At 28.9% G+C, this 55,805-nt stretch overlaps 7 protein-coding genes across 8 annotated transcripts; 3 read left to right on the top strand and 4 right to left on the bottom strand.

Annotated features, from left to right (window-relative positions):
- Positions 1 to 3,796: 3,796 nt before the first annotated feature.
- LOC113383471 (ribonuclease Z, mitochondrial) lies at positions 3,797 to 8,554 on the bottom strand. The gene is given in 19 exon segments (XM_026621735.1): positions 3,797 to 3,985; positions 4,259 to 4,380; positions 4,442 to 4,546; positions 4,803 to 4,989; positions 5,056 to 5,222; positions 5,355 to 5,500; positions 5,628 to 5,778; positions 5,781 to 5,842; positions 5,951 to 6,137; positions 6,216 to 6,366; positions 6,368 to 6,386; positions 6,451 to 6,595; positions 6,726 to 6,891; positions 6,998 to 7,095; positions 7,303 to 7,493; positions 7,739 to 7,783; positions 7,785 to 8,058; positions 8,123 to 8,235; positions 8,308 to 8,554. Coding segments are annotated over 19 exon segments (2,619 nt in total). The 5' UTR covers positions 8,445 to 8,554; the 3' UTR covers positions 3,797 to 3,832.
- Positions 8,555 to 12,517: 3,963 nt separating this feature from the next.
- LOC113383470 (serine/threonine-protein kinase BRSK2-like) lies at positions 12,518 to 26,525 on the top strand. Its single transcript, XM_026621733.1, is given in 18 exon segments — positions 12,518 to 12,611; positions 12,736 to 12,916; positions 14,990 to 15,130; positions 15,335 to 15,486; positions 15,974 to 16,089; positions 17,786 to 17,816; positions 17,819 to 18,069; positions 21,894 to 22,041; positions 22,264 to 22,390; positions 23,658 to 23,916; positions 23,998 to 24,092; positions 24,264 to 24,373; positions 24,492 to 24,657; positions 24,740 to 24,898; positions 25,068 to 25,155; positions 25,278 to 25,414; positions 26,148 to 26,170; positions 26,173 to 26,525. Coding segments are annotated over 18 exon segments (2,631 nt in total).
- Positions 26,526 to 30,624: 4,099 nt separating this feature from the next.
- LOC113382876 (isovaleryl-CoA dehydrogenase, mitochondrial-like) lies at positions 30,625 to 33,888 on the bottom strand. Of its 2 annotated transcripts, XM_026621124.1 has the most exons (8): positions 33,811 to 33,888; positions 33,518 to 33,678; positions 33,357 to 33,436; positions 32,102 to 32,333; positions 31,670 to 31,831; positions 31,328 to 31,483; positions 30,882 to 31,242; positions 30,625 to 30,812 (listed from the first exon to the last, which is right to left on the bottom strand). In XM_026621124.1, the coding sequence occupies exons 2-8, from the start codon at positions 33,656 to 33,658 to the stop codon at positions 30,679 to 30,681; spliced, it is 1,266 nt and encodes a 421-aa protein (XP_026476909.1). In that variant the 5' UTR covers positions 33,659 to 33,678; positions 33,811 to 33,888; the 3' UTR covers positions 30,625 to 30,678. The 2 variants fall into 2 exon arrangements, with proteins under 2 accessions (XP_026476909.1, XP_026476908.1); XM_026621123.1 differs by lacking the exon at positions 33,811 to 33,888 and having other exon boundaries at positions 33,518 to 33,783.
- Positions 33,889 to 36,806: 2,918 nt separating this feature from the next.
- LOC113383469 (zinc finger CCCH domain-containing protein 13-like) lies at positions 36,807 to 44,915 on the bottom strand. The gene is made up of 14 exons (XM_026621732.1): positions 43,577 to 44,915; positions 43,231 to 43,383; positions 42,979 to 43,150; positions 41,951 to 42,067; positions 41,719 to 41,800; positions 41,397 to 41,653; positions 41,182 to 41,271; positions 40,973 to 41,097; positions 40,796 to 40,898; positions 39,526 to 39,699; positions 39,131 to 39,411; positions 37,641 to 38,079; positions 37,203 to 37,576; positions 36,807 to 37,024 (listed from the first exon to the last, which is right to left on the bottom strand). The coding sequence occupies exons 1-14, from the start codon at positions 44,735 to 44,737 to the stop codon at positions 36,815 to 36,817; spliced, it is 3,738 nt and encodes a 1,245-aa protein (XP_026477517.1). The 5' UTR covers positions 44,738 to 44,915; the 3' UTR covers positions 36,807 to 36,814.
- Positions 44,916 to 45,240: 325 nt separating this feature from the next.
- LOC113382952 (DNL-type zinc finger protein-like) lies at positions 45,241 to 45,863 on the top strand. Its single transcript, XM_026621207.1, has one exon. It carries the CDS (start codon positions 45,354 to 45,356, stop codon positions 45,861 to 45,863), a length of 510 nt encoding a protein of 169 aa, XP_026476992.1. The 5' UTR covers positions 45,241 to 45,353.
- A 1,438-nt stretch (positions 45,864 to 47,301) lies between these two features.
- LOC113383468 (glucose dehydrogenase [FAD, quinone]-like) lies at positions 47,302 to 49,644 on the top strand. Its single transcript, XM_026621731.1, has 5 exons — positions 47,302 to 47,345; positions 47,436 to 48,523; positions 48,589 to 48,884; positions 49,051 to 49,197; positions 49,447 to 49,644. The coding sequence occupies exons 1-5, from the start codon at positions 47,302 to 47,304 to the stop codon at positions 49,642 to 49,644; spliced, it is 1,773 nt and encodes a 590-aa protein (XP_026477516.1).
- Positions 49,645 to 51,354: 1,710 nt separating this feature from the next.
- Positions 51,355 to 54,559, bottom strand: LOC113382929 (facilitated trehalose transporter Tret1-like). The gene is made up of 9 exons (XM_026621183.1): positions 54,421 to 54,559; positions 54,019 to 54,177; positions 53,480 to 53,682; positions 53,226 to 53,412; positions 53,074 to 53,159; positions 52,744 to 52,966; positions 52,521 to 52,624; positions 52,343 to 52,454; positions 51,355 to 52,001 (listed from the first exon to the last, which is right to left on the bottom strand). Exons 1-9 carry the CDS (start codon positions 54,518 to 54,520, stop codon positions 51,685 to 51,687), a joined length of 1,491 nt encoding a protein of 496 aa, XP_026476968.1. The 5' UTR covers positions 54,521 to 54,559; the 3' UTR covers positions 51,355 to 51,684.
- Between the last annotated feature and the right edge of the window lie 1,246 nt (positions 54,560 to 55,805).

Here is a 55,805-nt window from a genome sequence, read left to right as displayed (position 1 = left end):
ATATATGTATAATTTTTTTATTCATTATTATTTATAATATTTATAATTTATGATTTTTTTTAATAAAGTCGATTTTTCAAAAAAAAAAATCATTTAATTTTACATGTATGTAATTATTTCTACGTTTGAGGTATATGGAATGTACCTTCTCCAGGAACTTTAAAATATTAAAATTAAAAAAAAAGACTATGGACTATATATATATGGATTGTATATATAATCTCAATAAAAATTAACCGTTTCCACTCGGATGCCGCCGCTCCGGCGACAAAATACATACAAGTTTTGAAATGTCCGAGTGGAAAGGGTTGAATTACATTTGCTAAACATTTTAACTGATAATTCTTTGATTTATTATATGTGTTTATTTGCGTGTATATTGAATAATTCGAAATTCAAAGTTTTTCAAAATTTTGAGTATATATTCTTTCAAAAATTGAGTAATAATGTTAAGTAATAATTTTTTTTTCAAGCCTTAGTACAAAGATAACTCTATAACAAGGCCAATTATGTTAATTATATAATTTTAGAAAATGAATAATTTAATTTATGTCTAATTAGAACAATCCAAACTAAAAAATAATAATTTGATTTAAATAAATAGTTTGTATATGGTTATATAAAAAGGAGACTTTCAGTTCAGAAAAATAAAATCATAAATATATTTATGATTTTTATAAAAATTATATTTTATTTATTTATTAATATTGTGGTATTAGCTATCTATAAAAACTAAAAATAATAATATATAATTTTTTTTTTATTTCTTTACCCAGAACCATTCGTTTCGTCAATACAAGTAGAAAGTTTTTTAAATCATTCAAATCGAATGCTTAGTTCTCTCAAAAACAGCCATTTTTTGCACATTAAGCTTGGTATCTCCAAAACGGCTGGACCTGCCTTTGCCAAAAACTAATCACCACTTCTACCCGTCTTTACGATTGAATGGTTTTTTGGACCATTCAATTCGGATGCTCCGTTCTGTCAAAAACTCGATGTCTATTATCTGCACTTTTTGCCTGTATCTCCGAAACGGCTGAACCTCCTTGTCAAAACTAATCAGCAGTTCTCCTATCAATACGAATCGAGTGTTTTTTGAATTATTCAAATCGGCTGATCGGTTGTTCTCGAAATCGTCGACGAAAATTTGTATCCGCCACACACACCATACATCCATTTTTTCTAAGGTATGCCAAAATATTCAGAAACCTTTGAAAGTATATAAAGATATATAAAGTTTTTATTTTCGATTTTGGATGATACGATAACTTACTACCCTACGGGGTAATATAATAAATGATTAATTAATTAATTAGTTGTATACGAAACTGACGATTTCAGCTCAAAAAAATTATAAATAAATTAACTATCTAGCAAAACGACAAATTATAAATTAAAAGTTACAAATTATAAATTAAAGATTAGAAATTCAAGTTAAAAAGTCACATGATGGTCCTAATAAAGGCCTCCAGGTCGATCAAAATCAATCAATATTCATATAATTCTTAAAATGGCCATGTTTTTAACGAAATTTATAATAATAAAACAAATATCATATTTTATTTAAAGAAATATGTAAGAATTTTTAAAATGGCTATGTTTTAACTAAATTAATATTAATAAAATAAATATCATATTTAATTTAAAGACATATGTAAGAATTTTAAAATGGCTATGTTTTAACTAAATATATAATAATAAAACAAATAATATATTTTATTTAAGAAATATGTAAGAAAGTTATTTTCCAAATTTCCATATGAGTACATATGTATATTATAAACTGCGACTTCTGTTTACCCATCCTTGATTATAATTTGCACTTTCTGTCCCAAAAAACACCTCGATGCGGTTCTGTTTGTATGTAGTGGTTTTCTCAAAACTTGTTCCTTTTCAATTCTTTTAAGTTATTATTCTGCGGTAATTATTATGTTCTTGCAGCATGAAATATTGTAGAAGATCGTGCCGGCTATGAATGTCTGCGTGAGCAAAATACCGAAGACTTTTGCTAGAGACGATGGTAAACAAGACAAATTTAAAGCTATCTAGATAAATAATTATAATAGCCAATTATGTAATTGGTAATTGTTTTAATAGGCACCTCTATTTGTTTATAAAATAATTAGGTAATTCACCGGTAACTTTGTCGGCGATGATGATACACACTTTCCACCGTGAGTTCCGAGTTTTATATGAATTTTGACACCGGAGCGGCGGCATCTGAGTCGAAAGGGTTAAAGATATCTCTGTATATTTGTAATATAATTAATCAACTGATTTTAATCAGTAACTTTGTCAGGATGATGATATATGACACAAAATTAAAGCTATATTTATAAATTTATAATATAATTAGCAAATTAAACGGTAATTTTTCAAGCGACAATGATATACAACATAAATTTAAAGCTAAAATTAACCAGTAACTTTGTCAGCGACAATTATGATTAACACATAAATTTAAGCTATCTCTATTTGTTTATAAAATATTTAACTAATTAACCGGTAGCTTTGTCAGCGACGATGATATACAAAATAAATTTAAAGCTATCTCTATTTGTTTGAAAAATAATTAGCTAATTAACCGGTAGCTTTGTCAACTACGATGATATACAAGATAAATTTAAAGCTATCTCTATATATTTTAGGCAAATTAATCTATAACTTTGCCAGCGATTTGCCATCAGCGATTATAATTAACACATAAATTTTAGCTATCTCTTTGTTCATAAAATAATTAACTAATTAACCGGTAGTTTGGTCAGCGACGATGATATACAAAATAAATTTAAAGCTATCTCTATATATTTTTATCAATTTAACCTGTAACTTTTTCAGCAACGATTATAATTAACACATACATTTTAGCTATCTCTTTGTTTATAAAATAATTAACTAATTAACCAGTAGCTTGGTCAGCGACGATGATATAAAAAATAATTTTAAAGCTATCACTATATATTTTTAGCAAATTAATCTGTAACTTTGCGACGATGGTATACAAAACAAAATCAAAGCTATCTCTATTTGTTTGAAATAATTAGCTTATTATCCGGTAGCTTTGTTGGCGAAGTTGATATACAAAATAAATTTAAAGCTATCTCTATAAATTTTCAGCAAATTTATCTGTCACTTTGTCTGCGACGATAATATATAAAACAAAATTAAAGCTATCTCTACTTGTTTAAAATAATTAGTTAATAGATAACTTTGTCAGTGACAATGATATACAACACACAAAGCTATCTCTATTTGTTTAAAAACAAATTAGTTAAGAGATAACTTTGTCAGTGACGATGATACATAACACAAAATAAAGCTATCTCTATTTGTTTATAAAATAATAAACGGGTAGCTTTAACAGCGATGATAATATACAATACAATTTAAATCTATCTATATCTTTATCTAATATGGACTTGAAAATAGTCTTATGAATATTTAATCAAAACCCGTTTGAAAAAACTAAATTATTGTGTGAAATTTAGTTAGCAAAAGTCTGGTTAAATTAGGACCGAACAAGACGAATTTGTTAATATTCAAAATTCAGACTTTTTTATGTTAATTTATTCATTTTTTTTCAGAGCATGTCTTAATTAATTAAGAACGTATGTTTGAATTTCATATAGTTATAAAATAACTTATGCTTCTACATTAAACATGTAATCAAAAGGTCGGTATGTATAAATCTAAAATTCTATTTTCATTTCTTCTATGATTCAAAAATATAAATTATTTATAAATATTATTAACATATATTAGTCAAAAATAATATTGTTTTATTTACAACTTCTGAAATTGATTAAAAAAATAGTTTAATTGAATTCTTAACTCAGACAGGTGTTGGTGATCTGCTAGCAGCTTTTAACTGCTTTTTAAGGGCTCTCTTTGCAGCTCGTTCTTCCAGTTCTTCACAATGCTCCGAAAACATGGTTTTCAAACATTTGTGCATAATAGGCAATTTATAGAAGTCGTGCAAAACAAGCTGAAAGCACATGATTATGATTTTATAAATATTAGTTATAAATCGATTATTGAAACATATCTCATATATTGTTGTTGCAATGAAATAAGCTTAATATAGTCAGTGTACCAAACTGAACATCATTCCATTTCAATAAAAACCACACAAGACTTCAATCATTTTTTACAAATTAATTGCATTTTTTACTTAAGCAAATAGTTCTACTCTATGTTATTTTATAAATAGCACAAAACTCTACTTCAATACCCAAAGTATATTAATAAAAATATTTACCTGCATGTGATCAAAAGCAAGCCCAACATTTTTCAGGTCCTCCAGATTTTGTATTCGTGGTATTTTGGCATAACGTTGTGAGAAATGTGTTAACAATATTCGCTTTGCACGCATTGCATTACCTGAAATTTGTCATTTCTTTATACTGAAAACTATGTACAAGATAAAAATTTATTAGCTTACCAACTCCTATGGCCTGTGAAAGAGTGCTGTGTAATTTAAATTTAGCTTCTCCAATAAGATCATCCTCCATAGTAGCTTCATGGATTAGAAGATCACTATCCATACCTGAAGAACAAGAATAATTCGCCTTCAAATAATGGATCACACTTCACTATCATTAATTGACCAATTTTTCCTTAAATATTTAAAATCTATAATCTTAATATACACATAATATTGAAACTGTAGAAAATAATGTCATAATATCAAATAGTTTTCTCATTACCAGATGAAAATTTTAGATGTGGTTCCTTCAAGGATATTTAATTATAAACCAATTTCAATCCTCTTATTGTTAACTTTTACTTTTAATGTTACCCACCTAATTGAACCAAGTCATCACAAGGCATGGTGTCTCCTGAATAAGTAATTTTGTATCCATCGTTTGTATACAATGCAACGCCAAATGCATGCGGACAATGCTTTACTAAACAAGTATTAATAGACTCTAATCCATATTCAGTAAAATCAACAAGTTCTTCTTGTACAGACATAGAAGCATTTTCCATCTGAAATGAAAATATAATAGATATGAAAATTTATTAATAATATAATTTAACAAGAATAGTACTCACCAGCATTTGATTTGGTATCAGTTCATATGTATCAGATATTTTTTCAAATCTTTTATTGAAAAATTCTAACCAAGAAGATATTTGACTCGGTGCTAAAAGCTTAATTTCTGGTATAGATTGTTCCTGCGATAACAATTTTTGCCTCTCTTGTAAAAGACCAATTAAACCTGAAATATTGACTAATTTATCACTTGATATATGAAAAATATAAATATATGGTATGAAATATATATATATATATATATATATATATATATTTATTTAATAGTCATATATAGCTTATCACTATTTATATTTACCTATATGATGATCTGCATGTAAATGTGATACATATATCAATCGAAGATTTTTAAAAACTCTGTGTAATTCTCCAGGTTCAGTAAAATGTCTAACAAATTGTCCAAAAGTTCCTTCGCCACAATCCAAAAGTATATTATTAGAATCGCTTTAAAATTAAAAAATATTTTAAAAAACAATTGTTAATAGTTATTGTATTGTTTATAAAGTTAATTCTATAGAATACTAATAGGTCAACAATATACAAAAATTATAAAATCAATTTTTATGCACACCTTAACTGAACTAATATAGCACTTGTATTTCTTGTTTTATTTGGTATACAAGACCCTGTTCCCAAAAATATAACTCTAGGAAAATTTGAATTTTTTATTGTACTTTTTTCTAACTCTGTTAAATCATTTTTCAACTCGCATAAACTTTCATGAAACCATCAATTTGACTGGTTTCTTCAATATATGCTTCTGGCGTTATCACTGGCTCATTTGATCTGTTAAAAATAAGGTAAAAATTAAATAATGATAGTAAGTAGAAAAATATTATTTTCATTAGTGTTCAAACATATGAATCAAGAATATGTGTAATTTTTCTGTCTTACCTATCACATCCTCTTTTTGGTCTCAAATGAAAACAACTCATTGTATTCACATTTTCTCGTATGACTGAACTTTGTGAATCATCATGACAATTAAGTTTAGCAAATTCTGTAGTAGACGATTGTGTATCTTCATGAATAGTTTTCAATTTTTTTCTTACAGGCGAATTAAAACGATTTTCACTATTATCTAAAAATATACAAACAAATTAGTTTAATAAAACTGATTATGACATCTATTAAACTGCTCAATAATCAATCCAATTACCTTTTTTATAAGAATTCATATTTCTATCAAGTAATGGGAATATATGTGAATCTAATTGATTCAATTGAAATTGCAAACGCTGCACAGAAGGAGAACATAAAAATTCATTTTGTTCATTAAGCACCACATGAATTGTACTTGGAGAAAACTTTTTCCATGAAGGATACATACCTAAAAAACATTAATCTTTACTAATTAATTCCTTAATAATAATGATTTTTATTATTTTTCAAACCTGGGATTATTCATAATGTGTTGAGGGGTATAGTGAAATACAGCATAAGCTGCATCTTCATCTTTTGTGGCTGATGCTTGATGTTTTGTGAATTCCTCATTATTTTCCAGAGCTGTTAAATAATCCTCCGATGGAATATCAAGCACTACAATAAAAATTTAAACATAAAAAAATATTTTTGAGTAATTTTTGCAATATGTAGAGAAGCATATATTAATATCTGACCATCACCACTGATAAAATATTTCTGATGCTAATTAAATTAAACAAATTACCAATAAATACTGGCCCTGGATCATCTGGACCTCTAACATCACTTGATTTAATAACTCTTCCATCAGGCAAAGTAACATCTATGCCATCTTTAAGTCGCCCAAAAATGGGGCCAGGCTTTATTCCCAGTTTCACACAACGTTCTAAACATAATGCACCAGGTTTAGGCTAAAAAAAATAAAAACCTTAACAGCAATGAAAAAGATAAATATAAGTGTTACCAAGATGAAATTTAATACTAATTCATGTGCAAATTGAATGATAGTTTACTTACTTTAAGTCGACAAATATAAGCTGTTACTTCTGTTTCAATTTTCTCCTCAAGATTTAATAGTTGAGACATGGCTACAGGATCAGTTCGAGTTCCACTTCCTGAATATCAATTATGAATATTTATTTACTAATAATGACAACAATTAACAATTAGTATTAGAGTTTTGAAAATGGCTTTTTACATGGAGCTATTAAAACCTATTCAATAATCAAAAATAATCATTCACTCAATCATTCACAACCAAGCACCTCTACTCAAAGACCTTCCACGCCTTCGACTTCTACTTCTTTTTCTTTTACCCTTACTTTCATGAGCATAGTAATCGGTCTCATCAGCTGGCATACTTGAAGAACGTAAATTACGTCGGTTTACACTGGCTCCTGCAAGACTATCAATATTTGAAGTATTGGCTTCATTATCTAGCAGCGAAGAGTTTTTTTTACTAAATTGCTTCATACCCTTTGGAGATGATGGTTTACTATTTGATTTTGTTGAACTGCAAAATTATGTATTGCTATGTATAATGATATTATATAATAAAAATAATAGCAATGTACAAAAAGTATAATCAAAGCAAGTTCTACTCAAATGGCAAAAGAAATATTTAATACTTCTCTATAAAATATATTTTATGAAAAAGAAATATCATTATCATCTTCTCTTATCAGTGTGCTTGTTTAAATTCCAAGTAATATTATTTAAAAAAAAAACATGAAAGTAATAATATTAAACTAAATATACCTAAACAATGGAACATAATGAACAACCATAACAGAATCTTCAAAAAACTTCTCCAGCTTTAGCTTCTACAGTGTATATTTTCAAATCACGCAAGACAACAAAACGCTTTGTTGCTGTGAATAATTCATTTATATCAGGAGGGCCATGAAGATGCAATGATTGTACTCCTGCTTCTTGAAGAGTTAATGAAAGACCAGGCAATCCACCCATACGATGCCAACATCGTCTGGTAAAGAATACATGCTCTAATCTTGACAATTTATTTTTATATTCGTGAGCTAGCCGTTGAGTGCCTTCACCACAATTGAAAAGATATCTACAAATAGAAAACAAATATGATGTATATTTAAATGGGATAATTTTAATTTATAAATTATACCTATTTTGATCCGTGAATAAGTATAAAAACAGCAGGACTGCCTAAAGCACCCGAACCAAGTACTTGCAAAGTTATAGTTCCAGGTACATAACTAGTAGTCTTTTCTTTTTTCTGAGCCCTGAAAATTCAATAAACCTGCTTTTACAAAAATGTATGCAAGTATCTTAAATCATGTAAAATAAATTATTACCTGTTGTTATTGTTCTGTTTTTCTCGAGGCATATTCAACAATGTAGCTTTTAAGTTAGATTGTGCAAAACTTGAATAATATCTATTATGTCTAATACTAATTTTAGCTAAATTCACTACGAATTGTATGATGCACATGAGTTCTTTTTATATAAAGCACTTTTGAAAGTACTTAATTACAATTATATCACTATTTAAATACTAAGGTTAAATTTCGTTTACATCCTAAAGAGGAGGTTATAATCACGACATTATTAAAGTATATTTATAAAATTCTTTTTTATCCACTGTGTTACATTTTTTATACTTATTTTTTTCTTTGATGAAATCATAATTAATTATATATCCTCATGACTTTACAAACGTGCTTTTAAGGTTATGTTCAACAGCTGTCATTCTTTTGCACAATGAGCGCCATATTGGTAGATGGCAGGTGCATCATTAACTGTCAGAATTTTGAAAGTTTAACATTTTTCAACTTTTTTTTACTTTTAAATAATTAACATAGCCTAAACTACTAAAATTTATTTTGTACTATATAAAAATATATACATATCATGCTGAAAATAGTATCAAATGTAATGTTTTTGGTTTTGGTTTTTGTGAAGTTTTGCCGCCATTAATGCAATGCTGGAGACTTTAAACGTCAAAAAAATATGTGTGTGCAATTTGTGTATGCACAAATTTGTGCAAATCTTGTGTACCCCATTATTTAAAAAAGTGATATTTTGTTCGATAAAATGAATACTAAAATATGTAACGCGCATAAAAATATATTTTTAACCTTTATAAAATAACCCTTCGCAAGATGTCACTAAAGTTTTTCAATAGCGAACACGTACAATTCGACGTCTCGGCGCCTGATCGTATTGATTTTCAAAATGGTTTCTGTAAATACACATACATATAAATATATCGACACATAATAATAATTTGACATTACGAAACTTTCTAGAAATATAAAATTTGCTAAAATTCTATTAATTAAAAGCAGTATGAAAAATATATAAATAATGTAGAAGCGTGCGTGTAGTTTGACTTCTGTATCCGGTCCATTGCGTGTTTTTCATTTTAAATCGTTGTGTATATTATATAATTTCAGATAAAAATATACAAAAGTGTTCAGAAAATAAATATTTAAAAAATATGTGTTTTTTAAGTGGTATTTATTAGTAAAAGTTAAATATAATAGTGGGTGATACAATTTTATTTGATGTTTTGAAAATTGAAATCAAGTTGATATGAAGAAGTTCATAATGCACACTGCAATATGACGAATATTAAAAATATGACTATAGGTTAGTATTGGAATGTAATTAATTTAATTATAATAGAAGGAATAATTTGTGGATTAAAAATATGGTTGCATAATATTAATTTATTAGGGAGTGTAAATATTGATACAGTGACATATAGTTCTGCAATATGACATTTCCGAAGTTCGATCGCTGCATGCGTGAACTTTATTAAGCTTTATATTTTTTAAATATAATTAAAATATAAGCCAACGTTATTTTTTATTTCTTTGATTAAAATTTAAATTAAATAAATCTATATTTTTAAAATAATGTTTTTTAGGACTCCTATAATAGCGGGCGTGGACATTTTTTGAATATCTGAAAACCATTTTGTCATAATGGAAGACGTGATCTTATTGCTTATTTTATTTTATTTTTATTTCAGATATTTAAAGATTTGTTTTGAATATTTCATATAATTTAGAATAATAATGGTATTAAATCTGGGAATATATTCATATTAGTTTACGTGGCAAAATATTTTGATGGCCAAAATGATCCACATATATTACATTCTCAATGTTTTTTTTTTGTTATATGTACTGAACAATAACCAGAAGTAAACTAACAAAAGTGTTCTATATAGTATTGTATTTAAATTATATTTTATAAACGCTATTATAAAAGGTGATAAAATAATTTTTACTTTCTTATTGAAATCTAATAATTTATTTTCTAATTAAAATCATATTTTTAATCCATTGCACTAATGCCCTCTAAGACTATTTTAACCTGATATGTCTTTCCGGTGAAAACGTATATCTTTACTGCCTGATACTTGGCAAATTTCAATTATAATATATTAGTTACAAAGAATTGCAATAAATAAGTTTTTTGATATAATAATTATAATTCCTAGAAAAAAAAAAACAGTGCGCGTAAGGTTCACACGCGACTGAAGTAAAACTTATTTGCTACTATGCAAGATTGCATTTAAATAAAAATAAATACATCATATAACAATTTTGAATAATGTTTATTAATAATATGGTATATTTATATAATTATTAATTATATATTTATAATAGCATTAAAAATATGTATAATATTTAAGAACAATAATGTAATTGAAGTCATACTTCAAATATGACATGATTGGTTTGTCATTGTAATTAGCATTTGGGATTTGGACCTTCATTAGAGAAATGAAGTAATTGCTGATTAATAAATTCTATATTATTTGTTCACACAGTGGATTATGTTAAACAACGCCTAAACAAATATTGTTTTCGCAACTTCACTCATCATGTAATAATTGTGTTTGAAGAACATCCTTTAATTGAAATTAACATACATTCATTGACTGCTTGTATTTTTTTTTACTTTTTCGCTGGCGATATAATCTCATTCTTTAAACAGCTGTAATATCTATCTTGCCTAAAAAATATTTTCCATTTGAATAACTTCAAAGATTTATAGAAACTACGAATAATATAGAAATAAAATTGTGTCTAATTATACATTTTAGTTATTAATTAATTAACTAAAATCTTATTCATATTTCATATAAACTTGCATGTTGTTATGATAGACTATCGACAATGTTGCGCTCTAAAAAGCACATTAATAAGAACGATTCTTTGATTTTCCTGAAAATTTTGCAAATAAAAATATATTTCTTAATAAACAAATGCACTTCTAATAAATTTTATCTGAAATAGCTTCAGTTCAAAATTATATGATAAATGGACAAAAAACAACTGTGTCAAAACATCATGAAAAATTGGGGTTGTATGGAAAGAACTAGGATGAGTGTCTTGGACTATATAGTGAAATTAAAAAATATGGATATGTAGATTACTTTTTTTAAAATTTTTTAGTTATGTGGTAGACTGAATTTCTGTATTTCGAATATTTCCATAATATCCATATCATAAATTATCCATCTCTAGATCTTACCATATATGGTAAAATTAAAATTTAAATTAAGTTACAATTCAATTCTACATTTAAGTTCAAACGATTAAGATTAATATATATATATATATTATATATATATATATTATATATATATATATATATATATATATATATATATATATAGCAAAAATATTTGAAATTTATACAATAATTTATTTACTCCTGTACATATAATTTTGGCACACAGCAGCTCAAACATTTTTTCCTAACGATTGCCTTAGTATGAATTTAGTGCAAATTATTTTATTGGGTCAAAAACAATTTGAATATCAATTTAAGGGTCTGTTTTTTAAAAATACAATTCAATTTACAATCGTTTAAAATGACAATTTGGGTCAATTTGAGATGCCAATTTATCAAAGTTAGTGGATAAAAATAACCATTGCCATCAGAAAAAAAACAGGAATTTTCCAGTTTTTAGGAAAATGATAAATTAAGATAAGTTTTTTTTTGTATATTTTCAGTTACAAGATTGTACACAATTAAAATATTAAATTAAATTATACTTATTTTTTCAAAATTGCAACAAAATCAAATTAGTAATTCAAAATAGGTTTGGTATTATTGTGAGACTTGATTTTACGCCCTCATCTTAAGATTTTTCAAAAATAATTTGTACTATTAGGGATTCATTAATCACGTGAGTATTTCTATAGATTTTTGACCCCTAACACAATATCACGTACCTATATTTTTAGTACCAAGAAAAAAATATTTCTAAATTTTTTTAAAATTGAGGTAAAAAATAAATACACTTGATATTTTACTAGACACCCTTCTCCATGGTGACTTTTCGTAATTTTTTGTCAACCCTTTTACCCCCTCCAAGGCTCACGTGATAATTGGACGCCTATATGTCGAATATCACTTTCAATAACCTTTATTATATTTAATATTAATATATTTTTCTTTTCCAGGTTTCAGGATAAGTTCATGTGCTAAAGGCGCCTAGGTTACCTTAACCAGAGCAAGTGCTAAAAGATTGTGCCAACGATGCAGAAGGAAGGTGCCAATGCAACTGTTAACGAAAATTATCAATATGTCGGACCGTTTCGGCTCGAAAAAACATTGGGAAAGGGACAAACCGGTAAAGAACAACATTTTATTTATCATTATAAATAAATAAATAAATGAATATATTATTATTTTCAAGTAAATGATTAACTAGGTTTTATCAATTAAATGATTAAATACATCTTAACCGTTACCAGGGTTAGTCAAGCTTGGAGTGCACTGCGTGACGGGCAAGAAGGTGGCCATAAAAATAATAAACCGCGAAAAGTTGAGCGAATCGGTGCTAATGAAAGTGGAACGCGAAATAGCCATCATGAAACTCATAGATCATCCGCACGTTCTAGGCCTCACAGATGTCTATGAAAACAAAAAATATTTGTAAGTTTGATAGAAATCAATATTATAATCATTGTTCAGTCTGACCGATTTTTGTTCATAATTTTTACATTACCTTAGATACATTAATTGATCAATACATTGATTGATATACAACCCAAAGAAACAGCTATACATTATTTATAGTCTCATTCTATATATATTTCTTCATCTACTTTCCTCTTTCTAAATCTAATTGTTTTATTCACGTATCATTTAACATAAATTGCAATTTATTGGTCAATTGATTAGACGAGTGCTTCTTTACTCTAATAAACAAAATATTCAAATAAAATTAATAGCCGTGCAGGCCGTGGTTCCGTGGTTAGAACTTTTTCTAGCAACCACTGGTTTCGGGTTTGATACCCACCTCGGCCAGATTGATGAGAAAATATCATAACTAAGGAAAATCACTTTCTGGGAAAAAAAGTTGGCGGATAAAAATAATCATTAACAATTTCTGCAATATAATATCTCCCCAGCATTAGATAAAAAAAGAGTGCGCGTAAGGTTCACATGCGATTGAAGTAAAACTTATTTGCTACTTTACAAGATGGCATTTAAGTATACATAAATACATCATATAACAATTTTGAATAATGTTTATTAGTAATATGGTAACACCTGTGATGCACATATTTTTTAGTGTCAACCATTATACACATTTATATAATAATAAATTATAAATTATATATTTATAATAGCATTAACAATGTGTATAATATTTAGAAACAATAATGTAATTCAAGTCATACTTCAAATATGACATGATCGGTTTGTCATTGAAATCAGCATTTAGAAATGAACCTTCATCAGAGAAATGAAGTAATTGCTGATTAATAAATACTATAATATTCGTTCACACAGTGGATTATGTTAAACAACGTCTAAACAAATATTGTTTTCGCAACTTCACCCATCATGTAATTGTGTTTGAAGAACTTCATGTAATTAAAATTAACATACATTCATTGACTGCTTGTATTTTTTTTATTTTTCGCTGGCGATATAATCTCATTTTTTGAACAGCTGTAATATCTGTTTTGCCTAAAAAATATTTTCCATTTTAATAACATCAAAGATTTATAGAAATTAGGAATAATATACAAATAATTTCTAATCAATAAACTTACGTTTAGTACACGACACAAAAATTTAATTTGTTTTAATATTTTCAAGGATCAGGGTAAAATATTTTTCTGCTTCAGGCATTTTTCATTAAATCAATATTTGTACTATGATGTAACTTTAAAATGTTTATTTATCTATGCCGATTTCCTTATTGATATCGGTACGCATACAACGACAGATCTCTATTCACAACGCGACGACTAATCACAATCGACCCGTATAGAAATGATCTCATCGAAAGCGAATGACGAACAGTTCGGGCGTAACGGACTTCCGTTGCATTTGTACGGATTTACACCCCAATCGCGCCTAAAGAAGTTTTACTTAAAAAAATATAGAGAATGGTCAGTGCAATCAGTGGGTTGCATTCTAACAAAACAAGATTTAGAATTAACCCCACAACAGCTAAAGAACGTTTTTATATGCTATCCAAACAAAAGATACATTTTTAAAAATAAATTATATAATTGTAGAAAAATATTATACTTTTATTCCCAAAAAATTAAATAATCCTATGATATTACAACAATCACGTTCTGTTATCCATTACAGTTGGCAAACCAAACTTAAAAATATCACAGCAAACATACATATTTGTTTAATAATAATTTATTGCAATGAATTAGTGGCATTTGATCCCATTGCCATTATTGAAAGTAGGGCAGACCAATTCATACAAGGTTCAAAACGAAAAAATCATAAAAATATTTGATAGTCCATTGTTACCCAACATTAATATTATGCAAGCACAAAAGGCATTTGAGTTCCATAAAAATATACCATAAACTACACAAGCAAAAAGAGAATAATTAATGTTTAATTGGCCGTACTATCGCAGAAGTAATAATAGAAGTAATAAAGAAGTAATTGGCATATAGTGTTTAATGAAATTTGTAATTAATTCCTTCCAATATGTCTAATGATAATTTTATTTATTACTTGTAGGTACCTAATATTAGAACATGTATCAGGAGGTGAATTGTTTGACTATCTTGTGAAAAAAGGCAGATTGACTCCAAAGGAAGCTAGAAGATTTTTTAGACAAATTATTTCTGCTCTAGATTTTTGTCACAGTCATTCTATATGGTTTGTACTGAAAAATTCATAGGCAGTAATACTAAAAGATATTATTAATATACTCTTTAATAAAATCTATAAGTTAAAACATAAGAAACATAAATATATCACATTCCTCTGTGATGATATGTTTACCCCAAGTAGATTTTATTTGATGAATGTAGATATAATTATAAAAATCATTGTGGTCTATTAGTATTTCTTTTATTGCAGTCATCGTGATTTGAAGCCAGAAAATTTACTATTAGATGAGAAAAATAATATAAAAATAGCGGATTTTGGAATGGCCTCTTTGCAACCTGCAGGGTCAATGCTCGATACGAGCTGCGGTTCGCCGCATTATGCTTGTCCTGAAGTTATAAGAGGTAAATAGAATGGAAATTGGTTTTTCTATGGTAAAAGAAATTATTTTATATATTTATATACAAGATCATTTAGTTAGAATTAAATCTAACAAATCAGTAGTTAGAAACGTTGCGTTATCATTAGGACAGAAATGAAACTATAGTCCAGTCATTATAGTAAGTTCACCTCGAAATTCGAGATACCCAGCTGTAAATACTTGTATATTGACGTCCTAAAGTTGTCAAAATCTACATATGGTATTGGCACCCTACCATATGTAGATTTTGAGACAACTTTAGGTTATCAATATACAAGTATTTACAGACTTACAGACTGGGTATCTCGAATTCCGAGATTCTTACCTAATTTAAGCTTAAATGACTGAACTACTATATTTTTGCTGAGTACACAATAAGAGTTTTTCAACAAATTATGGAATTGTATAGTTGGAAATTTTCTATATCTTAAAATATTATTTACAATGTATAATTTTTATCTATTTTTCAGGTGAAAAATATGATGGAAGAAGAGCTGATGTTTGGTCATGCGGAGTTATTCTTTACGCACTTTTGGTTGGAGCTTTACCTTTTGATGATGACAATCTGAGACAACTACTTGAAAAGGTAATAAAAAAGAGTTTAATAAATCAGAGCGATAGTTGATAAATAGTAAAGACTTGTAAATTGTCAATAACATAACTTCCTGAAGTATAGTTTGTTTTTTCGTCATTGCACTAGATAAAGCTCACCGATTGCATTAGATAAAGCTCTTCAGCATTAGTTAAAAAAATATAGAGAATGGTCAGTGCAACCAGTAGGTTGCATTTTAACAAAACAAGATTTAGAATTCACCCCACAACTGCTATATATAGTTTTATTTGCTGTCCAAACACAATATACATTTTTAAGAATAAATTATAAAATTGTAGAAAAATATTATACTTTTTTCCAAAAAAATAAATAAAATTATATTATCAGAATATGGTCAGAAAGTCCGAATGGTAATTTTATGTTTTCTTGAAAAGTGGAAAAAGTATGTGAATGTGTGTGTGTTAATGAGTCACAATTTGAGCTTGCGTAGGCGTTTCTCCAAAAACGGCTGCATCCACACAAATAAATTAATAGCCATTTGATAAGGACTCTCGTTGATGAGTTTTAGGGAGCTGACCCGCAAAGCTGTTCCTTCAAAATTAGTAGCCAAAACTTTATGTCCAAGATTTTGCTAAAAATCCTGAACCGAATTCGAAAATTTCAAAACCGTTCAAAGGGTATCACCTGGGAATCAGACTGCTTAGTATCTCATTCTGGTGAATAACGTCCTTGTTTCAATGGTGTTTTGGGTCATTGCTTCGATTTTTGATTATTTTTTGCAATTTTGATGAAACGATGATAAAGAACATGATATTGAATAACATGCTAGAATATTATAAGCTTAGGGAGATGGTTTGGTGAGGATCACTGTGACTAGATTAAGTAAGTTATAAATATTCCATCACCATAAGTTAAGTGAATAAAACCACCATTTAGTTTATGATATATATTGAACTTCACTCTACCAACCTTCTACTCTCATTACATTTGCTAGCCACCCTCATTATTATAAGTTACAGGTATTTATATACATACAATTGTATACCCTTCCCCGAAGGATCCCGGGATAAAATAGAAAAAGTCCTGGTCAAATCTTGACCATGGTTTAATCATGAAAAATCATCAAAGTCTGTAAATACCAAGTTCTATTGGTATACGCATATGTCGAGAAAGTTTTTGCCACTTGGCTTAAGGAAAATTGCCACTTTCAGTTATAAATTAGATTGATAATCAATAAATAATATAGTAATCAAGTGGAGAAAATCGTCAATCTGATACAACTTTTTATAAATAAGGGCCATAGTCGATGAATATTATAATAATAGTCCAGTCATTTAAGCTTAAATTAGGTAAGAATCTCAGAAATCGAGATACCCAGCTGTAAGTCTGTAAATACTTGAATATTGACAACCCTAAAGTTGTCTCAAAACCTACATATGGTAGGGTGTCAATACCATGTGTAGGTTTTGAGACAACTTTAGGGTGTCAATATACAAGTATTTACAGACTTACAGCTGGGTATCTCGAATTCCGAGGTGAACTAATTATTATTAGATAATAAAATATCCATCGTACATACCTTATTATTGTAAGGTCTAGTAAATTCCTTATGTAATTTGTTAGCAATTTTTCAAAAATCTGTATTTACATATAAACTACACTCATCTAGCCTCAAATGAAAATGATCTATTATTAATTAATTATTATAATTTATCATTCTATTATCCAGGTGAAACGAGGTGCTTTCCACATACCACACTTTGTCCTCCTGATTGCCAAGCACTTCTTCGAGGTATGATAGAAGTTGATCCTGATAAACGTCTACGTCTATGCGACGTCAACCGTCATCCATGGGTGACAGCCAACGGAGGTGCTTCGGGCACCGTCAATGGAGGAGGAGCTGTAGAGCTGGAGGCGCCCATGATGCAGAGGGTGCAGACTCACGTGATACCGTCCGCGCAGCAATTAGATGCTGATGTGCTCAGAGCTATTAATAGTTTAGGTTGCTTTAAGGTAATAGAATTAAACAACACACATTATTGGTGATAAAACATCATACTTGATTAGAAAAAAACTAGTTATAAGGGGCATTTTGCCTTAAGGCTAAGGTGACCATAATTTTTTATGTTAAAACTGGGATGGTCACTTATAATTATGCTAATCCAGGACAGGAAGGGGGTCTTTGTGTTAAATTACTTTAATATGATTTAAAATAACAATTACGTGTTAAAGGATTTTACCAATTTTTTAAGGATTTTTGGACTCCCCTCCTCCTTGGAGATACATGTAGATCAAGGGCGAGCAACCTTTTCAACTCACGGGCCAATTTAAATTTTAAAACTTCATGGCGGGCCGCACGTAATTTATATATATATATATATATATATATATATATACTAGCTGACCCGGGAAACGTTTTGCCACAGGAAATATTTTAAGAAAATCATTAGTATAAAAAATGGCTAACTAATTCTGAATGTATAAATATATAGTATATAAATGAAAGGGGCAGCTAACACAAATTACATTAATAATTTAACCAACGCAACGCTAAAATACTAACATCCATATTTAAATTATGTTAACCCTGAAAAAAAAATCCAATTTTCTTTTAAAAACAGTTTTATCTTCAGATTTTAATGTTAAATTTCAAAATATTTATTGCTAAAATTGCCCCTTCTGCAGGGCATTCAAAAACTAGGTAATTCTTAAGCACATCTAGAAATATGTGTATAATAAGATAAGCCTGCAAATCAGTTAGTTTTATCGGAGGTAACCATTTGTTTCCAATAATTTTTAAAATGTTGCAGCGGATAGAGCAGATAAATTTAAGCTTTTCTATAAGCTCAGAAAAATCTTGATCGAAATTCAATTAAAAACGTTCACAAAAAGGATGATAATTGTTAATTGATTGATTATGGAGCTAAAATGACTATTATGAAATAAGAGAGCAAAATTTGGAGTTGTATGTAGTTTTCCATTACGAATTAAAAAATTAAAATAAAGAACAAAGTTTAAAAAAATTGTTACGGATGTACAACTCATGAAAAAATAAATTTTTGCTTTTGCTGCTCTTACGCCTTTTCTTTTCGAATAAAATTAGAGATTTTTCATAAACTCAAAAGTCTGAACTAATATTAAGTCAAAATTCATTGACTGAGCAGGGGAATAATGTTATTGCAACAAAATTACAAAATTGCAACAAGAATAATTACGAGTGTATATTATAAGTGTATAAAAATAATATTATAATACAAAATGAAAACAAATAATAGTTAAACAGAAAAACTAATTTACTTGAAAACTTTAATGAGAAATTTGGCACTGATTTTTTATATAAGCTGATCAATATCAACCGTTTTTTTTTAAATATTGTTCTTCATATCAATTTTTTAGTGCGAAAAGTAGCCAACGTGTATGCAGCTTTGATATGTTTCACTCAATTTTGATCGTGGATCGTTGGATGGATCGAAATTAACACAGATCCACAAAAAAGGTTGTATGGATTGCGTGATATATGTTTTCAAATGTACCTTTAATTGCTGAAGATAAATCTATAGTCAAAATTGGGCCGCAAAATATTTAAAAAAAACTGGCACAATCTTCTAGCTATATTTTTTTCTAAATGAATTAATTTTTTTCCATCGACTTTTCTTTTGTAGACTTGTGTAATTGTTCGCACACATACGTACTTAAAAAAAAATCGTAATTTGCGTTTATTTCAAAAGCAAAAATTTCTCAGAGCTGACATCAGAGCTCAGAGTTTTATAAAAAATTTCGATGTTTAATGAAAAAATACATTTTTTAAATCTGTATTATTTTGCATGCTGATCACTTTCTATGATGGTTTTCATAAAGTGTACCTACATCGATGTTATATGCCAAAGAAAACACCTGTCTTGCTAGCTTTGAAGATTTGGAATCACAATTTGGAAAAAATTGTTCACCTTTCCTTTTTCTAAATATGGAAAGTGAAACACAAGATTCTGCAGAAGATATTAATCTTTATTACCAAAATGACGAAAGTTCTACAATTATCGCCATATACTCGTACACGCTCTGAATTGCTCACTAATTCTATAAATTTACGGTGATTTAACCCTCGCGATTTTATAAAACATACTTATTTAATCATTTTAAATATGGAAATGCATCATTGCTATGTTTTCGGAAAGTTCCTCAATTTTCTAACAATATTGTTAAAACTAATATTTAAATTAATATTTATTTTATAGGGAAATACTATTTTGCGAAAACAGTTTTACCAGTATTTGACTGACAACAAAATTAGCCTTACAGCCGTATTTGTAAAATATCTAGAAAAATAATCTGTAGTGAGGAACGCTTGGCGGGTCGCAGAAAAACATCCGGCGGGCCGCATGCGGCCCGCGGGCCGCGGGTTGCTCATCCTTGATGTAGATACAAAATTAACCCACCAAAACTTACTTGTATTTTTAGTTACTAGAAAAATTGTATTTTTTTTAATTTTTTTTGAAAATGTTAAGAGTTTTAAGGTAAAAAATAAATACACGTAATATCTTACTACACCCCTCCCTCCCCACGTGATATTTCGTCATTTTTTGTCATAATATACAATTTTCATATATCTGATGAGTATAGCTGTAATTTTATTATCAAGTAAACTAAACCTATAATTTTTGAAAACCCGGGGCAATCCGGAACAAAAGATCAAAATCCGAGACAATTATTGCTTATAGAAAAATCCGGATGGAAATCCTGGACTGTCCAGGTCAAACCGGGATGTATGGTCACCTTACTTGAGGCATATTGCATCAGCTTTCTGATATGAGTAAAAAACATCTTAATCCAGAAGAATTCAGATTTAGCAACTTTTAATATTATAATGAGAATTTTGAATTTTTACATGAAAATTATAGAAAAATTTTAATGAATTTTTCTAACTAAAGTATGGGCTCATTATGTTTTAGCGTTTTTATTAAGACCATGAACTTTATTGGCATAATGTTAATTAAAATTGTCATTTATATTATGGACTGTATGAATAAGTATTGCACTGTTGTGGTAATTCCATATAATCGATTTGGCCAAATATTTCATCAAGAATAATTGTCGAGTTTTATCAAATATCTTTAAAAATATTGAAATCGGTGCAGCCGTTTTAAGAAAATAAGTAATAAACATCGACAAATTTTGGTTCAGCACACACACATACTCTTCCTCCAATTTTGGTCTCAAACGATTCAGAATAACTTAAAACTTTGCGAAAATTCAGCAAGTTTAATTCTTCGACAAATTTTGGTTCAGCACGTTTGGAAGAAGAGTGTCCTTCAATTTTAGTCTCAAACTATTCAGAATAACTTAAAACATTGGGGAAACTCAGCAAGTCTGATTTTCTTCCTCCTTCGGGAAGTTAAAACAAAAAAAAGGAAGAGTGTCCTCCAATTTTGGTCTCAAAACTCAGCAAGTCTAATTTTCTTCGACAAATTTTGGTTCAGCACTTTTTTAAATTATAAAGGGTCCTCCAATTTTGGTCTCAAACTATTCGGAATAACTTAAAACATAGGGGAAACTCAGCAAGTCTGATTTTCTTCCTCCTTCGGGAAGTTAAAACAAAAAAAAGGAAGAGTGTCCTGCAATTTTGGTCTCAAAACTCAGCAAGTCTAATTTTCTTCGACAAATTTTGATTCAGCACTTTTGGAGGAAGAGGGTCCTCTAATTTTGGTCTCAAACTATTCAGAATAACTTAAAACTTTGAGAAAACTCAGCAAGTCTGATTTTCTTCCTCTTTCGGGAAGTTAAAACAAAAAATAAGAAAAAATTTCTATATCTCAATTAAATTATTATTTTATTTTCAGGAACGTGATAAACTGGTAAGAGAGTTGCTGTCCCCTTGTCACAACACAGAGAAGGTGATATATTTTTTACTTCTGGAACGAAAAAGAAGAAGACCTGCCTATGAAGATGACTCTAATATTGGAATAGCAGCTAGTGTTGGAAGCACGGGTAAATTAATATAACTAAAAGTCATTATATCGAAAGAAACTTTCTAACCATACTTGGTAATTAATGACTCATGGTAATCATGACCGATTAAAAATAATTTGTTTCTCTTCAATAAATAACAAATTTATTCTTTCCATGATATCAAAATAAAATTGACTATAGAAGAATTAGTTGTTAGTTGATAATATTAAATTTTGTATTAATAATTGAATATTACACCAGGCGGAACTGGACTGATTGACCCTCCCCGGAAACGCTTGGACACGTGTCGAATAAACGGAAGAGCAGCCATGACTTTTGCTCAAATTAGCGAAGGAAGTCCGATAGCTCCAAGGAGACTTCATTCACAGTGTGTATTTTTATCTTTTTATTAATTACTTCTGCTAATTAATGCGAAAAAAAAATTAATTATTATAGTTCACTTAATTTAATTTAAATTTAATTAATTATTTTAGATATATGTGTTGTGATTCTAGTTTTGGTTAATTGATACTTTGATTGTTTTTTCACATAGTATAGTGTTTGATGAAAAATCTTTAATATCAAACAAAAGACTTTGATCCAAATATTGCAAAGAAAAAACTAAGTTTATTTTTTTTATAACAATTGTTACATATTTTGAATGATTTAAAAAATACATAATATTAACTAAAATTAAATATAAATAAACAACCATGTTGAGTTATAAATACAACTGACTTTTTTCTGGCTCATGAAAGTTTTTAAATATAGTTTTTTTTCTTAACTTAAAACAAAACATTTTTATTGCTATACGTTTTAGAATACAAGTGATCTGAATAAATTTTAAATTACAAATATTAAATTCATTGTCTTTTGTAAGTAAAAATATCACATTTGACTTCTTGTTATAATTTTGCAGAATAGGAAGTAGAATAAAAGTTGAAATACATGGTTTTTGCCACTATTTATTTCAAATTATGTAATCAAATCTGCTTTTAGTTCAAATCACTATTGTTAAATATTAAATAATAAAAATTATACTTATTGTGTTATATTTATGTGATTATTTTTTGTTATGTTTATTATGTGTGTTTCTTATTGTTTTCTTTTATATGTTTAATTAGATGTATGGGCTGATGATTAGTTTAATTTGGACCATTATACTGATGAAGCTCTTGCACAGTTAGTATTTTTATTTATATATTTATTTATGTATTTAGTAATATCTATTTATTAATATTTTTTCATTGCCAGGATTTATTTGTACTCATATTATTATTATTTTAAATCTTTTCTGACTGTTATAAATTGCTGTAGAAAATGAACATATGTTAATTTTGATAAATTTCTAATATAACCATTTAATTTTGATTGGTTTATTTTTTTTAAATATTTGTCTGTTGTTTTCTTTAAATATTTAGTTATCTTATATTTTGCACCGTATAATGTATTATATATATTTTTTACTTAAGAATATATTTATTTATATGAATATAGTACCATAACATTTTAGTAAAATTTAAGAGCAAAGTCCTAATCTATTTCATAGTTCTAATTCTATCATACCCTTATATAAAGGGATTAGGGGTACTTAAATTTTTTGAAAAATCGATTTTTGTTATTTTGCATTTTCATTACCTTACCTTTTCCTCCAGCCGACAACATGGATCAAGACGGACGCCCAGTGTGGGTCCAGTAATGACAACGTCAATGACTTCATCCAGCGTCACCTCACCAACGCGTCACCATGTGGTGGCTTCTTCGGCATCTCCATTGACTTCATCTACAGGGGTGACATCGCCTGGAGGAGGCATGGCACCATCGGTGATGTCAGCAAGTGTGACATCAGGATCGACGATGAAGTCGCAGGCTGCTCAGACCCAACAACTTACGACGCACCTGCAACAACAAAATGTAAAAAATAAATTGTTTCGATATCATATATTTATATTGTTCCTACTAATTATAAAACATATTGATTATAATATTTAATAGAAACTGCAAGTTGGATCAACGTCTACGTCAACACCAATGTCACCGATGCTAACAGAAGTGATAGACAGTGATGTACTAGCAGGACTGAATACTGGGTAAATTATTTTTCCAACTTTGTCAAATATAAATATAAAAACAGCCTTCATAAATATAAGTTCAATGGTCAAATCCAAATTCCTTACTTAGAGATCACGCATAGTGATGTCAAATATACTTTGACATCACTTTAATCACTCTTGCTCATTCCAAATTCATATATTTTTTAGATCATTATCTGCAAGTAGTGCAGGATCAACGCAACACTGGAGATCTCGTCTTAACACAATTAAGAATAATTTTCTGGGCTCACCCAGATTTCATCGTAGGAAAATGCAAGGTAAAAAATGCTACTTCTTATCATTATGGATAAAGCTTTTACATATTGTTCTATTTAAGAATTATTAATTATCATTAATTATTATGTATTTAATATTGCATAATTCTTTTTTTTCCAGCGTCGTCTGAGGAGGTGCATTTGACGCCAGACTCGTCTCCAGAGCTTACGAAACGTTCCTGGTTTGGATCATTAATGTCTGGAGAAAAAGATGAAACTTTCACGGTTCTAGTCAAAGGAAAACCACTTGCAATGGTTAAAGCCGACCTGATACACGCTTCTTGTCGGTAAGAAACATTAAACAAGACAGACATCTCAGCTTTGACCTCAATTTTTCCCAAAATATTGTTTGTATATTCGAATAACAAGTGAGAAAATCCATTTTTACCAGGTTTCGGAACTAAGTCATGCAGTTCTGTCTGCATTATCATTTCGGGTGGAGTATAAACGGGGCAGTGGTACGCCTTCGGCTGTTTTTCAAAGACTGGTGCGATTTCAAGTTGATGTTGCTACTATTGTTCAACCTCCTCAAATTTCTGGAGATGGGTATGTACAGGATTATAATGGAACTAAATTTTAAAATATAATTTAAGATTTGAATATTATTACCTGAGTATCTAGAAAACATACTGCAGTAACCACCCTGGATAAATTGGTTGATGGAATTTGTCTGTTTCAGGAACGAACAATCTAACTGTGATCAAGCTTTGCATGCCATAACCTTCACTTTATTATCAGGCAGCGCCCGAAGATTTAGGAGAGTCTGTGAACATATACAAGCCCAGGTAAGTTATTAGATGTACATTTAAAATAAGCCAAGAATTACTAGATCTTATCAAATCCTATTAATTAAACCCAGAAAGAAATACTAGTTGTTCTATTATCACTCACCTTTATTTTTTATTAGGTGTGCAGACGAGGCACCCGAGGTGCTGGTGGCGTAGGCTCAATGAACACCAACACGAATATGATCTGCAGCAGTGCTATTCCTCCTATTGTTAGTCAAAGTTCTAGTTGCGGATCAGAGGATTCTAGTGAAAGACTGTGCTATACCAATGCGAACTCCAGACAGGTAACAATTGATTTCTGGTGATAGGCTATGATATTGGATAAAAATTAATAAAAAATTGAGTATTACATTAGTAAAGATATAGAAAATATTGAATAAAGGCTATTGGCATAAAGTCAAGTTAAATCATGCAATGGCAATAGTGGTTATTGGATGAGAAAGTGCTTGTGAGTGATTTGCTTAAAGGTGCGTACTCTCCTAACGAACATGACGAACAAGTAAGTCTGTAAATACTTGTATATTGTCTCAAAGCCTACATATGGTATTGACACCCTACCTTACGTAGGTTTTGAGACAACTTTAGGGTGTCAATATACAAGTATTTACAGACTTATAGCTCGGTACCTCGAATTCCGAAATTGTTCCCTAATTTAAGCTTAAATACTGGACAAGGTGAAGACGCACCCTAGTTGATCTGTAAAGATCTAAGAGTTTAGAAGAAACTGTTGACAATGATTACTTACATAATTGAAAAATATTAATGTGTTGTTGTTTACTTAATGAATATACATACCTCCATATCTTACTTTGAAGTTTTGGATTTTTTTGAGTTTTTGAGTTTCTCTGGATATAAATTATTGTTCCTCAATAAATATGTAGAGCAAATCATTCACCATCACTTACATATTCAAAAACTAGTAAAAAGTAAAAAATACCTTGATACCACCTTGTATTTCGGTTTGGCTAAAATATTATTCTATCGCTCAGATTTCTGGCTTATTCTCATGTAACATATCTATATATTGCCAACATCAGATCGATTCAGACTTAGAATCAGACACGTCCTCCCTGTACGAATCATCCTCCCACCATCGGCCAAGACGTCTCTCAGCAGCAAGTAGTGGAAACAACAACAACTCTGGTGGCACCGCCGTCAACAATAGTTCTGCTACATCAGTCAACAATGTGACGTCGTCTGATGGGTTAACGTCACCATTAGCAGCAGGAAGCAATACTGCTTCCGGAAACAATATGTCTGCGGTACGATCCAACAGTGATACCAATGGTGATAGTGCGAAACAAAAGCAGCAGGAACGACAGCAACGAGCACGGTTGGCAACAGTTTCGGGCAGCGCAATTGCGTGAGAGGAAACTGTTACCTTCTTAGTTTGATTTGCCATATAAATTGTCAATTGTGATAATAGTACTACATCTGGTTATTGAACTATAGCTCTTGTAGGTTTATCGATTGTTTTGAATTTGACTATGGCATCCGAGCAAATTATTAAATAGAATAGTCAAACCAAGTAAAAAGCTATTTTTGCTTGGTCAACAGTTTTCATTGTATTGATATTGGAATAGGAGTAATGGCCCTATAACATTATAAATAAATTCTATTGCAATTATGTTCGTTCAGTACTCTTATTTAGAACCAGGAATATAGTTCTTAATTGCCATTTATTGGGATATTTATACATATATATATATATATATATATATATATATTTATTTATTTATATACTGAAAAGTTTTACCAGGCATCCATCCAATTATTAAATGAACAAAATTAGGTTTAAAACATTTTTAATTAAGCTTGCAAATGTTTCGAGCCTTGGTTTAGCTCATCTTCAGTGCAAATTACGAAAATGATTTAGATAAAATTAGAGACCTAAAAAATTAATAAAAATGGACCTAAACAACGTAGGACTGTGAATATAAACTGAGTTGAGTTGCAAAATGTTGAATATGTTTTAAGTAACTTTGTGAATCATTTAATAAACGGATGGATGCATGAAAAAACTTTCACCGTGTTATTATATATTTATATTTATTTATTTTATTATTTATTAGTAACAATAATTATTGCTCATTGGTTTGGAGAAAGCATCAAAAGAAATTTAGGAGGAACTAGAAATATTTATATATAATATTTATAAATAATATTTATAAAATGATCATAACTGAGTACGACAATTAAATATATGAACGTCATATAAATGTACCTATATAGATAAGATAAACATGCAAATGGCAAGTTTATAAATAGTTAATTATTGTTACTTTAAATACGAAAATACCATTTAAGGTATCTTGTTTTGTTTTATGTTTATTATAAGAATATATAAATCATATTATTAATGCATTCACGTAGATGGATTTCTGATAAGAGTGCATTCGAGTAGTGATATATGACCCTTTCGCTATAAGAATATAGTGAAAACATTTTACATTAAATTTGCACAAGAAAATGCAATAGATTCTTATTTGAAACCAAGAATCATATAAGAATTTATTGAGAAACATTGCTTTGGGCATTTCTGCTGAACTGATATTGCAGGTACTAATTCTAATTGAATAAATCAATTTATTGTAGCTTTTGTTTTGAAGTATTTTTTGTCTCCTCTCATAATTTATTATAATATATATAGTAAACAAAAACTGATTAGAATCTATCAAGCTAAATCTATATTTGTATGACTCTTACCAGAAAACAGTTCTCGTTGTTATATTGCTACTCTCACTAATAAATTCACAACATATATATATATATATATATATATATATATATACGCAAAATGCAAAAAAATATTACAAGATGTAAATTATTTTCTAAAATATAAATAAATTAAATATGAACAAGAACATGCAATAAAATCGAAGCCAGAAAACTTCGCCTGTGAAATCTAAAGTTAATCCTGAACTATTAACTCTAGTACTACAATTGTGAAATTTATTGTTTATAGTCATTTTTATTTTCATTTAAATGTCGATATTAGTAAAATTATCGACAATAGATTCAAATAATTAACACTTTATATTTGTAAAACAAATCAAAGCTACTAATCATTAATATATGTGTTTGGTTTGCGGAGTAGCTGTATCATATTTAAGCATCTATTTGTAAATAACTTATAAACATATTATTAATAATATTTATAAATTAATTTAAATATTTGTTAAGAATATTTCATTTATACCTGGATATAGTGAGTAATTAGTTGATTTAAAAATCTATTTGAGTTGGAATGTTTTGTAAAATTTAAAATGATCGTTTTATAATTTAAATCTTGAATGTGTTGAAATATATTATGAATGTTATATCGTTTAATATATAATAATTTAATACTAAGTACCTATCAACTGTCCATGAAATAACATATTTTCATAAAAACCATTTTTGATATCATGGGAGGTGAAAGTTTGGATGCAATCTTTAATAGAATATTTCTAGATTCGTAATAATTCATTAAAGTATATTTTTATTTTAATGAATATAAATTGTATTAATTGTAGTTAGTCTCAATATTATGACTTGAAAACATTGTTTAAGATTTTCTAGATTGTGATGAGTTGGAAGCCTCCTGTATTATATTATAATATATACATGTGTATATCTGCATATATATATATATATATAATGTATGCATTCCTAAATAAATTTATACATATACATATATAACTAAAGTAAATTAAAATACAATCTAATACATAATGTACAAATTAATTCGTCATTTTCGGCACTAGTTATGTATCATAAAACATACATCATTGACTATTAATATAAAGACATTTTTCATTCTAGCTAAGTGCAAAAGCTTAAGTTTGGCTTCATAATATTATTATGTTAAGAATATTGTTCTCTCATATTAGGCTTAAGAAAACGCATCGAAGGGATTTCCTTTGAATTAATCATTTGTTAAGATATAATTTGCACAGGATATATATATATATATATATATATATATATATATATGTACCTGTGCATGTGTTTGGACATATATAACCAGATATCTAAAGCTATTAATATAAATATAAATTTGCCTTTTTGATTGTATAATATATAATGTAATGAATGCTTGCAAATCATATGTTTTCTAATCCTAGAAAAGTTGTATGCTGAATAAAACAAAATGGTTATTGCTATAATTTTGACTTTTAATTAAGATCTATTCACTCAAAGTCAAGCCAAAACGGAGTGACAGTATTGATGGTGGCTATTATAAAAAAATAAATCTTTTTTATCCCATGCACTTTGAAAGTTATAAGTTTTTAGTTTAAGTCCAAACTAGAGCTGTGGTCAAACCGTGGCCATTTTTCGGTTAATAATATTCCTAAGACCACAGTCAAAAATGCAGACACAATTGCCCAAACTTTTCTATAATTAAGACTATTTGTTAAACTATATGTTTAAAATTTTCAAAATTGGCCGACTTTAAATTCTTTGAAAAAACTTACTAAAGTGTCTTGGCAAATTCCATTAAAAGTTTGCGAGTTGTCTAATCTATTTAATAACATATTAAATAATAATAATATACTATTTGATAATATAATAATAATGAAATAATAAAGATTGAAGATCGATTTAAAAAAAAAAAAAACTTACAGGCATGCAGGATCACTCACAGCATATTCAACAGCATGTTCCAAAGAAAGCCAACCAGCATTATATTTCTCACATTTCTGCTTCATATTTCAAATTAGATTTTTTTAAAAGTTTCTGCGTAACCATAATAGTTCATCAAATCAAGGTCTTCCTGATCTTGTGTCTCTATATTATTGTAACACTGGAAAAGCACTGATTTACAAAAACAAAAACTACTAACTAACACTAACACTAATTTCACTTTTTCTGTAAAAAAACAGTTTGTAAAGCATATGCAGTATATTAAGGCACCAATTGTCACTAAACCTGATCATTTCATTATCCTTATTTTACTAAAAAAAAGAATTAGTTTAATCTTCTAAAGATAAACATTTTTTTTATTCCTCATCAATAATTATAATCGATTCTAATCATATTTTTGCTAAAATTAAAAAGTACATTTGTATATGCATTTTAAAAAAAGTTAGGCAATTAGTTACTTCTTTAAAGATAATTAAATTAATTAATTCTTTACTCTTTTTACACTTTTCTTTAGCAGTTGTTTATATATTTAAAAACATTATAAAAATGATTTGAAAATTAAAAATTTAAAAAATGATTTAAAAATTAAAAATTTAAAAGATTTAAAAAAAAAATTGTAACATATTGTGTTTAGTGAGTTGTTTGGAATTTATTAATAAAGAAATTTATAATTATTACTTGTTAATTATTAACTGGAAGAAAATCCGATTTAACTAAAATAATTATATATTTCCGTATAAAAATTGCATTATAAATTATATACATTTGTTATTCATTCATATATATGTATATGTATATATATATATATATATATATATATATATATATATATATGTGTGTGAGAGTTTCTATATACATACTTTCATAATTATTTACATATTATCCATAAATCGTTTACTTGTACTCTTTATTAAGAGCTCTTCCTATTAATAATCGCCTTACTTCTGATGTACCAGCACCAATTTCATACAATTTGGAATCTCTCAAAATTCTTCCGGTAGGATAATCATTGATATATCCATTACCACCTGAAATCAAAAATATTTGATAATGAATAAGTAAAACATTATTTATTACACAAAATATTAATTATTTACCTAGAACTTGGATTGCATTTAATGCGACTTGTGTTGCGTTCTCTGCAGAGTACAAAATAACACCAGCACAGTCTTTACTATTAACTTTTCCTGCATCACATGCCCTTGCTACAGAATAAACGTAACTTCTGCAAGCACTCAAGGTAGTGTACATATCAGCCAATTTGCCTTGCATTAATTGAAATTCACCAATTCGAGTATTGAATTGTTTTCTAGTATGTGCATATTCAAAGGCAATATCACAAGCTGCTTGCATGAGCCCCAAAGGACCACCAGCAAGAACTAATCTCTCATAGTCTAAACCAGACATAAGAACATAAACTCCTTTGCCTTCTTCACCTAAAATATTTGCTGCTGGAACCTAGAATAAATAATTTATTATAAGAAAAATAAGAATATAATCAAAGAGGTCACACAAATTTTATCCTAATAAATATAATTTATACCTTACAGTCTTCGAAAACAAGTTCAGCAGTATTTGAGCCTCTCATTCCAAGTTTATCCAATTTTTGTGCAGTACTAAATCCTTCAAAACCTTTTTCTACAATAAATGCAGTAATTCCATGTTGAGGCTTTACATTTGGATTGGTACGTGCATAAACCTTATTGTAAGAAAAAATATTTTTAAATAAATAATATATATTAATATAAAAATCATAACATCTATCATATTACTATTTCTATTAATTTATAAATAATGAAAAAATTGCAATCAATTCAGATGATTTTAGACAGTTATTATCTAACATTGTAACATTTTTATCATTAATGACAAAAATATACTGTACCACTAAAGTATCAGCATCTGGGCCATTAGTAATCCAAAATTTATTTCCATTGAAAACAAAATAATCACCTTTCCTCTCTGCTCTTAGTTTCATAGATACTACATCTGATCCAGAACCAGGTTCAGACATTGCTAGGGCTCCAATATGTTCACCAGAACAAAGCTAGAAAAATTATTTAATAAATATAATAAGATTATACAACCAAGTAAATGTACATAAAATAGTTATAAATAAATCAATATCATAAAAATATATAATAATAAATAAACCAATATCAAACAAAATAATAAATTAAGAATTAAGAAGAAATTAAAGAATGGACTAAAACACTTGGTTCAAAAATGTTGCTTCAAATTAAATTGAAGATGATTCCAAGTCACATTTAAAATTATACTTTGACTGATCTATTTTTATGATAATTCAATTTCTTACTTTAGGCAAATATTTTGCTTTTTGCTCATCAGTTCCATTCCTTCGAATTTGATTTATTGCTAGATTAGAATGAGCTCCATATGAGAGGGCAATAGCTCCCGAAGCTCTTGATAATTCTTCCATGATAATAACATGATCTAAATATGTGCCTTCTGTTCCACCGTATTCTGCTGGAGCAGTTATTCCTAGTGTTCCCAAGTCTCCTAATTTTCTCCAGAACTCTCTCAGTTCTCTAAAATAATAAGATAATTTTAAAATAGATAAATAAAAACAGAAATATAATATTTCCATTACATAAATGAATATAAATGATTGAACTGAAGATGAAAGATTTTTTTTTTAAGTGGCATATCAGAGAGAAAGGTGTGTGTATATTAATATCAATATAATAGATTCAATATCAATAATTCTCAGTTATAAAAAGGGTGTTTGCTAAATATCTAGAGTATTATAAAAGATTTTTGTACTATTCTGCAATAGAACAAAAATTCATTTAATAGATACATTGATATAATCCAGATATAACTTACTTAAATTACTTTTTAAAAAAAATATAACAAATGGTTGTTATGAATTTGCTGAAGAATCTCTCTTCATATAAACTTAATGCATTTAACTATTAGGTAATAATATTCACTTTTGAATACCAATTACAATTTAGCAATAAAACAACTGGGTTTTCATATAAAATATCAGAGTGGTTGTCATAGATATTTACCTATTCGAGTCACACGTAAGGCAATAGAATTATAAAATATGTATCAAATTGGTTCTCAAAGATTTGCTAAAGAAAGTTTTCGTGCAGTCCCCATGCATACATTTGTTACTGGTTTGATAAAAAATCCATAACAACATTATATTACCATTAATAATTATTTATATATACAATTGAACTTACTTAAAAGTATTATCTTTATCAATTTTAGCTGCTTTAGGTGCAAACTCTTTCTTTTAATAGATAGCCATGTGAAATAATTAAATAGAATAATACATTATTAAATCAAGAGTAAAATATTTGAATTATAATTACATTAGCAATATTGTTCATCATTATTGGCAATGCATATTCATCAGTTTAAGTCACTCGTGAGACAACTGAATTACATTAATATGATATTTACCTGTTCGAGTCATATGTAAGATAATTAATTTATTAAAAAACACATCAATTTGGTTCTATAAATGGTTTGATAAAATAAATCCATAACAATATTATGTTACCATTAATTACTATTGATATATCCAAACAACTTACTTAAAGGTATTATTTTTATCAATTTCAGCTGCTTTAGGTGCTAATTCTTTCTGGGCAAAATCGAAAATGGTCTTCCTCAACTAAAACAATAATATAACCAGATAAAAATTACCTTTATAAATTATATCTAGTAAATATAGTACTTTTAATTAAAAATTTACCTGAACCTGATCCTCATTTAATCCAAATATGTTATCATCTATGTCATAATATTGAGATGCACATCTTACAGTTAAATATGAAACACGATTCGAACATTTGTTTAACAATTTAGAAAAACCTTTCAAGCTTTGCAGAGCCATTTTTAATTATAACTAAATAACTTTCATACATGTAAGAGAAAACGTTAACATAACGATTGCGAAATAAACTGTACTTCTCCGTTGTCAGTGTGTAATTTGAAGCTTAAATGACAACAGTTTAATTTTTCAATACATGTTTAAATTGGACTTACGGGCATGTGATATTCATGAAATTGGAATAAACAATATCTGAGGTCATCTAAAGTCAAGGATAATAATGCTTATCCCCTAATTTTTAGGCAGGCCTGTCAAACCTTTTTTAGATCTAGATCAAAACTTGTCCTTAAAAAAATTATTAATATTGTTGTTAAATTCTTTTTTTGCAATAACATTTATTTGAGACACAAATAATAAGTTTTTTTTATTTCTTATGACAGAAGTGTTATAATTTTTGGTTGTTGATATATTTTTTATATTGTTGCAAATTGGACGTTTCAAATTGAATGCAACGCTAACTTCATGCGGTTTTTCAAACTTTATTTTGATTTGAATTTAAAATGAAACTAGCTGTAAGTGGAATTCTGTCTTGAGGCAATTATGGCATCGTGCCTTAAGGCAAATTGCTGGAACTTCCCGTACCGTAACGAAATGTTCGAGGAATACTGAATGTTTTCAAATAGATTATTATAAATATTGTAACATTGTGTAATATTTATAAGAATTATATAAACTGAATTGCAGAGTTGAAATTATTTGTAAAGTATATTAGAACTATAGTCAGAATTAAAAATAAAATCTGAAATATTTTCGATATACAAAAAACTAAAAAAAAAAAAAAAAAAAAAAAAAAAAAAAAAAAAAAAAATGGAACAAAATTTTTTTTTCCAAAATCAATTATTTTGTTAAGACAAGCAGAAAGTTCTTTGAATCATTTAAATCGGACGCTTAGTTCTCTCAAAAACTGCCATTTTTTACATATTTAGCTCCGTATCTTCAAAATGGCTGGGCCTGCCTTTGCCAAAAACTAATGAACACTTCTCACAATCATTACTAATTGAATGTTTTTTAGATCATTCAAATCGGATACTCCGTTCTCTCAAAAATTCGATTTCTATTTTCTGCACTCTTTGCTCCGTATCTCCGAAACGGCTGGACCTGCCTTTGCCAAAAACTAATCAGCTCTTTTCCCTATCAATAGGAATCGAATGTTTTTTGAACCATTCAAATCGGTTGATCCGTGCGCCCTGAAACGTGACTGGAAATTTGTATCCATACATACATACACACACACACACACACACACACACACACACACACACACACATCCATTTTTTCTGAGGTATGCCAAAACGTTCAGAAACCTTCAAAACGTCGAGAAATGTAAAAATTTTCAATTCCGATTTTCGGCCCATTACAATAACTTACCCTACGGGAAGTTAATGAAGCATTATATAACACATATAACACTCTTTTTATATTTATGAATAGATATAATCAATAATTTTTGTGTACATTTTGTTGAAAATTTTATATAATATGTACATAAGATGTACTAACAGATTTTTTATTTATTAAAATTATATATCATCATGTATGATGTGTAAGACATAATGTTTGGAGTAAAAAATTCCAGTAAAAATTTTCACTTATAAGTTCATAACAGTTGATTATCTATTAACTTATTCAACAGTTGTTTTATTTGTGTTTAATAAGTGTGAAAAATAATAATAACGTGTGATCTTTTCCTACATGTAACAAATCTCTTATCTAAGCCCATTATTATCATATGATATAAAATGTTTGAAGATGAGATGATAATGGGCTATTAATAAATAATTATTTAGATAATAAAATATTTATTATCTATTATATTTATTATTTATTAACTGTGAATAATTACTATAATTTTATTAATTTTTTACAATCAATCAACTAGTAGATGCAGCAAGGCTGTAACAAATCTGTTATGTGAACAAAGTTGCACAATTTGTATTTAAATTGTATTTTTAGTTTAATGTTGAATAGATATTAATGTCTTATACTTAAGTATAATTAACATACTTATTGTATGTTATTATACTTGGAATAATTTACTATTCAAAAATACTGTAATACAAATAATTGAATTCAAGTGTGTAAAGTTTTTCACGAAATAGAGGTAGTACAAAATACTGCCTTTTAAAATAAAATATTGAACTAAATTTTCAGTTTTATAAAGGTCTTCTTTTATAAACTTTTTTGTTCTTTTTAGTCAAATCACACTACAAAATATAAAACATTTATCAATCTGTTATGTTATAAAACTTACCTTTCATGAATATTTTTTTAGTTATTTTGAGTAAAATTTTTTCAGACTTTATAAATATTTTTTTATTATTTTTACTAAACTTTATTAAAATGAATTAATAAGATAAAATGTTAGGAAAATAATATAAAAAATCTTCCTCAGAGTGATAAAGGTTATTCACACCTGCTTTTTTGACCACATGTACATTGTTTTGAAATTGTAACATTATAGATAACCTAATTATAAATTTATGTATTTTAATAATATAATATTATAAAATATCACCAAGAAAAAATCAAGACAATAAAAAATCTTGAAAATCGAAAATGAATTTATAGAAATAAACTTAATTTAAAACAACTGTATATCTCTTTTAATTTAAAGAAATCTATTGAAGCATTAAAATGCTGTGAGTAGATTATTTTTGTACATATATTTATACGGTAACCCTAACACAATTCCACTGGACAAATGAATTATACTGCACAGATTAAGTTCAGAACTTACACAAAGACACTAAAGTATTTTTTAATTTTTACAATATTTAGACTAACTTCTGTTAAATCTCTAAAAAAGCCAAATACTTAATAAAAATTCACTTAAATATTTTATACATAATTTATTTTCTTACTCACATAATTTATTGATTAGATCGACATAAAACATCTACCTCTATATCTATATAAATCTCATACTATTATATATTCATAATTTATATACATTTTGTAGATCAGTTCAGTGTTTATACATTTCACTTCACAGCTCCATGTAAAATCGAAATATAAAAGAAAATTCAATTTTTAATATTAAAATATATTGGTAACACTAATACCAGTATATTAATATTTTTGTAATCATAATAATAAAAAAAGTCTATTAAGTCCAAAAATTATTTTCTTTTTCCAATTTATTTAACTTGCCTATTTGGATCATGTTTTTTCCTCAAGTAGTTTGAGGGTAGCCTGGAACATATCAGGACATGGTTTCAGAGAAGGAGTTTCATCCTGATATGGTGGCAGATCACATAATTGCCTTCTCATTGCTAAATCTCGTCTTGCTGATAAAGCACGACAATAGTGAATGGAAGGATTGATTGAAAAGAGTTCTTCACGTGCTTTAGCTTTTTGTCTGCTGGCCACCTGTAAATAAATAGAATAAGAACTCTAGTTTGGTACAAATAATTATATATACTGAAAAATCTATATAGAGAATAATTATTTACTCTTTACATTCAATCAACATATAATAGATCTTTTATCATGGATTTTTATTACTAAATAATATCATTCTTACAATACTTTTAAAATAAATACTAACCTGCATGGATGCAATAGGATGTAGTATAACCGAAGCTTGTATTTTTGGAGGCTCCAACTTTGTCTTTTCTTCAACTTTTACTCCATCAACATCTCCTTCATTATTGCTATCTACATTATCTTTGCTCTTTTTCAAGCTATTTTGATAAGTATCAATATCTTTAAGTATTTTTGATGCAAATTCATGTCCTGCCATTTCAATGGATACTCCAACTCTGAGTAAAATTTCTTCGTATCTCCAAAGACGTTTGGATGAATTTTCACCCACACCATCAGGATTTGAGGGATCATTGTAATTATTTTGATTAGAAACTGATTTTGACTTAGATTCCTGAACAAGACTCGCCCAGTCTACTCCCAAAACATCACTAAGACCTGCATTGAATTATTGGATTAATAATTAATTTATTAAATCAAACACAAATGCTGAAATTCTTACCCTTAGCTTTTGTTTCTTCTTCAAGCTCTTCATCAGATATTTCTTCAAAATCTAGACTGTCCATGACATCATCCTCAGGAGCAGCCACAGCGTTTCCTTTAGAATTGGCTTCATTATCATTCAAACCTTTTAATGCACTGTCGCTGCTATTCAAAACCTTCATACTATCACTTGCAATATTCAAAGTTTTTGATTCATCATTTACTGAAACCTTAGTATCATCTTTCACAGCACCAACACCATTTATTGTTGCAGATTTTGGTATTGTTTCACTTATTTTAGGAGTAACAGAAACAGGTTCTTGTTTTATTTTGGTGCTAGGATCTGCTTGAGATGTAACACTTATTGAGATTTTATTATTGCTTGCTGTTTCTTGTGGCTGAGGTGAGTAACGTACATCATCTTGATCTTCACTCTTCGTAGACGCATCAGGAAGTTCCTGAATGAAAAATTCTATTGTAATAATTGATACTTTTAAATTGAAAACAAACAATTAATACAATCAATCACAAAGCTTCAATATACATTTGATAATTGGATCAGAAAGGGCAATAAAGTTTTAAAATAATTAAAGGCTTAATAAATTACTCAAAATAATATTGATAATAATATAATATATAATTAATAATGCAATATCAAGTATTAAGTAATAATATAATTAATAATGCAATATCAAGTCTTCAAGTAGCTGTGATAGAAATAAATAAAATAAATGAATAACTTGTTGAATGTTGTAAACTTTAAAATTTTATCATCCATTTGCCAAAATGGATATTAATTATCTCAATCAATTTCTAAAAGTACAGAAAAAGACTACACATGTAAATATTGCATTAAAAATATATCAGATGCTTTTTTCTATTAATCAGGACATACTCAACATTAAAAAAAAAAAAAATAGATTTAAAACAATTTCATTCACCATACCGATTATAATAAAAAATGTCACATTGCTTGTAATAAAAATAAATACATCTGAATTCTTATATAAATAAAGAAAATTAGTGCAAATAATGGTAAAATACATTACATGCTAAAATATTAAAGCAACCAACTGATATTTGTGATAAAGTACAAATATATTTAACATATATCCATTTAAAAAAAGAACATTCACATGCGCCGTTTATATTTTTGTCTGTTATCTTACTGGTTCATAATCTGGACGAAAAACTTGAGTTAAATTCAAATTTATTGAACCATTTTGTGTAGGGAAATTTGTTTTAATGTCATTCAAAATTGGAGAACGAGAATTCGGATCTGGCATTTGAGGCGTCCAACTCTCTTCCTCAACCTATGTGAAATTAATATAGTTTGTTCTAAATATAAAACTGGGAGAAGATATGAATAAATTCTACTCCTAAATTGTAATACATAGCCATGAAAAGAACATGTTAACCTCATTAGTTTAAATTTTATGCTTTTAGTGCTAAGATCTAATCTATCATAATAATATCAATATATTAAATGTTTCCTTTAATTTTACTCACATCTTCTCGATTCAGTATCTCATCAGCATCATCACTGATTTCGCTTAAATCATCTTCATCAACTAAGCTATCTCTTAATTCAACACTTGGTCCAGAGCATCTTTTCTTTGCATCTTCAGGTCGTGGATTTTGCTCGCTAATTTCATCTCTTAGTGGCCTCTTCAGATTCTGTTCTTTGCTTATTGTATTACCCAAAGAAGTCTTAGGCTTTATTGAAACTGATGGCGATTCATGGCGGCGATATGGATGTTGTGACTGCACTGGTAATGCATCCATGTCACCTGAAACCAGAAATGTATGCAATAAAACTGGATAAATGAAACAAATATGTATGCTTTCATAATGCATAAAATGCTGTGGCATAATGGATAGAAAATGGTTGTGATAAAATGTACCTCCAGCAATTTGATGTCGATCTCGATCTTGTGGCCATTCCCTTTCCCAATTTCCACCTGCTGCTCCTCTTGGTAAACCACGATCTCTTTCCCGGTCACATAGAGGATCTCTCTCCCTTTCGTGATCTCTTTCTGGTAGTGATTGCCTGTGATGTTGTTCTCTGATATCTCGATCTAATAAAAATATAATATCTACTATTAACCTCATTTAAGTATATAGTAAATACAACTAAAAAAATTTTGTATCGACTAAACTTCACATATGATTAATAGTATAGTTGTTCTTGATATTATTTTATAACTATTCACATGAATCTACTGAGTTCATAGTTTTATATTTTTATATTCTTTATAAAAAAAAATTTCATTTGCTAATTCTATGTTATTTTATGATGTTCCAAGTCATTCTGAATCGCATGTGACCAAATTTAGAAATAAATATGTTATATATGCTGTGTATGTGAAACGATTTTTGACCATTTGTCGACGTTTTCTCAAAAATGGCTGGGCCAATTTCATAAATTTAAAAGTCATTCGATGTAGTTCGATAAGTATTAGCTTTTGCGACGATCGGCCAAGCCCTTTCTTTGTAATCAACAGAAAAATGTAAGTTTTTCGTCCGCGTTTTAGCTCACAATCTTGAATCGATTTTACAAATTCAGAAAATGTTTGAAAGATAATGGTTGGGATAATGGCTGGTAAGTTTTTGGTAGAGATCGGTCGAGCCGCTTCTTGGTAATTAAATGTTGATACTATTTTTGTTGGTTTTGATGAAACTTTTGTATAAAGAGAGATTTCGTAGTCTAAAATATTTAAAAAAAAAAATATTAGAGTATTTTTGTATAAAGAGTTTGTATAAAGAGTTTTTATAAAAATATTATAACAAAAATATTAGAGTATTTTCGTACAAAGAGAGATTTCGTAGTCTAAAATATTATAAAAATCAATTTCGCCGTGAGCTTAAGTGATTCTAATTAATATCTATGCCGAAGCATATGCACGTTCCGTGTTTCGTATGTACTACTGATTATAGTTGACATTTACACTCAAATAACATTCATTTTTAGAACCAGATGTGGATAAAATAAAATGTGTTAAACAAATTAATTTTATTTATACAATTACAGATATTATAGGTATGTTTAAAAGACAGCTTTTAGCAAAAGAGAAAATTTTATTTTCCAAATAAACAATTGAACATTTTACCTAAATAGTTGAATCTCAATTCTTATTGATTTATTTCTAAAGATTATAAAACATATTAACTTACCTGGCCACATTCTATGATCATGCAATGAATCTCTATCTCTATCTGCTTCATAGTGACCATGTGGTGGAGTCCATCGAGAGCCCTCCATAATCATCGGCGAACGCTAAACAACGACCAATTTTTGTAGAATATTACTATGAATACAGTAAGACTTTTAATCAAACTATTTATCATTACCTCTCTCCAGTCTCCCATACCAGCCATATGTCTTGGAGACATGGTCTGAGACATGCCACGTCCTCCTGATCTAGATCTGTTATCTCGCGATCTTTCGCGATCCCAATGATGTATAGATCTTTCATCTGAAATAAATAAATTCAATCACAATTAAAAAAAAAACAAGAATTTAAAAAAACATTGCAAAAAGATTGCATTGGATAGATCACCTGTAGTTTCGATGCGCCGTTCATCATATCTATCAACATATCTATCACAATCCTCACGTCTTCTGTCTCTCTCAAATGGACTGCTGTACCCTATAATAAAAAATTATAAATGAAATATAAGAATTTATTAAGTAATGACGACTTTAACTTTATTATGTTAACCCTAAGCTGCAGTTATTTTGAGAAGTCTTTTCCCTAGCATCAATCTAACTCACCATGTCTTCTGCCAGCAACTGCTTGTGGATCACCTTCCAAACCATCATCATCATAGGGTATTCCCATAGCCCCATCATAACTAACCCTATCTCTATCACGATCTCTATCGCGCTCTCTATCTCGTTCCCTAACAACTATAGGAGGAGGTGATCTTGGTGATAGTGGTGTACCCCTGCGCGTCTGATGATGATGGTGATGATATGCAGCACTTCCATTGTTGTTGCCACCAGTACTTAGATCCCGAGAGCTATCCTCTCTATAATAAATAATAATACTTACATATTGCAAAAAAAATTACTTGATGCATTTAAGTATATTAACCTGTCTCTGTGGCGATCACGACTAACACCTCTCAATTCTCTAGCATGTGCTCTATCCAATGCTGCCAATTTTTCTGTGTTACCTAGAAATTAAAAGTTTATTTTGCTATTCAATAAATATGTAATAAGATTACATACATATATTTATTTTAATATGCGTATTTTAATATGCTCTATGTTAAAAAAAGTCATTTTTTATTAAATAAATGTATTACTACTTAGTATTTTTTAACCTGTTGCTTGTGCCAATGCTAAAGCTCTCTCTCCTGGTCTAGGAAGAAGTCTGGGTGCAGGTTTATCTCTATCAGGTTTATCAAGTCCGCCGCGGGATCTGCCTCTTGCATTTCGTTCTAGAACAATTTAAAGCAAATTATCATTATTAATGAGATGAAAGATAAAGGTTATATTCAAAATATGCATATATTTCCAACATAAAAATATGTATTTATGTAAATATAAAATATTAAGTGAAGACTAGTGAGCTAAACTAAACTAAGGTGACAATACATCCCAGTTTGGCCTGGACAGTACCGGCTTTTCATCTTTTATCCTGGGATTTTCTGAAAGCAATATTTGTCCCGGATTTAGATGTTCTGTCCCGAGTTTCCAAAAAGTATAGGTATAAATTGAATATTTGCAATTACTTGATAATAAAATTACAACAACCCAGTATGCTTATATGAATAAATATGTTATAATGAAAAAATGGCCAAAATCAAAATTCCAAAAGCCGGTTAAAAATAGCCTCTCACATTAATAATCCCAGTCTTTCATTTTCAATTTTATGAAATTACCAAAAATTATGAAAACAAGTGCTAAGTTTTGCTAAAGTTATTTATGGAGAAAACATATGATTTAATAATATAGCATATAATAAAAAATAAAGCCCTACTAAAAGTCAGCTATTCTGATTAAAAAAAAACATTAAATAAATATTAAAAAACCTGATCTCACATCATATTTAAGATATTCAGCACAATGGCACCCACTCTCATCCTGGGTTAGCAGAACTTACTGTTGCCGTACCAGTTTTGACTTTAAAAAATATGGTCACATTGATTAAACTACATTTCTATTTAACTCCACAGTACCCTAAATGGCTATTTCAACTGCAAATATATTTTTACTTCAAATTCTCAAGAGAAAATGGATGTCACTACTGCCTGAGTTCAGATATTAAGCAATACAATGCAGAGCAAATCATATGTGTACATACACATCTATTTATTACTGTATATGATACAAATATATATTTAATTACCTCTGGAAATCTCTTGTTCTCGTTTAGCAATCCTATCTCTTTCTCGCTGACGTTCTTGGCACCGTGCTAAAGCTTCCTCCCTTTCCTTTTCTCGAGCTTGTTCTCTTTCAATACGATCCCTCTCTCTTCTATCTCTGTCTCTATCAGTATCACGCTCATTATGTTTTCGGTCCTGCAATGGAAAATTCTTGTATAAAAGAATTTAAAAGTAAAGTTAAACATTCTAATTAGTTGTAACTGTAATATAATTACTTTTATTAAATCATTTCTTCGATTATTTCTATCAGAAGAATTTGGAGCCTGCTTCCTATCATCTCGATTTCTAGATGCATCATCTCGAGGAGGGGTTTTGTCTCTTCTGCTACTGCTTCCGCAACCACTAGTTCTAGATTTGGCAGGTGAAGCCTTGAATAATAATTTTGTTATGAACAAGTGAATATATTTAAATCAATTAATTAATAAAATAGTTATAAGAAAAGCTTTATGGTTTATCAATGGTCATATTAGGTTTAAAATTGTACTTTATCTAAATATTGAATTTAGCTCTCATGAAATATTGAGCAGAAATTGATAACATTTATGCTAGGTATGATCTTACCTTTCTATCTAAGGAAGACTTTCTTTTCTGCTCTCTAGAATGAGAGTTTCTCCTTGCTGAGCTTGATCTTTGCCTAGTAGCATTTTTTACACTTCTACTTTCAGAAACTACTCTTGATGATTTAATAGCTTTTCTATCCCGACTTCTACCCCTCTGTTGTACTTTAACTTCAGCTTTACTTACTAATTGTAATTTTTCTTTCTCTCTCTCTTTTTCATGTCTTAGCTTATCTTTACTATGCAAAGGAGGTGTTTTTCGATCAGATTTTGGTGAACGTGCCAACTTACGTGACTGTGAAGTTTTTGAAATACTTCTTGATTTTTGAGGCGGCGTCAGTGAGCGTTTTCTTGATCTACTAATTGGAGAAATAGATTTCTTGCGTATGGTTTTGTCAATTAATTTCTTTTTTATTGAACCAGAAGATGTAGATACTTTCATGGACTTAACAGCATGTTTGTGACCTGATTTCACAACCTTCACTGCTGGCTTCTTTTTGTGCCCAGATTCAGAAGAAGAACTGGATGCTCTTTTTGACTTTAGCTTTCGTTTAATCTTACTTCGAGATTCATGAGAAGTTGTGCTTGAACTGGAACTGGAATCATCTGAACTTGAACTACTACCAGAGCTTGTTGCAGAGCTGGAAGAAGAAGATGTCGGAGACTTATGCTTTTTCACTTCTTTCTTAGCAACTACATTAATTGGCTTCTTGGACTCCATTTTCATCTGAGCTTCAAGTTCTCGCTGCAGTTGCTGTCTGCGTTTCTCTAGAGCATCAGCGTCAGCACACTCCAAGTCATTGTCGGTCCATTGTGAGGCTTCGGACTTTCCCGTTCCCGTTCGAACTACTACTGAAGAATGTAAACGTTTGTTAGGTTCCTCACTTCTTTTGGTCGCAATCGATTCTTGCGGAATTTTGGCAGCCCTCTGTTTGGATGGGCTTATTAATTTATGTGTACTGGCATACTTACAAGATTTGCCATAAGAGCAAGTCCCTTGCTGCGCCCACTGCCTGCAAACTTTCGCCTCAGAATCAGTTTGATCTGGAGCTGTTTTCGGCTGTTTTTTGGTCCCTAATCGGTCAAACACGCTCAGTCGATTTTTCAACAATTCCTTCGCTTTAGGAAGTTCTACAGTGATTTTGCGTTTAACTTGTTTTGACATTTTATCCACATTTGATCACATTACACATTTCGCCATCAAATATCACAACGAAATATTTAAGTTTGATTCAGTTTCCAGCCATTTTGCTATATACCATACCGCTAACTGTCAAAGTGATAAACATTGTGAAGGTGCTGGCGCACATGACATTTTCATAATGATTTTATTTGAAATTGTTATAAAATAATTAATATAATTAAAACAAAACATGTCAATTCTTGTACAATTTACCACTTGCAGCAGAGCATTTTCTGTTTACGATATAGAATTAACTAATGACAGTTTGATTCGATATTTTTATATCGATATGTTGATTCCATTTATTATCAAAATTCGACTGTGCTGCCTCTATTAACCAAAAGCGAAAAAAACTGTCAAAATCGCTGAATTAACGGCAACTGTCATCTATTATTTTAACCTTGTACAACGTAAAAGTTATTATTTAAAATTTAATATAAAATATCAATTATAGAGACAATAATACACAAAGTAGAGCATTTTTATAAAAAAGTGGCCAATGTTTTATTAACTATCAAACTACTAACAAGAATTCATAAAACTAAATTTACAGTCTAAATAGGATGAATGATATTAATAAAGATATAAAGAAATAAACATGTCATTTCAGAATTCAAGTAAATTTCTAGGTCTATTATCATTGTCCAAACAATGTTTAACAAAGTTGAATATACCTAAGCCAATATTTCCAAATCGATGTCCCGTTTCATATACCAGTGTAAAGTTGATCAGTACATCCAAATTGACCCAGTCACAATCTATACCACTTGCAAAATTAGAAGGTAAACTTCAATTAGTATACACTTGTAAAAAATGCAATACGAGGAATTTAAAGCATATTTCAAAACTGGCGTACAACAAAGGCGTTGTCATTGTCAAGTGTGATGGATGCCAAAATAATCATTTAATAGCAGATAATCTAAATTGGTTTACTGATTTGAATGGCAAGAGAAATATCGAAGAAATTTTGGCTGAAAAGGGCGAGAAGGTTCAGAGATTATCTGTGTTGAATGATGACTTGGAGATATTACATGCGGATATAGAAAACGAGACTAATAAGTTATTACTCGAAGAAGAAACTAAACAAATTGATAATAAGAAAGAATAATAACCCTTGAATAAATTCAAATTTAATGTAAATATAAGATAAAATATTACTTTATGATAGATTAGTAATATATACTGAATATATTAATACAACTTTTGCAATTGCGTGCTTGTTTAATATCCAGATTAATAAACATTATATATATATATATATATATATATATATATATTATACAAAACAGTATTATCCAATTGAATCAATTATTACAATTTTGTTATCAGTTCCTATATTTTTTACTTTACCCGTATCATTTTTTATTCATTAGATAATCCGTGTTTTTTTGAAATGACTAATTTCGGCTTGATAATGGTTAATCGAATAAAATTTTGCTCTAAGGCAAGTAGCAAAAACTTTCCGATATTTATAAATAATCATAATGAAAATTAAGATTTATCTTTTTATAAATTGTGATGATAAAAGTTTGAAATTAAACAATTCATAATAACTTAGAACGTTGAGAAAAATATCAAATATTATATTTGTGTCCATCATCAATTGCATAAATACTAAATTATTTGATTACTTTTACCCAAAACAAGAATTTGAATTCTCAAGAATATTTTTATAAAATACATGAAATTTATAAATATACATTCACTCAAATTATTAGCGTTCTATATAATCATTCATTGAAGTAATACCTTTTTTTTTATAATATTTAGTATTTTTATGGTAAATATCGATCACTTTATCTATATAGTTATTAATTTTATTCATAAAATTATTGATAACGCAAAAAAATTATTCATTGAACATAAATTATATTCAATATAAACAATTTAAAATAGTATCATTGTTAATGCAAATTGCAGTCTGTACAGCTTAGGAAATATATTTTTTAGAATATATTTTGAATGCAACATTAATGTTGCACAATTTACACAATTGTGCGTTTGAAAACACGTTTTTTTTTTCAAATTGAAACCATAATTTTCTATAAGACGTGTAAAATACTTTTTCACCATTTTTTCATTGACCAAAATTTCATACTTTGAATAGAACAATATTATTTTTCTCTAAACCGTTATGGCAGACATGTTTTTTTGAACAGCAATAGAAAGCTGCACCTCAATGGATGTCCATTATCTTCGTAAAAAATATTAAAATTTTCTAGCTAATACATTTTGTTCAAGACTATATCACTTCGTCGACTTTTAATCAAAATGATGAAATAAGTATATAATTACCCAAGCATTTTTAACATTCTTCTAAGTGTTATAGATAAGTAATGGACTTTGTTAAGAATATTTTACTGGTGTTGTTTCAATATTTTCGAATAAATAATTCATGTAAATTGCCAATTTATACTTTTTATGAAATATTAAGTAGTTCCACAAAATTTATGTACGTAAATTGCCACACATATGTACGTAAATTGCCAGTGAATGTTTTTCATTATATTGTATGAAATAATAATATGATATGGCATATAAATAGCATGACCACAAGTGATACTATTCTAGTCCTGTGTAAACAATATCAGTAATAAAATACAGCAGTCATGAAAATAAAAAAAACTATTCAAAATGATAAAGTTTTGATTTTGTTAAGCTTGATTGTCCGTATTTACAGTTTCAAGTTGAAAGAGGAACCAGGATCAGATGATCCATTCATTCGCCTTAAAGAAAAACTGGATAGAAATTTATCTCCAGAAGATTCAAATTATGCTGCAACTCTTCTGAGTGAATATTTTGAACAAGTAGCTGACCAATATTCTATCCCCTTGAAAGAAGAATTTGATGATATCTACGACTTCATTATTATTGGAAGCGGACCAGGCGGTTCAGTTATGGCCAACAGATTGTCGGAAATTCAGGACTGGAAAATTCTGCTTTTGGAAGCTGGTGAACAAGAAAGTCCTCTGACTGATGTGCCTCTACTTGCTAGTGTGTTACAAAGATCTAAATATGATTGGAATTATAAAACTGAACCACAGACGCGATGTTGTTTGGACGAGCAAGGGTACTGCTCTTATCCTAGAGGGAAAGCCTTAGGAGGTACAAGTGTAATAAATGGAATGCTGTATGCCCGAGGAAACAAACAGGATTATGATACATGGCAGGATTTGGGAAATATAGGATGGGATTACAATAATGTATTGGAGTATTTTAAGAAATCCGAAGACATGCGCATTCAAGATCTACAGAATTCACCTTACCATAGTACTGGTGGGTATTTGACCATAGATTCCAATAAATTTGAAACACTATTGGACGAAGTATTGATAGAAGCAGGAAGAGAGTTAGGGTATGAAGAAAACGATAATAACGGTGCCAATCAAACTGGTATGATACGTCCTCAAAGTTTTCTCAGAGATGGTAGTAGATGCAGTGCAAATAAAGCTTTCTTAAAACCTGTTGCTTCCAGAAAGAATTTGTCAATTGCCACTGGCGCATTTGTTAAGAATATTTTAATTGACCCCGTGAAGAAAACGGCGTATGGTGTCTATTTCACTAAAAATGATAAAAATTATACTGTCTATGTCAGTAAAGAAGTTATACTTAGCGCAGGTACATTGAACTCACCAAAAATCTTAATGTTATCTGGCATAGGACCAAAAGAACATCTAGAAGACATAGGAATACAAGTGATAAAAGATTTACCTGTAGGCAAAGGATTAAGAGATCATCTTGGGCTCGATATAAGGTTCGATATTAATGGTGAAGTGGAAGTAGACATCGGAGTTTTAGCGTCTAAAAACATGTCACAGATTATTTTGAAAAAGGCATCGGACCACTCACACTTGCTGATGGAATGATAACTGTAGGATCGTTGAAAACAAAAAAATATAACATTGACCTTCCAGATATCGAAATACTTTTCCATATTGCTGGTTTGTACGATGATATAGATAGACAGAAAAAAAGAGATTCATTTTATGCTACTGTTATGTTGATGCATCCAGAGAGTGAAGGGGATGTTCAACTATATAGTCGAGACCCTACAGATCACCCAAAAATTAATCCAAATTGCTTTGAAGAATCTGAGGACCTGGAAACTTTAGTAGAGGGACTGAAATTGGTGAGTAAATTAAAGCAAATATTAAAAGTAAGACAAAATAATACATTCCATGATAAGAGTATAATATACCTACTGAACATACTAAGAAATTATGAAAAAAAAATTCTGAAAAATAATTTGTAGTCTTTTCATTGTATATGTTTTATGTATTTTTTAAATATTCTAGGCAGTGGCCTTTACTCGCACTAAAGCATTATCTACCTTCAATGCAACTTTATATCTTCCTCCTGATGCAGATTGCGATCACTTGGAAAAGGAGTCAGATGCATATTTTAGATGCTTTTTGCGCAATACTAGATCTGCAGATCATCAGGTAAATTATAGCAGATAAAAAACAATAATTCGGCTACGGTATTATTTTTATCGTAATAATAAAAGTTGATGTTAATCATATCAAATTGTTTTCCTTAGATCCAATAAAAAGAAATTTCTTTGGAAAACATTTATTTTATTTTTTGAAGATGGTAATCGATTTTTAAATCTTTTTTGCATGGTTTGTTGACCTTCATAAATAATTATAAATTGAATGTATTTCTTATCTAAATTATATTATTATATATAGATAGGTACTTGCCGGATGGGTCCAGTCAGTGACCCCAAGAGCGTTGTGGATCCAACTTCTTTGAAACCTCATGGGATCCAAGGTCTTAGAGTGGTTGATGCTTCAGTAATTCCGATGCCTCCTACTGGACACACGACTTCAATAGTTTATATGATTGGTGAAAAAGCTGCAGATTTTGTCAAAAAAGACTGGAGGTAATAATAGAACTAGAATAGAATAGCAGGTCATTAAAGTCATATTTTTAAAAGGAAAGAATTATATTTTTCAACATATCATGATTTATTTTATGGGTACTCACATATAATGAAATTATGTTCTTGGATCTGACTATTTAGATTTAAAATTTTCCCTAATATTCAAATAAATTCCGAAACGTTAATAATACGTATATCTTAAGATAGTAAAATCTTAAGATATACGTATTATTAACGTTTCTGAAAGAGTTTGTGTTCACCAAAAAACCGACTTTGCTAATTTTACGTTTACTAGACACAAAAATTAGAAAAAGTATTGTGGGTGTGTATGTCTTTTAGTAAGTATCCGTATGCCATGCTTTGATATATTTCGCCTGGATATGTCGGACATAATCCTGGACAGTATTAGAGTCAAAGATAAATTATTAATACTGACTAAAAGCTCCGCTTTCACACATTTTTTCAAAAACTTCTAAACCGATTTCAAAAATTTATAGAACCTTTAGACTTGCGTCGATCAGTTTTGCGGACGATCTGCTGATCCGTTTCTTTAAAAATAGCAAACATTTGCAAAAACCTTCTTTAGGCGCGACTAGGGAGTAAATCTGTGAAAATGCAACGGAAGTGGCGTAACGCCCAAACTGGTTTGTCATTCGCTCTCGATGAAATAGATTAAAATGAAAAGCACAAATATTAATTTGACATTTTATTTTAAAACTATTTGTATATAAATATTAAAAAGTAATTACTAATAGCCTAATATATATTTATTTAATTTAAAATGCCTGAGAATGAAGTTATTTGGAAGCACTGGCGTTATTTTAGATTAGCTACAATTGATATTATTAACATTTTAAAAATAGAAATTACTATACTATCTTTTTCTATATGTAAAAATTAGAATCGGCATAATCATATTTTTAACTTTATAAGTAATTTTTTTTTCACATGATCTAAATATAGGCACTTAATAAAAGTAACTTATAGTAATCTTAATATCGTACGAATATATATTGTGCGTTGTATACAAAATTTACAAATTTTAAAAGCTCATAAGAGCTACTAAAAATATTCTATAAACTAATGATAAAATTTTTAAAAATATTGCTTGAAATTTACGTTCTTCTGAAATAAATTTGGATAAACGCTAATTTAAATATATGAATATAATGTAAAAAATCGATGTAACTATTTGAAGCAATATTTTGGATCATAAAATTTTATTTATAACAAGTAGAGCGAGTTTGTACCTATGATTCTTATTTTAATACTATTAATTTGATATTAGTTGAGTATTTATGAGAAAAACTCAAATATTTGAGCGTATTTAAAATATTCAAAGATCACAGATCTTAAAAGTTGAAGATGCGTTTTAATTCAATTGTAGATTATTAATTTATAAAATGCGTGCAATCGCAGATTTAAGTAGCAAGTAAAAATTTTATAATTTAGATTGATTATTTGGATTTTAAAAATATTATTTTTATTATTCACTATAAATATAATGTTTAGCTTCTCTCAAAAGGTTTGAAAAGTGTATAAATTATTTTTAAAATTGTGAAAAAAGTAATTTCAAGCAGTGAAATTTTCGATTAGTAATTGCAACTTCAGTTTTTTTTTTAATTTTACTTTATAATTTGTACTATGCTTAAATATAGTATTTTTTTAACTTGTAAATATTCAATATTAAACTGGTATTGATTTTTTTTCCTGGTTGATACAATTTTTGAGTATACGGTGCCAAATATTGTCACCAATATTATTTTGTTTAATATTGCTCCACTACTGGTGAACAAACTCCTATAAACAATTTTAAGGATTATGCTATTTCAAGCTCTTGAAAACTAATAAAGAAATAATTTATTTTGATTAAAATTCTTTAGCACTGTATTACTGCATAACAAAGTAAAACAAATTATCGTATAAAATCTTCACCGATAAAAAACGCTTTATTTGGCAGTCACCATTGGTGTCTGCTTATTGAACCTGCAAATTCCATCTTAAAGTTATTTATTTTTATTTTAATTATTAGATTATTTTATTATCACGCTTGTTCTTCCGCATAAACATTCACACTACTTTCCTCCGAGCTGCCACCATTCAACTGAAGTTGAATTTGTCTTAAAGACAAACCTTTGGTTTCCGGCAAGCAGAAATGTACAAATATACATGCCAATAGGCAACAGGCAGCAAATAACCAAAATACGACATGTGTTCCGATTGCCTGACAAAGTGTTTCGAAATATTTTGTCACCAGGAAGGTAAGGAACCAGCAGAAAGATGCAGTCATCGATGATGCCGTTGCCTTTATCTGGGGCGAAAATAGTTCTCCCATTACTGCCCATGGGAGAGGACCGAAACCTATAAGAGAGGGATGAGGATTTATAGAAACTCTTTTTATTATTATTGGAATAGATTAACTTGAGGGTCCTAAAAGCTTTTGTGATCATATGACTTAATTAACTACGCCAGATTTATAGATAGCAACCCAAACAGATGTAAAAGACTGATAATTTTTTTATCAATGTCTTGCAGGGGATATTTTTACTTGGAAACATGTTGCTATCTCTATTTCCATAGAAATACCAATATCACTACTGCTTGATATCAGGTTGTCTGAGTCAGAGTTGAATCTGGAACCTTGACATGCAAGACCAAAGCTTTTGCTACTTAATTAAAATGAATTCGCATAAAACACTTACCCATGCAAAACACTACTATGTATAAGAGTAAACTAGTTATTGGTAACCAGCCAAGACTGTCAATCTGGTCATATTTTATGCTGTCTAATTTGAAGTAAATACCTAAAGATGTCTGAAATAATAAATAATTTAGCAACATTGTTGAAACTTGTTAAAAATTGTATTAATAAAGGCTTACCAAACTGACTATCAAGCCAACTCCTGATATCAATAACATGACTTTTCGTCCTAATTTATCGACAAATAAGGGAGCAGTAAAACTGGATAAAACTTGCAAAGAACCTGCAGAATCACAATTATTACTAAAATTGGTAAAATATTTATGAAAAAACAATATATTTTAATATATGCATGATTTTTCAACCTTCATCATGTGGGAAAAAATAGGAAATTTTTATTACCTAGTAAAATGGCAGCATGTTCCGGGAGCATCGAGATTCCGGTTTGGGCGAATAAGCTTTCAGTATAAAAAAGTACGACATTGATACCAGCAAATTGCTGAGCAGTTACCAGTCCAAATGATAGAGCCAAGCACTTTCTATGTACTGGTGATCTGAAGAGCTCACTAAGTTTATTGGTAGCAGCAAAAGCTGTTGCTTCAGCTCTTGCTTCCGTTACAGCGACCTGGAAAAAAAGGATGAGTTAGAATGATGAATACTTTTTATCTCAAATCTGAGTCGGAAACTTAACATAAAACAATAAATTGACTCATTCAGATGTATATATTATACCTCAATCTTGTCCAATTCTGACTGACAATCTTCCTTAGACTTTCCTCTGAGAAAACATAATGAATTTAAAGCCTTGTCCCTTTTACCTACGAACAAATATTATTATTCATATAGTTACAGATAGCATCATAGGATTCCTGCTCATTACTAACTTTTTCCTAAATAATAATAAGGAGTCTCTGGCATAAAACAGAAAATAATGAAGAACAAAACTCCGGGAACTAAGGATATGGAAACAAGTCCAATGTAAGACACATAAGGACCAATGGCATAAGCCAATAAGAATCCTGTCACGATAAAAAGTTGCAGGAACGATCCCACAGCACCACGGACACTATCCTGAAAAAAATGGTATAATCAATTATTTTGCCAATACAACAATTTTGATTTGAAGGTGCATTCTTACTTCTGCTATTTCTCCCGTATACATTGGAACTACAGTAAAGGCACTTCCTATACTAAGGCCAAATAGAAATCTGGCAGCATAGATGTATTCCACAGATGTGGCCAATCCTATCAATAGCCACCCGACAAAAGTGGGCAACGTTGATAACAAAATTGCACCTTTGCGCCCAAATCTATCGGCCATTGATCCCCCTGGAAAGGGTCCTGGAAAAAAGAAATTTGGTTAATAATCTTAATTTTAATCAATGACTTAATACGTTCATGATGGATTCGTCAATATCATTACAGGATATTTGTGGAAATATTGGAAATATTGGAAATATTATTTAGATAAGTTTAGAAAAAAAAATCTTCTAGGTGAAAGATTACATGCTATATATTTACTGTCCTATTGACTACTTAACATCCTTCATAACTTCTTATTTGAATGTAGACAAAGGCATTTTAGTTCTAGTAAAAGTATATTTACCCACGTGATGGTATAATAGAATTATGATTGTGAAGTAAATTTTATTAAAATATTAATTATATATTATTTACCTACAGCAGCCCCTAGGGCTACAATAGACCCAATCCATGCGCTTTCAGTTGGGGTTAAGGGGCTGTCCAGGGGGTTGTCATCAGTCGGTTTCTCCAATCTTGGTAATGTTGGAGAAGTCCACCCCAATATCATGCCGGCATATAAAATGGACAAATGTGCTGAAATATAAAATTTATATTATAATACATGATTGATTTATTTGTTTCGTCAAACATCATTAAATTAATTGCTCATAAAGTATAGAAAATAAATTAGAACTACGTCCAGTGATGCAGTTCTTGACAGTGATGGGAAAAAAAAGTTGGTTTATTACATGGATTAATTATACATATTTGTATAAAAAAATAAATTCGTTTAGATCACTTTAATTCTATTTTTTAGTAAATATTTAAAATAATTACCAACGCCAGCAATAGTCAGCAATCTCAGTTTGCTGCCACTATTATCCCTCCTGACCAGGGCTCTGCCCGAAGTACGAATTTCAGACGATCTCTTTTGCATTTTTATTTATTTATGAATTCCAATTATTTATGAATTAAAATTAAATATATTAAAATTATTTAAAAGTTAAAGTTGAAATTTTTTAAAAAAAATTAAATTAAACTAAAATAAATTAAATAAAAAATCCAAATCGTTGTTTGTCACCTAGTCGACTGCATATCTGCAAAAAAATTAAATACAATTACCAAACAATTTGTAGTACAATGCAGAAAATTATTAGTTATTTTAATTTTAACCATAAACTCATTCAACCCTTTCCACTCGGATGCTCTGGATCAGATTGCCCTGATCTTTAGAAAAACGAAAGGAACTTACTGGGGAGGAAATTCTGGAATTATGGAATTATAAAAAAAACTGCTGACGGGCAAATTGTGAAATTTTTAGAATAAAAAATAAGGACGAAAAAATTCAGACTCGTCTTTTAAGAACGAAACAAACTCTACTCTTGATGAGTAAGTGCAACCTCCAGAAAACAATTCGTACATACTTTTAATTAAACGATTTGATTATATAAATTCAAAAATGTATGCAATTCTATTCAATTTGAATTATTTATTTTTAATTAAACGATTTACTCTGTATCTTGATCTTTGAAGAAATAAATATAATTGAGAACATTAGAAAAAAAGTAACTGGACTGTTCTGATTTTCATTAAGATCTTTTGTGTAATTATTTAGAATGATTTCAATTGACATTATTAAGTATATTTGACATTATTATAGGCTAAATTGAAATTGGCATGCAATTGCTATCAATTGTAACTTGTTGGTATCAAATTGGAGCAATTTAAACTGCATGTTGCAGTTTCCCTCTTCACAACTTCATTATGATACTCTGCATTTATATATGTATAAATATATACATATACATATAATTATATATATATATATATATATATGTATATATATAATATATTTATATATATATACATATTATATATATACAATATATGAGTAATAACCCATATAAGTATATAACCACTTTTGTGGTGCAGTGGTAAGAACCACGGCCTTGCAACCACAAAGCTTCCTTTTAATGGCATCAGTTGACATTTAAAGATATAGATCAAAATATGATTCCAAGTGAAAATATCCTTTTGGGATATTGCTGCAATATATATCTCGATTAGAAGTATGTAGAAATTTTATTACAAAAAAGGATTGATGGTTTTCTTCTAATAAAGTAAAGGCAGGAGGTCAAAAAACATGGAGTAGCTCCTAAAACATTGGTAATGAAGAAGTACTGATTGCTACTTAAGAATTAAAAAAATGAATGTATTTATAT

This window comes from Ctenocephalides felis, unplaced genomic scaffold (genome assembly GCF_003426905.1).
Source record: "Ctenocephalides felis isolate EL2017-DRISC unplaced genomic scaffold, ASM342690v1 CF-g0.4_SCAFFOLD_03570, whole genome shotgun sequence".
NCBI lineage: Eukaryota > Metazoa > Arthropoda > Insecta > Siphonaptera > Pulicidae > Ctenocephalides > Ctenocephalides felis.
Note: the sequence above shows the minus strand (reverse complement) of the source record. Positions and strands in the feature narration are given on the sequence as shown.

Bases quoted from the DNA above. Each gene is read 5' to 3' on its own strand.
- LOC113383469 (XM_026621732.1), bottom strand. From the start codon at position 44,737: ATGTCAAAACAAGTTAAACGCAAAATCACTGTAGAACTTCCTAAAGCG. The intron at 42,068-42,978 runs GTAATTAAATAT...AAATTGTTCTAG, and splicing joins AGAACAAGAGATTTCCAGAG to AACGAAATGCAAGAGGCAGA. The intron at 37,577-37,640 runs GTAAGAATTTCA...AATTCAATGCAG, and splicing joins AGAAGAAACAAAAGCTAAGG to GTCTTAGTGATGTTTTGGGA.
- LOC113382952 (XM_026621207.1), top strand. From the start codon at position 45,354: ATGTCATTTCAGAATTCAAGTAAATTTCTAGGTCTATTATCATTGTCC.
- LOC113382876 (XM_026621124.1), bottom strand. From the start codon at position 33,658: ATGGCTCTGCAAAGCTTGAAAGGTTTTTCTAAATTGTTAAACAAATGT. The intron at 32,334-33,356 runs GTAAGTTGTTTG...TTATTATTTTAG, and splicing joins GATAAAAATAATACCTTTAA to AGAACTGAGAGAGTTCTGGA. The intron at 31,484-31,669 runs GTACAGTATATT...TCTTACAATAAG, and splicing joins CAGATGCTGATACTTTAGTG to GTTTATGCACGTACCAATCC.
- LOC113383468 (XM_026621731.1), top strand. From the start codon at position 47,302: ATGACCACAAGTGATACTATTCTAGTCCTGTGTAAACAATATCA. The intron at 47,346-47,435 runs GTAATAAAATAC...CCGTATTTACAG, and splicing joins GTCCTGTGTAAACAATATCA to TTTCAAGTTGAAAGAGGAAC. The intron at 48,885-49,050 runs GTGAGTAAATTA...TAAATATTCTAG, and splicing joins TAGTAGAGGGACTGAAATTG to GCAGTGGCCTTTACTCGCAC.
- LOC113382929 (XM_026621183.1), bottom strand. From the start codon at position 54,520: ATGCAAAAGAGATCGTCTGAAATTCGTACTTCGGGCAGAGCCCTGGTC. The intron at 52,967-53,073 runs GTATAATATATA...CTTTTTTTCCAG, and splicing joins CAGAATTGGACAAGATTGAG to GTCGCTGTAACGGAAGCAAG. The intron at 52,002-52,342 runs GTAAGTGTTTTA...CCTCTCTTATAG, and splicing joins CATAGTAGTGTTTTGCATGG to GTTTCGGTCCTCTCCCATGG.